This window comes from Aegilops tauschii, chromosome 5, assembly GCF_002575655.3.
Source record: "Aegilops tauschii subsp. strangulata cultivar AL8/78 chromosome 5, Aet v6.0, whole genome shotgun sequence".
In the NCBI taxonomy this organism is placed as follows: Eukaryota; Viridiplantae; Streptophyta; class Magnoliopsida; order Poales; family Poaceae; genus Aegilops; species Aegilops tauschii.
In genome coordinates, this window is record NC_053039.3 from 217,524,028 (window position 1) to 217,596,116 (window position 72,089).

At 49.9% G+C, this 72,089-nt stretch overlaps 1 long non-coding RNA gene across 3 annotated transcripts; it reads left to right on the forward strand.

Annotated features, from left to right (window-relative positions):
• Positions 1-2,591: 2,591 nt before the first annotated feature.
• Positions 2,592-43,901, forward strand: LOC109759518 (uncharacterized). Of its 3 annotated transcripts, XR_006663974.2 has the most exons (7): positions 2,592-3,186; positions 3,723-4,378; positions 4,513-4,680; positions 4,909-5,069; positions 7,717-7,779; positions 7,881-7,955; positions 43,519-43,901. It is a non-coding gene; the product is annotated as an uncharacterized lncRNA (long non-coding RNA). The 3 variants fall into 3 exon arrangements; XR_005756883.3 differs by having other exon boundaries at positions 2,594-4,378; XR_006663973.2 differs by lacking the exon at positions 3,723-4,378 and having other exon boundaries at positions 2,596-3,186.
• Positions 43,902-72,089: the final 28,188 nt, after the last annotated feature.

Genomic DNA, 72,089 nt, shown 5'->3' on the forward strand with positions numbered 1-72,089 from the left:
TGCCATGTCCAGTAATTTCACCAAGTCTGTGAACCTGTTATATTTTGCACTTTTGTCATGCTTGTTTGAGTTTGCTATGTTGTGATCTAGCCATAACTCAGTGTTCATCTTTTGTCAAGCATCTCCTGTAGATTACTGTCATATGCTTTGTTGCTATGTTGGAGTGCTGTAACTTTGTTACTTGTTGCATTTTAAGTGCTATCATGCTGTTAATCGCAGATTCGTGTCATTCTTGTTTTGCTTGCCATTTGCAAACCGTGCATCCGTTTCCGGTGATCTTTATATCGATTTCGACCGAAATCATCTCATATTTCCAGTGGCATGCTTGGTTTGCCAAGTTACTGCCTTGTTCATCATTTTCCTTCCGGAGCACGCATATGCATCACATATCTTATCTTGCATATCATACATGTTTTGCATCATGTTGCTTGAGCATTTCCCGTGATTGATTGTGGTTCCATTGCTTGTGTTCTTGTCTTGGGTAGAGCCGGAAGACGAGTTCGTGAATGAGGAACCTGTTGAGTACGCTTACGAGGATCAAGCTTTCGACAACTCGGAGAACCTTGCAGGCAAGATGACCACCCCTCGAAATCACTTCTATCTTTGGCTTTGCTAGATGTTCGTTCTATTGCCATGCTGCGCTACCTATCACTTGCTATATCATGCCTCCCATATTGCCATGTCAGCCTCTAACCATCCTTTCCTAGCAAACCGTTGTTTGGCTATGTTACCGCTTTTGCTCAGCCCCTCTTATAACATTGCTAGTTGCAGGTGAAGTTGAAGTTTGTTCCATGTTGGAACATGGATATGTTGGGATATCACAATATCTCTTATTTAATTAATGCATCTATATATATTTGGTAAAGGGTGGAAGGCTCGGCCTTATGCCTGGTGTTTTGTTCCACTCTTGCCGCCCTAGTTTCTGTTATACCGGGTTTATATTCCTTGATTTTGCGTTCCTTACGCGGTTGGGTGATTTATGGGACGCCCTTGACAGTTCGCCTTGAATAAAACTCCTTCAGCAAGGCCCAACCTTGGTTTTACTATTTGCCACCTAAGCCTTTTTCCCCCGGGTTTTCTAGAGCCCGAGGGTCATCTTTATTTTAAACCCCCGGGCCAGTGTTCCTCTGAGTGCTGGTCCAAACTAGAGCCCTTTGTAGCGCCACCTTGGGGAGACTCGAGGATTGGTTTTAGTTGTACGGACTGCTCATCCGGTGTGCCCTGAGAACGAGATATGTGCAGCTCCTATCGGGATTTGTCGGCACATTCGGGCGGCTTTGCTGGTCTTGTTTTACCATTGTCGAAATGTCTTGTAAACCGGGATTCCGAGACTGATCGGGTCTTTCCGGGAGAAGGTTTATCCTTCGTTGACCGTGAGAGCTTATGATGGGCTAAGTTGGGACACCCCTGCAGGGTATTATCTTTCGAAAGCCGTGCCCGCGGTTATGAGGCAGATGGGAATTTATTAATGTCCGGTTGTAGAGAACTTGTCACTTGACCCAGTTAAAATACATCAACTGCGTGTGTAGCCGTGATGGTCTCTTCTCGGCGGAGTCCGGGAAGTGAACACGGTCTGAGTTATGTATGACGTAAGTAGGAGTTCAGGATCACTTCTTGGTCATTGCTAGATGACGACCGTTCCGTTGCTTCTCTTCTCGCTCTCTTTTGCGTATGCTAGCCACCATATATGCTTATTACCGCTGCAGCTCCACCTCATTACACCATCCTTTCGTACAAGCTTAAATAGTCTTGACCTCGTGGGTGTGAGATTCTGAGTCTCCGTGACTCACAGATTCTACCAAAACAGTTGCAGGTGCCGACGATGCCAGTGCAGATGACGGGATCGATCTCAAGTGGGAGTTCGGTGAGGAACGTCGTCGTTACTATGTGTCTTTTCCTGATGATCAGTAGTGGAGCCCAGTTGGGACGATCGGGGATCTAGCATTTGGGGTTATCTTATTTTCATCTGGATTTTGGTCGTAGTCGATCTATATGTGTGTATTTTGGATGATGTATGAACTATATTTATGTATTGTGTGAAGTGGTGATTGTAAGCCAACTCTTTATCCCATTCTTGTTCATTACATGGGATTGTGTGAAGATGACCCTTTTTGCGACAAAACCACTATACGGTTATGCCTCTAAGTCGTGCCTCGACACGTGGGAGATATAGCCGCATCGTGGGCGTTACAATGTACGAGCTCCTCGTGGTAAGTTTCTTTTGCATATTAGCCAAATCATTCACGCAATGTTCGTTTCTTTTTTTTATTTGTCTTTATCTTTATCTAATAATAAAAGACGGAAGTTTTCATAGTTCTTCATCCATCACCCTTTTATATCCGTCAATTCTATGTTAACTATAAAAATTGACGGCCGAGATTTACAAGAATCCGAGATTTAAAAATAGATCTACACACGATGTAAGGAAAAACGAAGAACGAAACGCTGCCTGACGAGTTCCAGGGTCCCTCGTTTCTTATGCCCTCTCGGAAAAAGAATCATTTCCGATCCAAACAGAGAAACAATAGTTTTTGATGTACGTCCAGTTGAAGCCTAGCTAAAGATCTCCCGTAAAAAGGAAGATCTCCCGTAAAAAATTTTTGCTAAAGATCTAGAAGAAATGAAATAGCTCAGGAAAAATAGATTTGCCCGACCAGACCCATCTTCCCCAATCTGGACGGCCCCACCTCCCCACGCCGTCGACGTCGCCAACTGCGCCAACCTCCCCACGATGGTCATCGCCTAAGAACCCCTCGCCTCTGCTTATTGCTGGGGCAGTCGCCACTGCTGACGTTCCCCGTCGTCATCGGCTCCTTCATGCCCATCTGCCATCTCAAGGGCCCCTCGCCCTGCGCTCTACTGGACCTTCAGCGTCGCCGCCCTCAGCCGCCTGCGAGCCTTCGCCAGGTCTCCCCGCGCGCCAGGTCGTCTCTATGTGCCGCCGCTTGAAGCTCCCCTGCTCGCGGCCCTCACCCACCGCCGCACTGGCCTATCTGATTAATTGACGGTGCCGCCGACGCTGGTTCGTGGGAGTTGATTACGGCAGCGTACAACCACCACTTCATAGAGAACATGGAAGAGGAGAAAGTAAATGCAAATGCCCAGCAGGTGGCCGGACCTTGGGACTCCATCAGCGTCAACAATGAGTGTAGTAATCTGTGCAGAAAAACTCCTTTCGCATATCAGGTTCAATCCACACTTCTCTCTGCCAGTCTGAATGCTCCATTTTTGTTTGCTAGAGTATTTGACATTGACAATGTACTCCAACTATTTTATGAGTTGAACTTGCCATGAATTCAATTCTATAAAAGAGTTAACCTCAGGAATTTGTTTATCAGCCACTAATACCGCAAAAAACTATAGAACAATGTTATTACTGGTAATGGATAGATGCACTGCAGAAATATGAATAATTTTGGTCAAAAGAATGCAGGGCTGCTCTTTCTTATTAGTTATCCCTCTCATGGTTCTTAATAGATCCCCTGGAAGCTCTTGAACCTACGGTGGAGTCAGTTCCCCGTCAGTAGGAACTGCTTGCGTTAGGCCATCAGACTGTTAGTTGTAACCATGTTATTCGGTCGAGCTTTTCCATCCAGCTGTCGAAATAGTATCAAAGTAGAAGTTGTTAAACATGAAACTACCAAGTTATGTACTCTGCTATTATGGTTGTGATTTGTGAAGCTCGTACAGTCTGCTTGATGTCTACACCAAATTTACTTCAGGCAACAGGATGATGAGTTATGGCAAGTCTTCAGGATGTAGGGCTAATCATAGACGAAGAATTCATTGGCCCAGTTGCAGGAGAGTGTCCGAGAGTAAATTTTACGAAGCTTAGTCCATGCGCTGTCCCTCGCCGGTGGCACTCGCGATGGAGGACTCCCTGCATGGCTCCTCGGCAGCTCGACTACTCTCCGAGAACGGACGGCGGCGGACGCGGCTCACATCCCCGACGTGGTGGCCGTCGTCTTGACTCCCTTCGATGATAGGTGACACCATCCGCGTGGCACCCGTGGCGCACGCAAGACGACGGCCTTCAACTTGCAGCGCTGCCGCATGACACGCTCCAGCCCAAGGCAGCTGGCAGTCCCGACGTCAGGCAGATGGTGCCCCCGAAGCGGAGCCACAACTAACTACAACAACAAGGATCCTCAAGGATCAGTGAGGGGTATGATTTCATGTGTTTGGTTTCACGACGGTCTGGTTCTGCGTCCATGGGGAGATGGCCATGCTCATGTAGCGGTTCAAATTCGGCGCCGCGCAATGCGCGATAGAGCGTTATTGTGTTATGCTGCTACCCGGTGTGCCACACAAGCCTCTGTGACCTCTCCTTGCTGTTGTCATCAGCGTCGTCGGCAACGCCCTTGACGGCGAAGTGGCCGTGAGCTTCGTTACCATCTTTCCTAGCTAAACCCCTATAGCCCAAAAGTCCATATTGGCAAAATAATATTACTGAATCTGCTATGTGATATGATTTCTTTATCTAACAAATTCATGTATATGTTACTATCGTAGGGCTACAGTCTGACAGAACCATCTGGTTGTATGGCCACGATGGCTTGGCTGGAGGAGAGTCCATGGCGTACGATTCCATAAGAAATCTGGCTTAGATCCATCTACCATTGAGGAGGTTGGGCTGGGTCAACGAGCCAAGCCCTGGATCTGGGCCACTCATCATGAAAGGTGAGAGCTGACAGCAAGTTAGTTATTATTCTGAAAACTAAGCACATGTTTGACCTAAATAGTAGCTTGACTTGCTTACTACAGTTTGAGTGTTTAAACTGTGCACGTGAGAGTTCAATATGGTAGGGTTAATTTTCTTTTAGTTCAAAATTTATTTGTAGTTCAGAGCTAAGAGAAATTAAGATTTTTCGTGTGTGAAGTTTGATGAATTTGGACGTTGTTTTTTAGGGTCACTATTTTGGGCATACAATAATTTTAGCAAGACAAGAAGTAAGCGTCATTGACCTATGAGGATTCAGTTTCAAGAGAAGAACGCAAAATCTATAACCTCCCCAGTTCCTCTGTTTGCAAATATGTCTATTGGAAAACTTTTCAGCAACCTTGAAAAGGTACATTTCAGTTTCAATTGATTCCACAATAATTGAGTGGCATCATGAATGAAATATTAGCAATGAACTAACTACTAAAATTGAACAAGTATTAATAGCCAACCCTGAGAGAGTTAATGGGAAAAATACACTACAGTAGAAGGGATAAATTGCATGGACAAACAAATGTTATTATATGTTTTATTCTGCATTTCGGCAACCAAAACGTACGATATTCTGATCAGTGCCTTCTAAAATAGCATGGTTTAGTAAACTGTCCGCAGCACTAGAAAGAACGGAATAATCGACTTTCCTGACAATATTTGTTCTTATCCTTAGACTGAAAACACTATTAAGAAAATCGCAAAATTGAAGTCAAGATGTTTTTGCATTACCCTATTATATTGGTACGTAGAATTTGTTTTTGTATGGTTTTTGTACAACAATACTTGTTTATTTGTTTTCTGTGTGCTTCTATTCCGGATAACACTACTTGATCGATCGACTGTCTATTTTTCTACTATGGATGCAGCATCCATATATGTAAACAATATTTTTCAATGGATAAAGTTCAAGAATGATAACACTGATAGCACTGAGCTGCTACAGAGTAATATATTCTCTCGGGAAACTCAGGTATACTATTCATAGTTGAACTCAAAACTGCAATTTCGCGTATGTTAATTTGTCTGGAAAATGTGAAGTCAATATACCCGGTTGTATACGAGTCCATATTAGGCAAACTCTAACCGATCCTCTATAGCCAGTTAGAGGAGTAAAAATTGTGTTTTGCACCTAACCGACAAACCCCAAAAACTGTTTGAGGACTGAATTTTTACCTCAACTGCTTATTCCGTGCCTATATTTACTCCACTGCTTGGTGGTGGAGTAAAAAAAACTTCACCCTCCTCTGACTCTCTTCCTCCCAAATCCCCGCAGCTGGTGAATCTCGCACCACCCCTCGTCGTCACCTGCCACCCCAATGGCCGGATCCCGTGGCCGCCGGTCGACGCCATCCATTCGCAGTGCGGATCCGCGCTGCCGCCGCCACGAGCGAAGCGTGGGTGCGTCCTCCTCACTCCGCCACCACGATGTCGCGCCCCCCTCCGACGGGCTCGCCGGCTTCCCCGATCTCCCCGCGCCGCCACCGCCGTAGAGGAAGTACCTTGGCGTCCGACAGCAGGCGTTGAGGACGTGGGTGTCCGAAATCATGGATCAGGAGACCCACAAGAAGCATTGTGTGGGCCCTTTTCACACCGTCGTGCTCGCCGCAAAGGAGTACAATCGGTGGCAGCTCCGGCTGCACAGCGCCGCTGCCTTTCCTGAACTTTGCGTTTGTGGAGGGTCCTTTGCAGCCTCCACCGCCGCGGGGGGTGGTGACAGGAGCTATGGGTACGGAGGACCGGGAGGAGAGTGAGCGCATTGCGTCGGAGGCCGCCGACAAGGAGTACATGGCGGACCTCCACCGCAGGTACCATGAGCTGGTGGTGCTGGAGCGCAAGCTCTTCGTGGAGGCGAAGCGCGGGGTCGACGGCGAGGCATCATCCTCTCGGACGACGAGGAGGACGGCGATGCAGAGGACGACGAGGACTTCAACTTAAAGAGTTGCGGCGGATCTTCCCCGACTGCGGCGACGACGACACAGGGCCAGACCTGGTGGGCGGTGGGATTTCCCCGGCGGATTGGCTCGCCCTCTACAAGATTGACGATGTTTAGTTTTAGCTGGAGTTCATATTTGGGTTTAACTTCAAGTTCATGTTTAGGTCTAAAAACTAGATTATGTTTTATGTACATTATGTGTCGAATTCCGGTTGCTTAAATTGAATCTATGTTGAACTTATAAAATTTTGCTTTTTACGCCGTTAAATTTAGGATTCCGGCTAGGTCCAATCAGAACTTATTGGAGTAAAAATCCTCCACTAAATTTACTCCCCTAATTTTCTCCTCTATTTTTAGGGGATCGATTAGAGTTGCCCTTATGCACAAGAGATGTCAGACTATGTTATCAATACTATAAAGACTAGAGGCATACGAGATTGCTTGTTTCCAAGTGTTAGTAATTGTATTGTTGGACTACAACAATTCTAAAGCTTTCACTATATGAAGTATTGCAGGTTTTTTTATATCAATGATGTGTTGTAGTTAAGAGTTAACTATAGATTGTAAGATATTAAACTCCAATTTTACATGGGCCTCATATATTTGAATTTCTGGTCAACTCCTTAAGTTCTTCCTTGTTTTCCTTAATTTACAAGATGAGACATTTTCCTTTTAATTAAACCCCCCTCCCCACTCCTCCACGGTCTGATGATTATACATTTTCTGTACACATGAGATAGTCAGAAAATAGGCTCTTTTTCCTGGCCACTCTTACAAGTGCTTCACATTTTCAAGTTTTCTCTCCCAACTTCTCATGAGTACTAAGAATATGTATTTAGCAACTTATCATGATAAAAACTACTTTTCATAGTTGCAGGAATAGCACGAAGTGCTCCCATGTTTATGTCTGTGCAACATCATCTATCATATTGTTTCTCGTGTTGTAATATGAGGTGGTGTTGAGTCATCAGGCTAGGGGCTGACTTTTTATTCTCCCGTTGCAACGCACGAGCATGTTTTGCTATCATTACTAACTAGTATGACTGACCCGTCAAAACCAAATGTGCAGGCCGTGTGCCAGAAGGCCGGCCAATCCCCTCCGTCGATGCCAGAGATTGCTCTGGGGACCACAGTGAGTTGAATTTGAATGGTCATTAATTACTAGTATTAACATTTGAGTGTCGTCATGCTAACGAGACATTGCAAATGATATTTGGTGCCGCGTACCTCCAGACAAGCATCACACGATCCTTCTCAAGGTGGTGGTACCGGCACGAGCCACGCCGGTGCTTCACCTCTGTGATGACGGTAAGTTTTCTCTAGTGTTTTGCTTAACAAATGCATAATGACCTAGACTTAGCTTTATTTTCTCCAAAATGCTTACCATAATGACCTAGACTTAGCTTATGTTCCTCCAAAATGACATAATTAGCTTACTTAGCTCCAAAATGATCCATTTTACCTTATTTAGCTCTAAAACGATCTATACTTAGCTTTGTTTCCTCCAAAATGACCTAAGTTAGCTCTAATATGCTAAGTTATCTCTAATATGCTTAGTTACCTAGGTTTGCTCAATAATGACATACACTTAGCTTACTTATGTAAAAAAGGCATAATTAGCTTACTTAGGTTTGAAATGGCATAACAACCTTGGTAACCTCATATATGTCATACACTTAGCTTATTTTCCTCGAAAATGACATAATAAGCTTAATTAACTTCAAAATGATCAATTTTACCTAAGTTAGCTCCAAAATGACCTAAGTTAGCTCTAATATGCATAATTACCTAGGTTAGCTCAATAAATACCTATACTTAGCTTACTTATGGAAAAAATGGCATAATATGCTTAGTTAACTCAAACATGACATAATTACCTAGATTAGCTCAATAATGATCCATTTTACCTAAGTTTGCTCTAAAATGATACATTTTACCTAGGTTAGCTCCAAAATGATTCATTTTACCTATGTTAGCTCCAAAATGATCCATTTCACCTAAGTTAGTTTCAAAATGATCCATTTTAGCTTGGTTAGCTCCAAAATGATCCATTTTTAGCTAGGTTAGCTCATAAATGATCCATTTTATTTAGCTTAGCTCCAAAATGATTCATTTTACCTATGCTAGCTTCAAAATGATCCATTTTACCTAAGTTAGTTCCAAAATGATCCATTTTAGCTTGGTTAGCTCCAAAATGATCCTGTTGGATTCCGGGCTCCGCAGACCCTGGATAGATTCGAACTCTGGGGTGCATGCGAAGAACTCAACCTCCCCAGTCTGCCTCGGTCTCACGGCATAGCTCGATGAACTGGGAGGAAATTGGACACAACAGTTTACCCAGGTTCGGGCCACCTTGCGGTGTAAAAACCCTACTCCTGCTTTGTGGTGGATTGGCCTCGAGGTGGGCTGAGGATGAACTAGTATAGTGGAAGAACAACCTCAGGAGGCATGTTCTTGTGTTTGGTGAGCAGATGAATCCTCCCTCCTGTTCGGTGGTGGCTAGGCCCTATTTATAGTGGCATTGGTCCTCTTCCCCTAAAATGGAGGCGGGAAGGGATCCCACAATGGCCAAATTCGAAGGGAGACAAATGGTACATCTTGTCCTGACGAAAGGTGGTCTTCGCCTGCAAAGCTTCTGGTAGTGATGCCGTGGTGGGCTCCGCGATGAACTCCGTCCCGCCGTCCTAGCGGTCTTGGTCTTGTTGCATGGGAATGGAAAACTTTGGCTGATTCCTCGGGACTCCGCACCTGCGATTGCCTCTTTAGCACCAAAGAGGAAATTGTTGTACTGCGTCAGCTGGCGCCCGCTTGGCCTTGGTCGTCATTGCATGTGTCACCCGAACCTCACGAGGTGAGGGCTTGCATAGAGATCTCCGTTCCTCAGGAGCCAGCCTGAGAGGCCGCTCCTTCCGGAGGTCTTGGCGTCGTCTGCCTCGCGAGGCTTGGCCCCTCGCGAGGGTCTTGTGCTGTTGATGCTGAAGATGGGCCGTATCAGGCCGTCGACGGAGCCACGTCGTGGGTCGCAGGCAGGCAAGTCTGGGTACCCCCATTCCCAGAACACCGACAGTAGCCCTCGAGCCCAAGGTGCGCTCGGATTTGGCTTCGAGGCGAAGCCAAGGGGCAAGGGCGAAGCGCCGCGAGCCCCAACCGCATGCGGCCTCGGTTGACGCATGGCGCATGATGGGACGTGGCATCTCCGCTTCCCGACGCAGCCTCAGTAACCGTTTGACTTGACGAGAGCCTGCTGCATGCAGAAAAATCATCATTACGGGGGATCGTGGAGAGGGGCGGAGCCCCCTTGCTCATCTCCATCCTCTCGCTGCTCGCTCCTTCTTCTTCTTTCTCGTCCTGCTGTCTTGCCGAAGCATCCATGGCACCGATAAGGAGGTTTTCTGTGGTGGAGAAGGGAAAAACCCCTCGGGAGGAGCCCGAGCCACTCCCGCCAAAGAAAAGGCTCGGTCACTCCCGCGATGCTGGCGAGGGGCAAGAGGTGACGTGACCTTGGTATGAGCAGCCGCCGCCTGGCTTCCCGATCCCTATGTATGCCCATGCGCAGAGCCCTGGGCAGGGTGGCAGTGCCCCAGTGCCGCGCGGTTCGGGGTCATGGAGGATAGGCCGAGGTTGCACGGCCGGCCGGCCCGTGAACTCATGCCGAGGGCACATCACGCAAGTTCATGGTGTGGGTGGCAATGCCGCCACGCATGTGGATCTGGTTCCCGAGGTTCTTCACCGAGGAGATGCCGCCGAGGAGGCCACTCGGGCTGTGGCTGCAGCACGCCGGGTGCTGCAGCCAAGCTACTGAAGCGGAGGTCGTGGTCGTCCCCTGGGCGACATCTACATGACTCGAGGATGGGGCGAGGTCGCCCGCACCTGCTGTCTGGAGGGGGCCCTGGCCATCCACTTTGAGTACGACGGAGCCTCCACACTATTCTTCAAGGTCTTTGACGAGGACGGCCGACGCTTGGAGTGTTGCTCCAGAAGAGGCGGTCCACGTGGGACGGCCACGGGCGCTGAACTTGCCCTTGGCTTTGCCGGCACCTCCTCCAGTAGCAGCGGCGACTCCCTGGAATCCAACGACTCTCCTAAGCCTAGCGATTCTCTGGAGTCCAGTGACGACAGCTACGTGCCGCCGAACTCTCGCCGCGTCCGGAGCACATCAGTGGCGTCCACTCGGTGTCGTCGGTGATGCCCTATGGCTGGGGTCCTTCGAGGTCTTCTTCTTTTGTTTCCCTGCGTGAAATTGTGATAAGCCCCATGGGGGTATGTAAAAAATTCTAATGCTTTTGCTCCAATGTTGTCGGATTCGGGGTTCCGCAGACCCTTTAGAGGTTCGAACTCTGGGGTGCGTGTGAAGAACTCTCTCTCCCCATCTGCCTGCTCAGCGATTCCACGGCCTAGCTCCCCGAACCCAAAGAACGAGAGACACAGGGATCTAACCTGGTTCGGGCCACCTTACGGTGTTATACCTTACTCTAGCTTTGTGGTGGATTGCCTCGAGGGGCTGAGGATGAACTAGTACAGTGCTGGAACAGCCTCAGGAGGTGAGGTGTTCGCTCGATGAGCTGGTGAGGTGGTTAGGGTGGAATGGATCTCCTCCCTCCCCATGGTAGTGGCTAAGTCCTATTTATAGTGGCCTAACGGTCAAATTTGAAGGGAGACAACTAGTACAAGCTATCCTGACAAAAGTAGTCTTCGCATGCAAAAGGCTCTGGTGGTGACGCTGTGGTGGGCTCCGCGATGACCTTTGTCCTGTCGTCCTGGCGATCTTGGTCTTGTTGCATCGGAATGGAAACCTTCGCTTGATTCCTTGGGACTCCACGCCTGCGCTTGCCTCCTTAGCACCAACGAGGAAACTGGTACACTCCGCCCGCCTGGCGCCCGCCTGGCCTTGGCCGTCATGGCTCACGTCACATGAACCTCACGGGGTGCACCTTGCATAGATATCTCCACTCCTTGGGAGCCAGCCTAGTGAGGCCGCCCCCAGGGAGGTCTTGGTGTCGTCCGCCTCACGAGGCTTGGCCCCTTGCGAGGGTCTTGAGTTGTTGCTGAAGCTGGGCCATACCGGGCCGTTGATGGTGCCACACCACAGGCCGCGGGCAGGCAAGTCTGGGTACCCCCATTGCGAGGACGCCGACAGTAGCCCCCGGGCCTAAGGCACACTCAAACTTGGCTTCGAGGCAAAGCCAAAGGGCAAGTGCGGAGCGCCGCGGGCCCCAACCGCCTGCGGCCTCGGTCGACGCGTGGCGATTGATGGGACATGGGCGCCTCCACTTCCCCATGCTGCCTCGGAAACCGTTCGACTTGACGAGACTCTGCTGCATGCAGGGAAAAATCATCATTACGTGCGATCGTCGAGGCCGTCGGTTGGCCTCCTCCTGGCTATAAATGAGGAGAGGGGCGGAGCCCTCTTTGCTCATCTCCTTCTTCTCGCCGCACGCTCTCTCTTCTTCCTCTTTGCCTCGCCTCTTGCCGCAGTTCCCATGGCGCCGACGAAGAGGTTCTCCGCCGCCGAGAAGGGGAAGGCTCGCCAGGAGGGACCCGGCTTGCCGCCACCCAAGAGAGGGCGGGGCCGCCCTCGTAAGCATGCCGCGACCCCTGCGGTGGCTCCTCAGGGTCGTACGCGCACTCCTTCGGAGCCCGGTGTCGTCCTTGGCGGCCACGACGGTGTCTCATCTCGCGACGGGAGCCGCCCAAGGCGAGGCAACCCCCTTGACTAGGGGAGGCGCGCCATGGTTGCCCAGCCTCCCCGGCCGCGCTTCCACTCGGTGGAGGTGTTCCCAGAGTTCGTCGTGTGGTCGGAGAGTCCGGCCGACACCTGGCTCCAGCTTTCCCGCTCCTTTGCCGGCGAGCTGCTGGCCGTGGGTCTTGACGGTCTCTGGCTGCAGGTCGATGGTTGCTATAGCAAGGCCTCGTGGGTCACGGTGGAGGTCTCCACCGCGGGCAACGTGGCACTGGCCCGCTGCTGGCAGGCATTCGCCCACGCGCGAGGCCTGAGCAGGAGGCGCACCCTCCACTTCAAGTACGACGGCATCGCGACCCTCTTCGTGAGGGTGTTTGGGGAAGATGGTCGTCGCGCAGGGTGCTGCCCTGAACACAGCGATGGCGACAATGAGCTTGGCCTTGACGATGGCCGTGACGACGCTGAGGGCGAGCTTGCCCTTGGTGACGGCCGAGGCTCGTCCAGCGGCGGCTGCTCCTCCGCCAGCGAGAGCACCAGCAGCGGCGGCTACGACCAGCCGCCACGCCGTCGGGCTTGCTTCGAGGATGGTGGCGGGTCGTCCCGTCGCCACGCAGCGGTGAAGCGTGAGGAGGGCTCAGGCTGAGCTGAGTCTGGGAGGCCCTTGCAGCCAGGCCTCGTGAGCTGCCGCGGTTGTGTTTGTTTAACTTTTCCTTTCTTCCTGCATTTGAAAATGGTAGAGGGCCCTGCAGGGGCATGTAATGAACCATGGTATTTATGCTGCTATGCTATGCTTATCATTCAAATGTTATGCTGCGGTGTTCATGCTTCAAATGGGTATGGTAGCATAACTTAGCTTGATACACTCACGATAGTTTCCCTCCTCGCGAGGGCGCGTGCTTCATTATCTGGTGAAGCCCTCCTTGCTGACGGCTCGAGAGTCACCGACCTCAGGAGGCATCGTGAAGCTACAGAGTTGTTAGAAAACTTTGTCGGGTGTCTTATCCTTCCTTGTGCAAGTCCTTAGGCATGAGCCGGTCGTGGCTTAGTGCACCGTGCCACAGTACCCGGGGGGCATGGACTTTAAGAGGGTGCATAGATCATGAGCTCATTCGAGGGCGCCTCGCGAAGATCAAGGGAGATGAAGCTCTGGGGTGACAGGGCTTTGGCGAGGTGTGTTCGCGGCGTGGGCTAGCCCAGCGCATGCACACACCTGCCCAGCCCCCACGCGAGGCGCACGAGGGAGAGTGACGGGCAATTGCCGTTCTCCCTGACACAAAGCAAAGAAGCAAGCGAAGTGAAGGAAGAAAACCCAACTAAGCAATCGAGAAACACCACAGCTCCAAATTTCACTAAAAGGTTGCAAACCAGCTACAGAAAGTAAATGAACAGCCGCGTCCGGCACCTAGTCTAGTCTTCTCACCAGCGCAGAGCTAAGTGCTGCCACTAGCACGTGGGAGGGAGCCCCCGAGGCCGGAGGGCGGCACTCTGGAGACTCCGGGGCGTGTACAGCCCCACTCATTATTACGTGAGACTGTCACGAGCGGAGACCTTCACAGGCACTAGGCCTTGCTTCATGGGTAGAACTTCCGGAGGTGCTGGATGTTCCAGGCGCTCTGGATGGGAATCCCGTCCTGCGTCTGCAGGCGCGCGGCGCCAGGCCTGGAGACGCGGGCGAACCTAAACGGGTCGTCCCACATGGGTGAAAGTTTATGCAGCCCTTCCCTGGAGAGCAGCCGCCGTAGGATGAGATCGCCCACCTCAAGCGTCCTAGAGCGGATGCTGTGACAGTGATATCGCTGCAGCGCCTGCTGGTACCTTGCCGCTCGGAGCGAGGCTTGACGGTGGCGTTCCTCCCCCAGCACGAGGTCCATTCCCCGTGTGGCATCTTGGCATGCCTCGTCAAACGCCAAGACCCACGCGGAGCGATGCCTGACCTCATGCGGGAGAACCGCTTCAGCTCCGTAGACGAGGAAGAATGGAGTTTTGCCTGCGGGCTTGGTCGTGGTGGTGCGGGTGGACCACAACACGGACTGGAGCTCGTCCAGCCAGCCCCTGCCGCAGGCTTCGAGCTTATTCCTGAAAGTCCTCGCTTTGAGGCCCCTCAGGACCTCTACGTTTGCGCGCTCGTCTTGGCCGTTGCTCCTGGGGCGTGCCACTGAGGCGTAGCATATTTGCGTTTCAGGATTAGCACAATATGTTTTGAAGAGATTGCTAGTGCACTGCGAGCCGTTGTCGGTGATGATGCGGTTAGGGACTCCGAACCGGCTCACGAGGCCCTTAATGAACTTAACCGCCGAGCAGGCAGGGATGGTACAAATTGGCTCCACCTCCGCCCACTTGGTAAACTTGTCGATGGCGACGTAGAGGTAGCGGTAGCCCCCGGGCGCTCGAGGGAATAGGCCCAAAATGTCCAGCCCCCAGACTGCGAACGGCCACGAGAGCAGGATAGTCTGGAGGCCCTGAGCAGGCTGGTGGATTTGTGTGACGCCCCCGATTCAATCGTACACTAATCATACACGCAAATGTGTACGATCAAGATCAAGGACTCACGAGAAGATATCACAACACAACTCTAGACACAAATTAAAATAATACAAGCTTTATATTACAAGCCAGGGGCCGCGAGGGCTTGAATACATAAGCTCGAATACACAAGAGTCAGTGGAAGCAACAATATCTGAGTACAGACATGAGTTAGACAAATTTGCCTTAAGAAGGCTTGCACAAAAGCAACAACGATCGAAAAGGCAAGGCCTCCTGCCTGGGAGCCTCCTGGCTACTCCTGGTCGTCAGCGGACGTCACGTAGTAGTAGGCACCTTCGGGGTAGTAGCAGTCGTCAAAGATGGCATCTGGCTCCTGGACTCCACCATCTGGTTGCATCAACCGGAAAGAAGAAGAAAGGGGGAAAAGGGGGAGCAAGGCAACCGTGAGTACACATCCAAAGTACTCGCAAGAAAGGATCTACACTACATATGCAACATTATCAAAGGAAGGCTGTATATGTGGACTGGGCTGCAGAAATGCCAGAATAAGAGGGGGAGAAGCTAGTCCTATCGAAGACTAGCATCTTCTTGAAACCACCATCTTGCAGCAACAGGAGGAAGTAGAGTAGCATAAAGTAAAGTAGTAGAAGTGTTATCAACCTCGGCCAGAGATCCTTTCTCGACTCCCTGCGAGAAAGTAATCCCAGAGCCATACTATCCAGTTCTCATCACAATCCAATTCTCATCACAAGTATCCAGTTCTAGTTGTATCGATCGGGATACAACTCCAAGTGTCTGTTACCGTAGGACAGGCTACCGCTAGATGTTTTCTTCCCTGCAGGGGTGCACCAACTTACCCACCACGCTCGATTAACTCCGGCCAGACACACTTTCCTGGGTCATGCCCGGCCTCGGCCAAACAATATGCCGCAACCCGACCTAGGCTTAATAGAGAGGTCAGCACGTCGGACTAAACCTATGCCCCCAGGGGTCATGGGCCATCTCCCCGGGAACTCCTGCACGTTGCGTGGGCGGCCGGTGAACAGACCTAGCTACATCCTTCAAAAAGGCAGGTGCTTACGCAGTCCAACCCGGCGTGCGCCGCTCAGTCGCTGACGTCTATTAAGCTTCGGCTGATGTATACGATGCAGAACGCCCATACTATGCCCACGTGATGGTTAGTGCTATCAGGCTAGAGGCCCCTCGGATCAAATATCCAAATTGTAGTGGATTAGGAATGCGCGGTAGCAAGCAGAGACTCACGAAAGATGTGACCCCGTTGCCCCGTCTCGAGGACTTGCGGCAAGGGCTAGGAATGCCCGGCCACGCCTCATAATTATCTCGCGGGCACCCTCCAGGTCAACCCGTCTCCACATCACTCGTGGGTACCCCTCAGGGTCGACCCGCCTTTCCAAGTAACAGTGGTAAAGTCCAAGTATCCGTGTGTCCAAACATCAAGGGGAAAACCCAAGGAATCACCCCCGGTGAATTCCACTCGATGTAATCATCAAGGTGAACGTAAGAGGAACCACCCCCGAGGTTCACACTTGAGGGGTTGCACGACAGAGTCGTATCGGAAGTGGTTAAGGCGGAATCACCCTCGATGACCACGACCGAATAGCTACACTACATGGTTAACATTAGAAGTGTTGTAGAGGTCTCAGCCTCGGCACTCGATAGTAACCCAGTAGTGTCGAGCAACTAAGGGGAAAGTGATGTGCGGTGCCGGGGCCTGGTCTTCGATCCCGTTGATCGGGTCTTCGATGATGAAGCAGGGGCAACAAGGACAAGGTGGGGGTCACTGATGGATCACTAACCAACCTATACTAAGCAGTTTAGGATAAGCAGGTAAGGTACAACAGTAGATACAAAAGCAGGCGATGCATCAGAATAGGAGCAAACAATAACAGTAGCAAAATCTAATGCAAGCATGAGAGAATGGAATGGGCGATATCGGGATGATCAAAGGGGGGGGCTTCCCTGGTTGCTCTGGCAAGAAGGGGTCGTCGTCGACGTAGTCGATCACAGCGGCATCAACAGCCTCGGGGTCTACCGGAGGGAAGAGGGGGAAGAAACAATAAATATAAAGCAAACAAGGCATCACAAAACATAACATGGCAATAAGCGGTGCTAGGGGTGACCTAACGCGGCAGTAGGTGATACCGGCAAAAGGGGGGGACATCCGGGAAAGTATTCCCGGTGTTTCGCGTTTTCGGACAGATGAACCGGAGGGGGAAAGTTGCATGTTTGCTATGCTAGGGATGTGTGGTGGACGAACGGGTTGCGTATCCTGATTTGTCTCGTCGTTCTGAGCAACTTTCATGTACAAAGTTTTTCCATCCAAGCTACGGATTAATTTCTATGATTTTCTAAAACTTTTAAATCATTTTGGAATTAACAGATTTAAATTAAAGGAAAAACAGGGTTATGACATCACCATGACATTAGCATGATGTCAACAGTCAATAGGGCTGTTGACTGGGTCAAACTTACAGGTGGGTCGTGCTGTCATTGACACAACTTAGTTAACAGTTTTAATTAACAGATTAACTATTAAAAAATAGTTTATTAGAGTGGGGGCCACACGTCATAGTCAGTAATTTTAACTAGTGGTTTAATTCAACAGGGGGTTGATTCAGTGGTGGGGGACCCACCTGACTGTGTCCCATTAGGTTTATTAACTAGGCAGTTTTAATTAAAACAAAATAATTACAGGTGGGGGCCGTTGTTAGTGGCACAAGCCGGCCACCACGACGTGGCCGTGCACGCGTGCGTGCATACGACAAGAGCCGAGACTGTGGTCGGAGCTAGCAGGTCAGGGGAGGTGCGACCATGGAGCCTCGGGCGCGAGCGGAGCAGCGTGTGGGCGGCGGAACGGTGCGGCGACGTGGTCGAGGTGCGGGCGCGCGCGCGGAGACGCGGCCGGATCCGGTGATGGGAGATAGAGGGGCGGACAAGGCTCACCCCGTTTGTAGATGAACGGGGGCGGCGTGGCTTGATGGAGCCGTCGAGGGAGAGGTGTTGAGGCGAGATCCGGCAGCGACGAGGTGGCGAAGGCGTCGCGGTCCGGCAACGGCAAGCGGCGGAGTCGGGGCGGCGCCAGGGGGCAATGGCTTCCGGGTGTCGCCGCGAGGGAGGGCTTCGAGGGAAGAGGGGCGAGGCGACGGCGTGCGGCGGCGTCGGGAGGCTCCGGCGAGGGGGGGCCTGACGGCGGTGGCGTCGGGGGGGGGAGAGGAGGGAACGGCCCGATCCAGATCAGATCGGGAGAAGGAGAGAGAGAGAGTCGTGGGGGGAGTGGGGGTGGTTAGCGCTAGGGTTTGGGTCGGGGTGGGCTTGTAGGCCAGAGAGGGGGGCGTGTGGGCCGGCCTGGGGGTTACCTGGGCCGAGGTCAGTGAGGGACTGGGCCTCTCCCCTTTTGTGTTTTTTTATTTCTTTTATTTATTAAACAGAGTGAAAATAGAAGTACTTGGGCATCTATTCCACTTAGGGGAAAATACGGAAAGTGTCTCTTAATTTCCCTGATGATTCTAAGACACTGCCACCAATTTTGTGGGGACCAGTGAAATTCATTTGTATATTTCATAAATGAAATGGCATTTAAATATGTTGTAATTGCACTATTTTGGTTGCTACTGTTCATCTTTGCATAAAAGTAATGTTGTTTTCCTTAACAACAAATTGTTTTGGAATATTTGCTAGATGATGAACATTTTTCCAGCAACTTTTGTGCAACTTCAAATTTCACCTTGAATTTGAATAGAATTCAGAGAAGGGATTTGTCACGCCCAATATGCGATACTATCCTAAAGAGACTCGAAGGCCCCACCAAGGATAGAACCGCATATTGAAACGCTTTGCAAGGTGGATATCATTACATCAACATTACATAATATTTGGGGATACATACAAGGCACACAAATGCTACAAGAATACATCAATACAACATACATAAGATCAACATCCGACTACGGATGAAACATAAAACATAAACTCAACGACATCCACCCTGCTAGCCCAGGCTGCCGACCTGGAACCTATCCCCTGATCGAAGAAGAAGCAGAAGAAGAACTCCAAAAACAAGAAACATCGCTCTCGCGTCATGATCATCGCACAACCTGTACCTGCAACTGATGGTGTAGTAAACTGTGAGCCACGAGGACTCAGCAATCCCATTACCATGGGTATCAAGACTAGCAAAGCTTAATGGGAAAGGAAGGGGTAAAGTGGTGAGGTTGCAGCAGCGACTAAGCATGTATGGTGGCTAACTTACGCAAAGAAGAGCGAGAAGAGGAGCAAAGAACGGTCGTGAACTAGCAATGATCAAGAAGTGATCCTGAACTCCTACTTACGTCAAGCATAACCCAGAAACCGTGTTCACTTCTCGGACTCCGCCGAGAAGAGACCATCACGGCTACACACGCGGTTGATGCGTTTTAATTAAGGTCAAGTGTCAAGTTATCTACTACCGGATATTAACAAATTCCCATCTGCCACATAACCGCGGGCACGGCTTCCAAAAGATAATACCCTGCAGGGGTGTCCCAACTTAGCCCATGATAAGCTCTCACGGTCAACGAAGGATATTCCTTCTCCCGGGAAGACCCGATCAGTCTCGGAATCCCGGTTACAAGACATTTCGACAATGGTAAAACAAAACCAGCAAAGCCGCCCGATGCGCCGACATCCCGATAGGAGCTGCACATATCTCGTTCTCAGGGCAACACCGGATGAGCAATCCGTACAACTAAAACCAGACCTCAAGTTTCCCCGAGGTGGCGCTGCAAGGGGCTCTAGTTCGGACCAACACTTAGACAAGCATTGGCCCGGGGGGTAAAAAAAGATGACCCTCGAGAGAGCGACTCCCTAGGGAAAAGAAATAGGCTGGACAAATGGTAAAACCAAGGTTGGGCCTTGCTGGAAGAGTTTTATTCAAGGCGAACTGTCAAGGGGGTCCCATAAATCACCCGACCGTGTAAGGAACGCAAAATCCGGGAACATAACACCGGTATGACGGAAACTAGGGCGGCAAGAGTGGAACAAAACACCAGGCATAAGGCCGAGCCTTCCACTCTTTACCAAATATATAGATGCATTAATAATATAAGAGATATTGTGATATCCCAACATAAACATAATCCAACATGGAGCAATCTTCATCTCCACCTGCAGCTAGCAACGCTATAAGAGGGGCTGAGCAAAGCGGTAACATAGCCAAACAACGGTTTTCTAGGAAGGGTGACGAAGGTTAGAGGTTCATGGCAATTAGGGAGGCTTGAAGGACAAGTGAATAGGTAGCGCAGCATAGCGATAGAACGAAGCAACTAGCATAGCAATGATAGTAATGAGATCCAAGGTGACGGTCATCTTTCCTGAAATCCCGCTAGGAAGAAGAACGAATCCATGAAGAAGATGAAGCCACGAAGACGAACGAATCCTCACGATCGCAACGACACGGGAACTATCGAGAAGAAGCACACAACAAGGTAAACACACCACACATGAACAAGGCATGATGCTCAACCAAGAATGGAGCATGACAAGGCTAAACGAAGCTACTCATGATAAGAGATGATGCATACGAGAACAACACATCAAGGCAAGATTAAGTGAGGCCGGAAACAACATATAACAATTCCCGTAAGTCCTCATATGCAAAGTTTCGAAATTAGTCCAGAACTGAATAAACATTAAGTTGAAGTTGTTAAACAGCAAGTTAAAGGGCACCATGATGATCTACACGAAATTCTACTCAAGTTACATATAAAGTTCATTAGATTCGGAGCTACGGCCTAGAAGATATGAGCAAAACAAGATAAGTAAGGCATTGATGCAAAATGCATACAAACATCAAGCAAACACCTCAAAACAAGGATGCAACATGATAATATGGAACTACATACGATTCTAAGCAAGTTTCATATAGAGCACGCTCGAAACGGAGCAACGGTGCAACACATACACTCCAAACAAGACATAGCAACAATCTGTCCAAAACAGCAACTAGGCATAATGCAAGCATCAAAACAATATGCTACAACAACTCAACATGAAAACAAAAGGCATGGACATGATGTCCAGGTAAAGCACAACATGAACACTGAGCTATCTCCAGAAATCACTAGAACATGCTCCAAAGGACATGGCAAGATTGCAAAATAATAGCAGGTTCACAGACTTAGTGAAATTACTGGACATGACAGAAATAACATCAGGTTGCAATGTTCAGAGCACGAAATCAACATGTTACAGGAACTTGACATGGCAAAGCAAGGCATGGCAGTGTTCTACTAAATGCACATGACAAAAGTCCCTTACTGACCATAAGCCAAAAAGGACCAGAAGATATGATGGCAAGCATGTAAACATAGCAAATTTCGTTATCAGGTTCCAGACTTGGCAGAAAACAGAGCATGGCAGAAATAATAATATGTAGGCCTCTTTGTGAGCTTGATGCACTCACTACAGAGCAATGCATGACAAACCAAGCATACCTATAGCAAGATGGCATGTTTATGAAGCTAACCATGGCAAGAACAAAAGCATAGCATGTATGGATCAACTATAACAAGCTTGGCAAAATTGCATATCATGTTAAGAATCTGCCAGAAATATTTTATAGCAAAAGTAGAGCAAGATTGAGTCATGCTATGGCACTCCATAATTGCAAACAAGGGAAGGAATGGATCAATTACAACTATAGCTACAAAACATACTTACTGAACATCTCCAAAATATGCATGGATATCTCTGTAGCATCAAGTTTACATGGCAACAAAATAACAGCAGACAAAGACTTAGAGAAAACACTAAGTCTGTGAAATCAGAAATATTACGGAGCCTACTTTGCATGCTTGTGCTAGTCACCACAGAGATCACAAAAATACATGGACTACACCACTGGAAAGATGGCATGGCATACTTCAAAACACATGTAGAGCTCATGCTCAAAAGATGCACGGATTAAATGATACAAAAATGACAAATCTCCAAGTTCTGTTAAGAACCAGAGAATAACAGCAACTAGCCCTCTTCCAACAGAGATTTGGGCATCAAGATGACCTCTAATGAACATGGTACAATTGAACAAAATGAAGAGCATCACGAGACGAACAATTCGACATATTACACGCGCGAATCGGAGCTACATGCATGAAGTTACGATGCAGAGAACATGGCAACATATTAGAAAAGTTCAGGGACTTGGAGATATTTTCGGGGTCAACCTCGTGCACTGTAGATCTGGATCGAGGGCGGTTGCTCGAGATCGGCCCGATGCGCCGGAGGGAGGAAGGAGAGGCGCGGCCGGGCGGCGGCCGGGGCCGGCCGGAGTCGGGCCCGCACCGGCGGAGGGTGGCGCGGGGACACGGGGCGGGGCAGCGGGCGGAGCTCGGCTCTCCGGCGAGCTCGAGCTCGGGCTCCCATGGAGGCGCGGCAGGAGGGCGGCGGGGCGAGGCCAGGCGGCGGCGGGCTACCATGGACGGCGGCGGCGACTCGGGCCCGCGCGGGCCCCGGATGGGCTCCGCGGGCCGCGGCGGCGGTGGGACGGCGGCGGACAGGTGTTGCGCCCGGATTCGTCGCGGGGGCGGTGGCGGACATGTCCGGTGGGAGGAGAAAACGCCGGCGGCGCGAGGGGAAGGAGGCTAGGGTTCATCTGCGCGAAAATCTCGGGAGAGACTCACATATATAGGTAGAGGGAGCTAGGAGAGTCCAAACGAGGTGCGGTTTTCGCCCACGCGATCGTGATCGAACGACCGAGAGCATGGTGGAGACTTAGAGGTGTTTTGGGGCTGTTTGAAAGGGGGGTTTCGCTGCAACACCCAAACGGACTTTGCGGTTACCCGCTTAACCGTTGGAGTACCAAACGACCTTCAAATGGAACGAAACTTGACCGGTGGTCTCCGGGTGGTATACTAGGGCCACTTGACAAGCCTCGGTCCATTTCGAGAAAGTTTGACACCCGCACACGAAAAGAAGACAAGAGGGGGCGCCGGGTGACAACGGAGTGCCGGATTGCAAAACGGACAACGGGGAAAATGCTCGGATGCTCGAGACGAACACGTATGCAAATGCGATGCACATGATGACATGATATGAAATGCAGATGATGACATGGCAAAATGCAACACGCAAGCAAATGACATGGCAACGACAGCGAATAACTGGCAGACACCTGGCGCAACGGATCCGGGGCGTTACAGGATTTGAGTTGAGATATCATCCCAACATGATTAAGCTTTGTAAATCAAGATGATGACTTGGCACTGATCATAAGGGATTACTGTAGTGTGACGCTGGGGATGTTACAAATCTCCTCCACTACAAGAAATCTCGTCCCGAGATTTAAGTGGGAAGTAAAGAGTAACTTCGGGAGAACTGACCCTTATAGGGTTAATTATCTGGTGAACAATTCAGTGAATGAGGCAGAAGTATCTCTCGAGTTGAAACTTAATAAAACATCGAGAGCAAAGTATGAAGGTACAATAGGAAGTTTCAACCAAATGGACAAACGAATGATACCTGAACAGAGTGAGAGAAAGGGGTTCAGAGCATCGGGAATAGATCATCTCTCGGAAGGTGGCTTGTGACATGATAAGAAGCCAAATGCAAGAATATTTCGGAATCAAAGATATACAGGAGAGTCAGGTTTCGATCGTGTGGAACTATGGGGTATGGGCCCACCATGTGGGTTAAAAGCAGGAAGGCGCTAAAATTTTGCACGGTCATGATAGCAAGGCAGGTCAGAGGATAGCCTACCAATTATGTTGGCAACAGCGTTGGTACCAAGGGCGAGGGAAGAAGAGAACCATTTTCCTGCTCGTAATACGAGGCGGACCAATAGGCAAAGTTCTCGTCCATCGGTGGTTACCGGAATGTTATCAACAATAGTAACAGGGTCTTACTGACAGAGTTGTACACCGAGGTGCTTACTTAAGCAGGGATTTATCTCTCTCAGACAAGTTAGATGACAAGAAAGGTGAAACAAAACAATGGAAAGGAAAATGTGATTATTATGATAATCAGACCAATGGAAAGGAAAGATGTTTATACCCATGTGTTAAAGTATAACTTTCCCAAGGAAAGGCAGAGCATGATAGGGCTCCAAGTATTAAACCATTTAGACAAAGGGGCAAGGAATTTATGAGGTTTACCCATACAACGGTGTTTGGATAATTGATCAAGAACAGTTAGCATTGCGCTCCCAATGTTCTTGTTGATGTTCGGAGTAACACAGTCATGCTTCGGGATAGCATTGACATGGTCAGTAGGTAAAGGTCGGATTTCAGAAACACAAGGATCCAACAGGAACTACTAGAACATCTCGTGCAATTTTATCAGGAAAAGATGAGGATATGGCCGATGGGTTCAGCAACAATCCATCAGCATGTCAAAAAGATGTATTTCCAAAATTTATATGAACAAGTTTGTGTTGGGGAAAAGACAAGAATGTTCTCGATGATAACATAAATCATCGAGGGGCAAGGATGGTATTGCTCATCACGAATTCGATTGATATACTGGAAGAGCTCAGCGTGTTGATGATGAGCACAACACAATTGTCGAGAGATTTCAGGAAAATGTAATCGATCGACGATGACATCAAGTCAAAGGAATGATGAAGCGAAAGGTTATTGGAATGGGTACGACACAAACTCGAAATCAAGCTTGCTGTTCGACGTGAAACGGTATGACGAGGAAGATCGGCGTAAGCTTAGCTCATCATCGAAAATTCTGCTCCGGGAAGAAAGACCAGGTAGCATAGTTAAAATTTAGCACGGTAATGATATAGTCGATCAGGCTAGGAATGACTTGAAGGATTATTAAACTCGTAAGCAACAAAATTTACTTAGAGTTATAGAATCGGAGTGTGGAATCGATTCACTTATCGGCGTTCTCGAGTGACTAATAACTTGGAACCCGGGGCAATCTGAAATCGCTGAGGAGCAATACCAGATGAAGACTCATAGGAGGCAACACAGTTCTTTGTTATTCTCGAGATACCGGAGGGTAATACTCGAAGGAAGGTCAAGATAGAGGTTGCGAAGATGCATTGATCTACAGAAGACAAGTGCTTTAACTTGTCCGAGAAATGGAATCAAAGGGGAACAATCATGGTCAGAACCACGGTTTCAAAGGACCAAACGTAGTTACCAGATGAACTTATAACAAGGGGATTATTATTATCACAAGAAACTTCCATGATAAGTTCTACATCGGGTCCATGGGCATGAACACAAGGGTTCAAGGTCGACTCCCACCTCTTCAATGCATAACCTTTCATTCACTCCTCGTTTTCGAAGAAATTGTAGTGCAGAGGATTTATCTGGCGAAGTACCAGAAGAGTAAGAATCATGAGAACTCTCGGGTTCACACGGATTAAGGCATAGGTTCAACCCATAGGGGCATCTTGGGAACATATACCACAAACTCCACGAGTAAAATAACACAAGCTCGAAGGCAGAGAATACAATTTACCAAAGGCAATATGTATCAGGGGAAGAGCGCACAAAATTTTGAATATGAAGGAAACTGCCGGATAATAATCCAACAAAGGATTCAGCTGTCCTTAATGGATCTGATGTGAGTATCAGTACTCAATCAGAAGAAGGAAGGAATGCAAAGGCATTGGATTATAGAAACATCTGAATAATTCGATGCTTGAGTACAAAGGAGTTATGATTTCAAGTCGAAGGGTCAGAAGCAGAGGCTTTGATCAAAAGATGAGTAATTTGAATAGACTTAAAGGTGCACCCGATCAAATCTTGATTGGGCAAGAACTAGCTCATAACCCGAGCGATGTCAAAGCCGGAAAGAAAATTTCCAAGGATTAATTGATGATTGCGAGTATTCGCTCACATGTTGAATCCATAGGAACAGAATGACAACCACAAAGAATTTTAAAGAATATTGCTAGACATATGGAATTAATCCCAATGCAAGCAGGCAAGGAGAATCAAGAGCAATAGGCTGCAGAGGGTTTCCGGAAGATCACATAGTATTTTCAAGTATTTTGGAAAGCATATGAACAACTGGGGATGAACGGGATCAGCGAATTATCCATAGTGCAAAAAGAAGCCGCAAAGCAGAAGGCACAAAGGATTCTCGAAACAACGGAGATTACATCTTGTAATAATAGGAGCAACTGGGTATGAAGGTACAAGCGGCAAGAATGTTCTTCATGGGGATTATCTGTGGTCAAGAACTGCAAGGCAGTGGGCACAGGGTCTCGAGAAACATCGAGGAGTATCTGCAGAATCTTCTGGCGAAGCAAGCGATCATCGGTAATGTCGGGGCTCTCTAGGAGGAAGTGGGTACGAGAACCTAATGTCAGAGTTAGTAAAATGTTTAACCCGAATAGAAGAGAGATCAGAATCCCAGAGTATAGACGAGGAATAAAATGACGCTAATACCACCCAATGGCGACGTGGGCCCATAAGCCACACAGCCAAGTTAGTAAAACAGTTTTGGACGACTAGACTCAACTTCGGCCAAGGAGTTGGAAGGGGGGCTACCTACAGGCAGTCGGCTCTGATACCAACTTGTGATGCCCCCGATTCAATCGTACACTAATCATACACGCAAATGTGTACGATCAAGATCAAGGACTCACGGGAAGATATCACAACACAACTCTAGACACAAATTAAAATAATACAAGCTTTATATTACAAGCTAGGGGCCGCGAGGGCTCGAATACATAAGCTCGAATACACAAGAGTCAGCGGAAGCAACAATATCTGAGTACAGACATGAGTTAGACAAGTTTGCCTTAAGAAGGCTAGCACAAAAGCAACAACGATCGAAAAGGCAAGGCCTCCTGCCTGGGAGCCTCCTAGCTACTCCTGGTCGTCAGCGGCCGTCACGTAGTAGTAGGCACCTTTGGGGTAGTAGCAGTCGTCAAAGATGGCATCTGGCTCCTGGACTCCACCATCTGGTTGCATCAACCGAAAAGAAGAAGAAAGGGGGAAAAGGGGGAGCAAGGCAACCGTGAGTACTCATCCAAAGTACTCGCAAGCAAGGATCTACACTACATATGCAACATTATCAAAGAAAGGATGTATATGTGGACTGGGCTACAGAAATTCCAGAATAAGAGGGGGAGAAGCTAGTCCTATCGAAGACTAGCATCTTCTGGAAACCACCATCTTGCAGCAACAGGAGGAAGTAGAGTAGCATAAAGTAAAGTAGTAGAAGTGTTATCAACCTCGGCCAGAGATCCTTTCTCGACTCCCTGCGAGAAAGCAATCCCAGAGCCATACTATCCAGTTCTCATCACAATCCAATTCTCATCACAAGTATCCAGTTCTAGTTGTATCGATCGGGATACAACTCCAAGTGTCCGTTACCGTAGGACAGGCTATCGATAGATGTTTTCTTCCCTGCAAGGGTGCACCAACTTACCCACCACGCTCGATTAACTCCAGCCGGACACACTTTCCTGGGTCATGCCCGGCCTCGGCCAAACAATACGCCGCAACCCGACCTAGGATTAATAGAGAGGTCAGCACGCCGGACTAAACCTATGCCCCCAGGGGTCATGGGCCATCTCCCCGGGAACTCCTGCACGTTGCGTGGGCGGCCGGTGAGCAGACCTAGCTACCTCCTTCAAAAAGGCAGGTGCTTACTGTCGTGGAAAGGTCACGGCAGATGCCGTTGTGAAAGGACTTAGTCGTGGAACCATCGCAACTAGGAAGCTTAAAGGGGTTAAACGGGACAAAGGACACGAGGGTTATACTGGTTCGGCCCCTTACGGTGAAGGTAAAAGCCTACTCCAATTGAGGTGGAATTACTAGGGTTTCGATGACCAGGGAGCGAATCCGCTATGCCTGGCTACCGATTTGATGTTATCTGTCTTGAACCGCCGCCGGGTCGTCCCTTTATATAGAGAGGTTAACACCCAGCGGCTCTCAGAGTCCTGGCCGGCTCATAAACAGTGTCCGGCTCGGACTCTTAACTAGTCTTGCCTTACACTACAAGTCAGGCCATAACGACGGTTTAACACAACGGGCCTTAAGTCGCCTCTAGGCCATCGGCTCATTACTAAACCGCCATCCTTAATCTGTCCTTGGGCTTCTGAATGAAGAGCTGTCGCAACGTAACCCGGCCCATCCTGGGCGGGTTACACCAGTAACTATATCCCCAACACTTACGCAGTCCAACCCGGCGCGCGCCGCTCAGTCGCTGACGTCTATTAAGCTTCGGCTGATGTATACGACGCAGAACGCCCATACTATGCCCACGTGATGGTTAGTGCTATCAGGCCAGAGGCCCCTCTGATCAAATATCCAAATCGTAGTGGATTAGGAACGCGCGGTAGCAAGCAGACTCACGAAAGATGTGACCCCGTTGCCCCGTCTCGAGGACTTGCGGCAAGTGCTAGGAATGCCCGGCCACGCCTCGTAATTATCTCGCGGGCACCCTCCAGGTCAACCCGTCTCCACATCACTCGCGGGTACCCCTCAGGGTCGACCCGCCTTTCCAAGCAACAGTGGTAAAGTCCAAGTATCCGTGTGTCCAAACATCAAGGGGAAAACCCAAGGAATCACCCCCGGTGAATTCCACTCGATGTAATCATCAAGGTGAACATAAGAGGAACCACCCCCGAGGTTCACACTTGAGGGGTTGCACGACAGAGTCGTATCGGAAGTGGTTAAGGTGGAATCACCCTCGATGACCACGACCGAATAGCTACACTACAGGGTTAACATCAGAAGTGCTGTAGAGGTCTCACCCTCGGCACTTGATAGTAACCCAGTAGTGTCGAGCAACTAAGGGGAAAGTGATGTGCGGTGCCGGGGCCTGGTCTTCGATCCCGTTGATCGGGTCTTCGATGATGAAGCAGGGGCAACAAGGACAAGGTGGGGGTCACTGATGGATCACTAACCAACCTATACTAAGCAGTTTAGGATAAGCAGGTAAGGTACAACAGCAGATACAAAAGCAGGCTATGCATCAGAATAGGAGCAAACAATAACAGTAGCAAAATCTAATGCAAGCATGAGAGAATGGAATGGGCGATATCGGGATGATCAAAGGGGGGGCTTGCCTGGTTGCTCTAGCAAGAAGGGGTCATCATCGACGTAGTCGATCACAGCGGCATCAACAGCCTCGGGGTCTACCAGAGAGAAGAGGGGGAAGAAACAATAAATATAAAGCAAACAAGGCATCACAAAACATAACATGGCAATAAGCGGTGCTAGGGGTGACCTAACGCGGCAGTAGGTGATACCGGCAAAGGGGGGGACATCCGGGAAAGTATTCCCAGTGTTTCGCGTTTTCGGACAGATGAACCGGAGGGGGGAAGTTGCATGTTTGCTATGCTAGGGATGTTTGGTGGACGAGCGGGTTGCGTATCCTGATTTGTCTCGTCGTTCTGAGCAACTTTCATGTACAAGGTTTACCATCCGAGCTACGGATTAATTTCTATGATTTTCTAAAACTTTTAAATCATTTTGGTATTAACAAATTTAAATTAAAGGAAAACAGGGTTATGACATCACCATGACATCAGCATGATGTCAGCAGTCAATAGGGTTGTTGACTTGGTCAAACTTACAGGTGGGTCCTGCTGTCATTGACACAACTTAGTTAACAGTTTTAATTAACAGATTAACTATTAAAAGACAGTTTATTAGAGTGGGGGCCACACGTCATAGTCAGTAATTTTAACTAGTGGTTTAATTCAACAGGGGGTTGATTAAGTGGTGGGGGACCCACCTGACTGTGTCCCATTAGGTTTATTAACTAGGCAGTTTTAATTAAACCAAAATAATTACGGGTGGGGGCCGTTGTCAGTGGCACAAGCCGGCCACCACGGCGTGGCCGTGCACGCGTGCGTGCACACTGCAAGGGCCGAGACTGTGGCCGGAGCTAGCAGGTTAGGGGAGGTGCGGCCATGGAGCCTCGGGCGCGAGCGGAGCAGCGTGCGGGCGGCGGAACGGTGCGGCGACGTGGTCGAGGTGCGGGCGCGCGCGCGGAGACGCGGCCGGATCCGGTGATGGGAGATAGAGGGGCGCACGAGGCTCACCCCGTTTGTAGATGAACGGGGGCGGCGTGGCTTGATGGAGCCGTCGAGGGAGAGGTGTTGAGGCGAGATCCGGCAGCGAAGAGGTGGCGAAGGCGTCGCGGTCCGGCAACGGCGAGCGACGGAGCCGGGGCGGTGCCAGGGGGCAGCGGCTTCGGGGTGTCGCCGCGAGGGAGGGCTTTGAGGGAAGAGGGGCGAGGCGACGGCGTGCGGCGGCGTCGGGAGGCTCCGGCGAGGGGGGCCCTGATGACGGTGGCGTCGGGGACGCGGCGGGGGGGGGGGGGGGAAGGGGGGAACGGCCCAATCCGGATCGGATTGGGAGAGGGAGAGAGAGAGTCGTGGGGGAGTGGGGGTGGTTAGTGCTAGGGTTTGGGTCGGGGTGGCCTTGTAGGCCAGAGAGGGGGGCGTGTGGGCCGGCCTGGGGGTTACCTGGGCCGAGGTTAGTGAGGGACTGGGCCTCTCCCCTTTTCTGTTTTTTTATTATTTCTTTTATTTATTAAACAGAGTGAAAATAGAAGTACTTGGGCATATATTCCACTTAGGGGAAAATACAGAAAGTGTCTCTTAATTTCCCTGATGATTCTAAGACACTGCCACCAATTTTGTGGGGACCAGTGAAATTCATTTGTATATTTCATAAATGAAACGGTATTTAATTATGCTGGAATTGCACTATTTTGGTTGCTACTGTTCATCTTTGCATAAAAGTGATGTTGTTTTCCTTAACAACAAATTATTTTGGAATATTTGCTAGATGATGAACATTTTTCCAGCAACTTTTGTGCAACTTCAAATTTCACTTTGAATTTGAATAGAATTCAGAGAAGGGATTTGAGTTGAGATATCATCCCAACATGATTAAGCTTTGTAAATCAAGATGAGTTGGCACTGATCATACGGGATTACTGTAGTGCGACGCTGGGGATGTTACAAATTGCTTGGCATGGAACTAGCAGGCTTCACAGGATCTCACCAGCTCGGTTGCGTCGTTGAGTGCCGTGGGCCAATAGAATCCGCTGCGGAACGCCTTGCCCACCAAGGTGCACGATGGCGAATGATGTCCGCAGTCTCCGCCGTGTATGTCGTTTAACAGCTCGCACCCCTCCTCCCTGGAGATGCATCGCAAGGGAACATCATTCGGTCATTTTTGGTATAGCTCACCGTCCTGAATGCAGTAGGGTGTAGCTTGCCGAGCCATGCGCTCCACGTCTTCGTCCTTCTCCGGCAAGGTTCCCTGCAGCAGGTATGCCTTGAATTCTTCGGTCCAGCACCCCTCCTGGGGCTCGAGCGCGAGGAGCAGGCGTGCTCCTGAGGTCGGGTCGCAGGCGGGGGCTCTCGAGGTTGGTGGCGGGAGGAGCTCCTCCTGAGGCGGCGCCGGCTCCGCAGCCGGAGGGCTACTGAAGGCTTGAAGAGCCGCTCATCGAAGACGCCAGGCTCCTGGGGTAGGCACCTGGACACCCTCTTGGCGATATCGTCGGCTTCCTGGTTCGTGCTGCGGGGCACATGCTGCAGTTCCAGGCCCAAGAATTGCTTCTCTATTTTGCGTACCTCCGCGAGGTATGCCTCCATATGCTCGTCCTTCGGCTCGTATACTTTGTTGGAGAAGTTGACGAGGAGCTGGGAGTTGCCCTTGATGGTGAGGCGCTTCACTCCCAAGGCCACCGCACCCTTGAGGCCGACGATCAAACCTTCGTACTCCGTGATGTTGTTGGAGGCATTCTCACCCTGCTGGAAGCAGAGCTGCATGGCGTAGTAGAGCTTGTCCTGGGTGGGCGAGATGAGCACGGCTCTAGCCCCGCGCCCTGACGTGTGAAGGCGCCATCAAAGTACGTGACCCAGCCGTCTAGTGCTTCGCTCCCTGGCGAGAGAGACCGGCCCTCGCCTGCTTCGGACCCTGGAGCATCAGTCCACTCCGCCACGAAGTCGGCGAGCGCGACTCCCTTGATGACCCTGGTGGTGCTAAACTCCAGCTGGAATGCCTGCAATTCGATGTTCCACTCGATGACCTTCCCTGTAGCATTGGGGCTCCAGAGTACCCTCTCCAGCGGGTAAGCTGAGCGACCTTAATGGTGGCCTCGGAAGTAGTGGTGCAGCTTGCACGAGGCAACGAGAAGCGCGAGCAGAAGCTTCTACGGCATGGGGTAGCGCGCCCGCGCGTCGTGCAACACCGTGCTGACGAAGTACACCAAGTGCTCGACGAGGGCGGAAGTGTTGATGTAGTCCGAGGCCTCCCGAGACTGGGGCACCTCCTGAGGCTAGGGGACCCCGGGAGCTGGGTCGCCCATTGGGGCAACTACAGCCTCAGGAGCACCGTCTAGTGGAGCATGGCCATCCACTGGCGCCGCTGTGGCTTCAGGGCGTCGTCTTGGTGCTGCGTCATCTCGACGGGCAGCGTGGCAGCGTGTGGCAGGCCCTTGGCCTGGCGCCCCTCCCAGACGGCCACCAGCAGTGCGCTGGCTGAGTGAGGCGTGGGAGCCAGGTAGAGCACCAGGGGCTCGAGAGGACGCGGCCCCATCATCACTGGTGGGCTGGTGAGGTATCTCTTGAGGTCCTGAAACATCGCATCGGCCTCCGGAGTCCACTCGAACGGGCCCTTCTTTTTCATGAGCATGAAGAACGGGAGGGCGCGCAGCCCCAGCTTGGAGATGAAGCACCCCAATGAAGTCACGCCGCTCGCAAGCTTTTGCATTTCCTTAAGAGTCTGCGGCGGGCTCATCTCTTCTATCTCTTTGATTTTCTCAGGGTTCGCCTCGATTCCCCTGTGTGACACAAGGAAACCCAACAACTTACCGGAGGGGACGCAAAACACGCATTTCTCCGGGTTGAGCCGCAGGTCCACCTGGCGCAGGCTGGCGAAAGTCTCCTCTGGATCCTGGATGAGGGTCCTTGCCTTCCGAGATTTCTCCACAATGTCATCGATGTAGGCCTCAGCGTTCCACCCGAGCTGCCGGCCTAGAACAATGTGCATCAGCTGCTGGAAGGTCGCCCCAGCGTTACGCAGCCCGAACGGCATGCAGGTGTAGCAGTACACCCCACACGGGGTCAAGAAGGCCGTCTTCTCAACGTCCTGTACCGCCATCTTGATCTGGTGGTAGCCCGAGAAGGCATCTAGGAAACACAACAGGTCGCACTCGGCGGTGGAGTCGACGATCTAATCAATGCGCGAAAGCGGGAACGGGTCTTGAGGGCAGGCCTTGTTGAGGTTGGTGAAGTCAACGCACATGCGTTCCTTCCCGCCTTTCTTGGGCACGACGACCGGGTTCGCCAGCCACTCCGGGTACCGCACCTTGCGGATGACACCAGCTTCTTGCAGTTTGCGGGTCTCCTGGACGATGAAGGACTGCTTCTCTGTGGACTGTCGTCGCGCCTTCTGCTTCACCGGCGCACGTTAGGGCACACCCTCAGGTGATGCTCGATTATCCCCCTCGGGACCCCAACCAGCTACTTGGGCTCGCAGGTGAATACCTCCTTATTCGCGCGCAGGAAATTCACCAATGCCTCCTCTTGGTCCGGGGCGAGGTCGGCACCTATGGTGAAGGTGGCTCCTGATGCCCCATCCTCGTTGACCGATACCTGCTTCGTCTTAGCCCGATCTTGGGAGAACAACTGCTTCTTCTTCGTCGGCGCAGCCCCTGGGCCCCAGGAGTTGTTTCGTCAGTCGGGCGTGCTGCTGCTGCAGGCGAGCTTGAGGGCCGTCAGGGCCTCCTTGGTGTCTCCAGCCACGGTGAGGATGCCGCTGCTCCTCGGCATCTTCATGAGGTTATAGGCAGGATGAGTCGCCACCATGAAATTGGCCAGGGCTGGGTACCCGAGGATGGTGTTGTACAGGAGGCCGATGCGAGTGATGTCGAAGTCGATAAGCTCGGTGCAGTAGTTGTCGCGGGTGCCGAAGGTGACAGGGAGGCGGATCTGTCCCAGGTGGCAGGTGGAACCGTTGCCAACCCCGGAGAAGGGCTTGGTGGGGCGGAGCCGGCCGTGCGACACGTGGAGCAAGCCGAAAGCTTCCATAGAGAGCACGTTGAGGCCAGCCCCGCCGTCGATGAGGGTCTTGGTAACCGCCACATTGCAGATGGTGGGCGTGCAGAGCATCGGGTGCACGCCTGAGCCCGTAGTGGTCGCCCGAGTCGAAGGTGAGGTTGGCCTTAGGTGCCGCCCATCCCTGAGGAGCTCCCTGCTGCACATGGACGAAGCCCATTTGGCGGAAGAACTGCTTGACGTGGCCATCCGAGGACGACCCCTGCGTACCGCCGAGGAGGGCTGCAACGGCGAGGGGCGCCGGTGCCGCGAAGCGCGCAACAAAGAGATCGCGCAGCTCCTCCCAGGAGGACACAGAGGATCCCGACAAGTTGAGCAGCCAGGCACACGGCACGCCAATGAGGGCCATGGGAAACCAGTTGGCCATGACCTTGTCGTCGCCTCCGGCTACCCGAATGGCCGCCTCATACACCTGGAGGAAGGTTGTTCGATCGCTGCGCCAACGTAGCGAGGTGGCATCTCCGGCTTGAACTTGTGTGGCCACCGCACCTGTCGCAAGGCAGGGGCGAAGGCCCGGAGCCCACAGTACCTCCGTGCACTCACCGGTGTGAGGAGGGGTGCGAGCGGAGTGAATCCCTCGTCCGCACCTTGTGGAGCATGACCGTCGAGACGCTACTGATGCCGTTCTCCTCCGACATCTCCAGCCCCCGTGTCGGCCGCGGGGAGAGCGGTGATGGTGCCACGTACTCCAGCCACGCCCCCAGCAGTGCTCACGTCCTCGCTCGTCTCCACATCCCCCGCAGCATTAGAAGCTGCGGGCGGCGGAGCTTTCGAGGTGGATGGCTGGGCCGAAGGGCCGGACATCTTCTTCTTGGGTGCCATGGTCAATGGCGTCGCCGAAGATGAAGATGACACGTTGCGCACGCTTTCAGGTTCGCGCAAGCAATCCCCCTACCTAGCACGCCAAAGATGTCGCGGGATATCCGCGGCCACCTATGGGACCGGGTGGCCCCTTGCTGGTTCGGTGGGGGGACGTTGCATTGCACAAAGAGCAGATCAGCGCACGGCACACGACAGAGAGCACACAAGCAATTTACCCAGGTTTGGGCCGCCGCGAGGCGTAAGACCCTACTCCTGCTTTGGTGGATTCATGGTGGAATGGATGTGGCCATGCGTAGTACACTTGCCCGGCAGGGTTTGCCTCGGGGCTGTAGCGACTACGCGCGTATGGTGGCTTGGGTTCATCAACTTTCCAACCCTTCCTACGGGTGCCATGAGCCTCCTTTTATAGATTAAGGGGTCACCACAGTGGCAAAGTGGTCATTATCCACTGATATGATAGCGAACAGTGCTATCATACCTAACTCTGCGGGCTGACAGGGTGCATTAAATGCATCGCCTAGTGTCACATCACTGGTTGCCCGGCAAGGCCTGCCGGGCTATCTTGCCAGCTCCGCATCTGTTCTCTTGACACGTCGCATGATGGGTGCCATCTGCGGGTTTCTTCTATAGGGAATGGCTGCCATGTGGCGAATGGCTGCCACTTAATCATCTTGCGGCTTGATACCACACTGATCGACGACGTGGGTCGTGCTTGAGTGGTTGGCGGGGTGGTTCTGCCCCCGCGAGCCCCGGCAGGCTCTGCCGGGGAGCCTTGGTTGCTTGCTTCACTACTAGGAAAAGGGCTATAGATAATATGGACACTAATGGCGCACCAGACATGTGGTGCGCCGCTATTATATAGCAGTGGCGCACCATGTGTTGGTGCGCCATTAGTGTGATAGACACTAATGGCGCACCACACCCACGGTGCGCCACTACTAACAATTTTTTTTTCAAAAATACTAATGGCGCACCACTCACCAAGTGCGCCACTACTATCAGTTTTTTTTTGCAAAACTACTAATGGCGCACCACCGGCTGGTGCGCCATTAGTAACCAGGGTTACTAATGGCGCATTTGTAGGTGGTGCGCCATTAGTAACCTGGGACCAGCTAGATATTTTGGACAGCCACCTACACACTCACTTTCCCCACTTCATTCTCTCCACCTCCTCCTCCAAGCTTGTCTCGGCTGCCTCCTCCTCCTGACCTCATTTGCACCATAGATTCATCCAAATTAAGTGGTTAAATTACCTTTTTTTGATAGGTAAGTAAGGGGAAAGCTTTCTTTATGTTGTAGATCTACTTTTTTTCTCCCTCCAACAACGTGCACATGAACTTTTTATGGCCTAGCTAGATCTATGTATGTTTGTGGTGTTGCATATATGTTTGTGTTTGCAGGTACCGGTATTTGAAATGCGATAGTTGCCAATATTTTGCCGGAATGTTGATTCATTTCCGTTTCGGCGAGAATTTTGGCACTATGCATTCTTTTTGGTCCTATTTTTAGGCAAAGTCATGCCAAATTTTTTCTTGGTTCTAAAATATCGTTTTGCTCTACCCCACAGGCGACCATGGTCCACACGATGACCGAAGGTATCGTGAATAGGTTTTTGAGCTCCGCGAAGGCCGAGATGCTTCAAAAGAACGAGACGGGGATAAGATGTCCGTGTCGAAGATGCAAGCTGAGGAGCCTTATGGACCCGGATTCCGCACAGGTGCGGGACCACCTGCTCTTGCGTGGTTTCATGGATGGCTATCGGTGGCAAGGTAATGAAGATGATTATGAAGTCGTCCATGGGGGCCGGGCAAGAAATGAGGAAGGGCAGCAAGACAACCGCGGCGAGGGCGGGCGAGAAGACGAAGAATCTCCAGGACATGATCACGAAGTAGATGCAGTACACAGTCATCATGTAGAAGATGCCGGACATGATGATGAGGAAGATGTCGGAGCAGACGAAGGGCATGATCATGAAGATGAAGATGCCGGAGCAGACGACGATGGACCATCGATGGGCTGGGTGCAGGACCCTCATATTCAAGAGCTGCTTCTCAAGCAGACGGATAACGCAAGAGCTGCCGCCCGAGAGAAAGCCAAGCTGGATCAACTGGACATAGACGCGGTTACTCCATTGTATGAAGGATGCAGGCCCGAGGATACCCGCCTGAAAGTAACGTTCATGGCTCTGGAGATGAAGGTAAAACACAAAATGACCGACGCATGCTTCGACGAGAACATGTCATTCTGGCACGAACGTCTTCCCAAGGGGAACAAGTGCCCGACCAGTTTCGAGGAGGCGAAGAAAATCGTGTGTCCTCTGGATTTACCGCACGTGAAATACCATGTGTGCATGAACAATTGCATCATTTATCGGGACGATCGGGACGAGCACGCGGAGTCTACCATATGTCCGGTGTGCGGCGTCACTCGATACAAGAAGAGGAAGAAAGCTCCTCGAAAAGTGGTGTGGTACTTTCCGATCACTCCTCGTCTGCAGCGGTATTTCGCGGACCCTAAGGTAGCAAAGCTCCTGCGTTGGCACGCGGATAGGGAGGAGAAGAAGCGAGAAGATGACGCAAATGATCCGGCGATAAATAAAAAAGACAAGATGTTGAGTCACCCTAAGGATGGGAGCCAGTGGCAAGCGTTGAACTTCGAACACCCAGAATTTGGGAACGATCCAAGGAACATCGTGCTGGGCGCGAGCACCGATGGAGTCAATCCGTTTGGCAGCCAGAGAAGCACACATAGCACCTGGCCGGTGTTTGTGTGGATGTACAACCTTCCCCCCTGGTTGTGCATGAAGAGGAAGTACATTCACATGAGTATGCTAATTGAAGGGCCGAAACAACCAGGGAACGACATCAATCTGTATCTGGGGCTGCTGAAAGAGGAGCTAGACACGCTGTGGAAAAGGCCAGCCAATACGTGGGACGCCGCAGAGAAAGAATATTTCCCTATGAGAGCCGCACTGCTCACGACGGTGCAGGACTGTCTCGGTTACGGATATGTCGCGGGGCAGGTGGTCCACGGATTTTCTGGATGTGTCAGGTGCATGGATGACACAACGTATCGCCATCTAGATAGAGATCCCGGGTCTTCAAAAACCGTGTTCATGGGACATCGAAGGTGGCTTCGCGACGATGACCCATGGAGAAAACACAAAGATCTGTTCGATGGTGAAACCGAACCCCGAAGACGCCCGCGTACGAGGAGCGGCAAGGAAATAGACGAGCTGTTGAAAAATTGGAAAGATTGCCCACTGTCCGGAAAGAAGCAAAAGGCGCCAGAGCCGGGAAAGAAGCGAAAGGCGCCAGAGCCGCTGCTGAAGGTATGGAAAACGAGATCAGTTTTCTGGGACTTGCCGTACTGGAAGATCCACCGTGTGCCTCACAGCCTTGATGTCATGCATATCACGAAGAACGTGTGCGAGAGTCTGCTTGGTACCCTGCTCAACATGCCAGAGAGGACCAAAGATGGGCCGAAAGCAAGGGCAGACTTGAAATCAATGGGCATCAGGGAGGAGCTTCACGCTAATGATAATGATGATGATGATGATGATGATGAGGCGAAGCAGGACACGGAAAGTCGTCGCAAAGGCAAAAAGGCCAAGAAGACCGGAAATGACTACCCTCCCGCGTGCTTCACTCTAAGTCAGGAGGAGATCGAGCAGTTTTTCACCTGCCTCGTAGGAGTAAAACTTCCTTACGGTTACGCGGGGAAGATAAGCAGATACCTAGACTCAGCGAAGCAGAAGTTCAGCGGGATGAAGTCTCACGACTGTCACATGCTGATGACGCAGATACTTCCAGTTGCAATCCGTGGGATCATGGACGCGCACGTTCGTGAAACGCTATTTGGCCTATGCAACTTTTTCGACGTCATCTCTCGGAAGTCGGTTGGCGTGAGGCAACTCAGAAGGCTACAGGAAGAGATCGTGGTGATACTATGCGAGCTTGAGATGTACTTCCCGCCCGCATTCTTCGATGTTATGGTGCATCTGCTGGTCCATATCGTGGAGGATATCATCCAACTCGGGCCGACGTTCCTGCACAGCATGATGCCGTTCGAAAGGATGAATGGTGTCATCAAAGGATACGTTCGCAACATGTCACGTCCAGAGGGAAGCATAGCCAGGGGCTTTCTGACCGAAGAGTGCATCTCCTACTGCACGAATTATCTAGGCATCGAGAACCCCGTTTGTCTGCCCGTCAACAGGCACCTCGACAGGCAGGCTGGATGGGGTCACCGCGAGGGTCGCCGCGAAATGCATGTCGACTTCGAGGGTCGACTCGCCGACTTTGAAAGAGCAAACCTAGTCGCGCTACAACACATAGACGTGGTCGATCCTTGGGTGGTAGAGCACAAAACCTTTATTGAGAAGACGTACAATGACCAAGGCCAACAGAGGACGGACGGAGATATAATCAAAGAGCACAACTCATGTTTCACGCGTTGGTTCAATGAGAAGCTTCTGTCGTACCCTTTACATGAGGATTCTTCCGCGAAAGAAAAACTCATATTCGCCTTGTCACAGGGCGCCGAGCACAACCTGATGACCTATGAGGCGTACGATATCAACGGCTACACATTCTACATCGAGGACAAGGACATGAAGAGCGATGGTTATCAGAACTCCGGGGTAACGATGGAATCCTACACCGGTAACGACAAGGACAGATACTACGGAAGGATCGAGGAGATCTGGGAGCTGAGCTACGCTGGAGAGAAGGTCCCGATGTTCCGTGTTAGATGGGCCAAGAGCGTCATAAAAGAAGACCGGTATTTCACCACCATGGTTATACCCGGAGCCAAATCCAAGACCACGGGCGCAAACGTCACCGCGAAAAATGAGCCATGGGTACTGGCTTCCCAAGTGGACCAATGCTTCTTCATTACCGACCCATCAAAGCCCAGTCGTGTTGTCGTGAGGAGAGGCAAAAGGAAGATCATCGGAATAGATGGAGTCGCCAATGAGCAAGACTTCGACACGACTTTGACAAGTACAGCAGAGCACACGCACATGACACATGTATCATGTCTCAGTAGAGTAATTTGTACAGTCACACCAACTATTTGTAAAATTGCAATATTGAAGATGTGTATTATCCATTTTGAAGCTGGAAATAAACTGCCAAAACTGAAAGAAATTGGAGTGTTGAAGATCTGCTAGTGCTGAATTTTAGGAGTAGACTAAAATAAATTTTAGAATGACTGAATGTATGCAGCCTGCAGTAGTGTAGCTGTACCAAAATCACATCTGCCCTAATGTATGCAGTCATGTTTTTATGCCATTTTGACTTGTCCACTGGGACTTCTCTCCTGTGATGTCTGTTTTGGTTCTGCAAAAACCCATTCAGTAGTGTGGGACTGTGGATCATTAGCAAGGAAGCCGTGCTTTAGTTCAGACTTCAGAGATATTTGCCTTTGCTTCAATAGGTAGTTTGCTCACAGTCTAAGTTGAGCTGATTTTGATTTCCATATGTTATGGGGGGACAACAGATATTGCTATATGTTCATTCTTGAGGGTACAGACTTGCTAAACTATTGATGATTTTTTGTTGGGTGACCTATTAGATCTGGAATGGAAGCTCACATAAGTTGAGCTGATTTTTGTCCATATGAAAGCAGAGGACCATATGGTCTGTGGCCTTTTCATCCATATGAAAGTAGAGGCACATTGTGGTGCTAGTTTGCTGGGTTTTGTCTCCGACCATCATGTCGTGATGATTTTGTAGGTACCCCGAGAGGCCCTTGAGTTTGCCGGAATGTCGATTAACTTCCGTTCCGGCAAATTCGGGTACTCCATATGTCCTATTTTCAGCAAAGGTCATGCTGAAATTTTCCATGAATTTTAGCATGACTTTGCTAAAAATAGGACATATGGGGTACTTGCGACTAATGCATGGGCCGGGGTATCTTAGTACTTAATTAAGTAGGATCAACTGCCCCTTTATTCTTGCTGCATTAAACCATAGGTGGCAATAGAGCCAAGTGATTAGGCCCAACTTAGAATTCTCCTTCCCTTTTCTTGATAGGGTATATTATTAGAAGATACCCATATATATCAGTCAACCTAGGGTGCCTCGGCATCGATAAACCCTAAATGATGAAAACTTAACTTAGCATTTAGGGTGCCTCAGCGTCGACAAACCCTAAATTATAAAATCTTGGCATTTAGGTGCCTCAGCATCGACAAACCCTAAATGATAAAAGCTTAGCTTTTAGGATGCCTCGGTGTCGACAAACCCTAAATGATGAGACCATGATCTTGTTCCTTGACAATAACCAACTTTTTGACCTAACTTTTTTCCTATTTAGAGCTAAACGTGGCCCACAACGATGAGGCCGGCGGTTCGGGCAAGCAATTCTGGGAGCTGTCCCAGGAGATGGAGGAAGAACCTCACCGCTATGAGGACGCGGCGGAAGACACCGATCCTGACTACACAACCCCTAGTGGCGTCGGGGATGACACCACTGATGGTGCCGCCGAGGATGCCACCACTGATGATGGCAGCGCACGCACAGATGGCAGCCAACCGAAGAGGCAACGGAAGGATCGGCGCCCGAACGTGCTCGGCACCGTCAAGGAGGAATTTACTGAAGTGAACTCCGACGAGCATCCAACGGCGCCCAAAGAATTAGTCAAGGGGTACTCGGTGCACTCTCCTACACTTCGTGGGCGGCGAGTTGATCGATGTCGCCAAGGGCAGAATCGTTTAACCGGGCAACCCCGTGTTCCACGGTAATCCGATGCCACCCACCGTGTATAGGGTTGAACTGGCTCGGGTGCTGCCAGGCTGCGACGAGTTGTTACCTCCGATTCGACCTGCTGGGGCCGACGAAGATGATGTGATGACCCTCAGCGCCTGCGTAAGCTGGCCCCTGCTTTGGCGGAAGAGCCAGATTCGTTTGGGGGCGGGGGACACCACCCCACAGACAACACCGCCAGTTGTGTCGGCGCCAAGCCATGGCAAGACCGCCGCAACGCTATCGGACATGCCGGACATCCCTATGGCACAGGATCCGGACATGCATATGGCACATGATCCGGACGACGACGACAACGACGACGGTACATTTACCAACGTCGATAAGTACTTTGCCAAACATGGGTACGGTGACAAATTCTTCAGGCCTCCTTCTCAAGAACCCAACCCTGAAAAAGACGACCGCGATCTAGCTGGTATCGCGGAGAAACCCAATTGCAACAGGCGTCGTATGGCGTTCAGTTCTCAGGAGACACCTCCAGCTGCTGCCTTCACCGAGCCTCAGATAGCCGAGGTGCGAAATATTATCAGCCCCAACACACTCAAGAAGGCGGTCTCTGAGCAGAACTCGATCCCATTACAGCAGATGAAGAAGGGACAGAAACGAAAGAATAACAAGGGCGGTGCGAGCCAGCCGGCACCGAATACGATCCGTGCTCAGGACGGGCCACCTTCACCTAAGGATATCTCGAGGAGGGTGCATGTGGCGGGTAGGGCGATGCTACCGACTAATCTGCTCAATGCTGCAACCGGTGCTATGCGGAGTCTGCATGACAGTGTTCTTTCTTTGGAGAAGCGGCGTCTCTCCCAGAATGATGTGGCATACCCGGTTTTTGTGGCCAAGGTGCCAGAGGGCAAGGGCTTTGTGGATAGCGCCATCGGGGGTATGATCGTCCTGCGGTTTGATGACATCTTCGCTATGTTTAACCTTCATCCGCTGCACTACACCTTCGTTCGGCTATTTTCGCTGAGTATGGAGATGCGGATCATTAGAGACAAGACCCCGGACATCATGATAGTCGACCCCTTCTACATGCGTGCCAAGATCTTGGGCAGCGCTGGGGACCGGCAAGTCGCGAGTTCATACCTCGAAGGCGTCATTCTGGCAAACCCAGATAAGGATAACTTCCTCGTGCCTTACTTTCCCGAGTAAGTCATCCCCTCACCGCCCTGTAACATATGATTTCTTAGATTTCGATCGTTCTTTTTTCTCTAACATTCCATGTTTTGTGCAGTGACACACATTGCACACTCATCCTCTTAAGCCCGAAATATTCCATGGCCACGTATTTCGACCCGGACCGTGAGTCGGAGATAGACTACACAAATATCAAGAAAGTTCTTGATGATGCTCTCCCCGGCTACGCCAAATCTGGAGGCACCTTCAAGAGGCCAATTCGTAGGTACGGCAAGCACGTGTTCACCCACAATACGACGTTCCCCTGCGTCAAGCAGCCGCCTGGCGGTCAGAAGGATGCCTACTATGCCCTCCATCACATGCGGGCGATCGTACAGGACCATAATCACCTTCTGCTACCAAATAGTCTCAAAGATTGGGCCACACGCTTGTCGGCAATCCAGGACGCGGACATCAGACAAGAATTCTTTCGCATGCAGTCGGAGTTTGCGGAAATCATCCATCAAGATTTCCTTCGTACCTCGGGGCAGTTCTACCTCAGATCTCAACCGTCCAACAGTGAGATAGAAACAACGCTACAAATGCAGGCTGACAATGCCCGCGATTTCATGACCATCACGAAAGACGGCGGCTTCATCCACGCTCCGGTCCCTGAGTCGAGTCGAAAGTAGTGATGCTATGTAGTTCTGAAATGTCGATTTGCTCATGTTGTAATATTAAACTTTAATGAACTTGTATGTCTCTTTGGTTTGGACAGTCGTTCAACTTATATGTAATCGATGCTATTTATTAGTAGGACCATGAATCGTGCTATTAATGTGTTGCTTTTCTCTTCTGATCCTTTTGTTGCATACTTATATATTGCTTATGTATTGTCTGTGAATTGCTACTAACGTTTTGTTTGGCTAGTGCATATATAGAGATGCCGTCGTATGTCGTGTACAAGGGTAAGGTTCCCGGAGTCTACGACAACTGGGAGGAGTGTCGGAGACAGGTTCACCGTTTCAGCAGTAACAGTTACAAAGGGTACACCACTAGGGCGAAGGCGGAAGTTAGATACGTGCGCTATCTAGCGGGAGAGAGGAGGGGCGTTGGAGGAACCGGATGAAGACCAGTTTCATTGCGATTATGCTCATCGTGATGACCGCAGCTCTCTTCTATGTGATGGTAGTTTAGATGATCGATATCGAGTTGTAATGTGAAGACAAACTCGCTACTCGCGGTCTCGAGACTTGTAATGTTCTAACTTTGTTCGGTATTTTAAATTCAGAGACTAATATGGTGAATTGTATTCAGAGACTAATCTTCTATTGTATTCGATAAATCTGCTGTTTATATGTTGTGCTCTCTATATTCTGTGCAGTAATATGTTTTGTAACCTATGCAAATATCAGAAAAGAAAAAAATAATCCCTAATTTTCGTACTAGTGGCGCACCATCCAGCACTTTAGTGGCGCACTGCAAAAAGCACACTAGTGGCGCATCATCAACCAGTGCGCCATTAGTTAGCCAGAGCACATGGGTAAATATGGCCCCCTGGGAGGCATACTAATGGCGCACCGTGGGATATACTAATGGCGCACTGCCAGGTGCGCCATTAGTATACCAGATACTAATGGCGCACCTGTGGTGCGCCATTAGTAAAAAATTCGAATGGCGTGATGCTAGTGGCACACCTGTAGTGCGCCATTAGTAGCCAAAACAGGTGCGCCACTAGCAGGCCTTTTCCTAGTAGTGCTTCTAGTGGTGGCCTCGCCCCTTGCCAGGCTCGCCTGCCCGGCAAGGGAGGCCCTTCTCTGACCGATGTCTTGTTCCTCTGGCTTGATCTTGGTCTCTCTGAGCTGCATGTTGGTTCTTCAAATCTCTTGGTTCTTCAATCTCTGGCTTGAGCTGGCGCTTCAATCTTGATCTTGTGCTTGTGCACAGTTGGGCAACAGACCCAGGGTTTGTTGCACGGACAACGCGCCCTCTCGTTCTTCAAGCTGATGAAAAAGGAAGGACCATTCGAGTGGACTCCGGAGGCTGACGCGGCCTTCCACGATCTCAAGAGGTGCCTCACCAGCCCGCCGGTGATGGTAGCACCATGTCCCCTTGAGCCCTTGGTGCTCTACCTGGCCACCACGCCTCACTCTACCAGCGCGGCGCTGGTCGCGGTGAAGGATGAGCGCCCGACCAAAGGCTCACGGCGGAGCACCTCGTCCCCAGATGGGGCGCCGCGGTCTTAGGATGGCGCTCCTGAGGCCTCGGCCGCCCCACCAGTCAACGACGCTCCTGGGAGTTCGGCCAACCCTTCTGATGGAACAGCTCCTGAAGACAGTGCTCTGGAGGCCGCGTCTGCTTTGATGGATGACAAAGCTCCTGAGGGCCCTCAGCCCTAGGAGGTACAAGACCCCGCTGATACTTCTGCCCTCGTCGAGCACCCGGTGTACTTCGTAAGCACGATGCTAGGTGATGCACGGGCACGCTACCCCATGCCGCAAAAGCTCTTGCTCGCGCTTCTCGTCGCCTCCCGAAAGCTGCGACACTACTTCCAAGGACACCCTATCAAAGTTGTCTTAGCTTGCCCACTAGAGAGAGTGCTCCAAAGCCCCAATGTTGCGGGGAGGGTCGCCGAATGGAACATCGAACTGCAGGCATTCCAGTTGGAGTCCAGCACCACCAGAGTCATCAAGGGTGCGGCACTCGCCGACTTCGTGGAGGAATGGTCCGACGCTCCCAACCTAGAAGTGGATGAGGACCGTTCCCTCTCGCCCGAAAGTGAAGCACCGGAGGGTTGGGTCATGTACTTCGACGGCGCATTCACACGTGAGGGTGCGGGGGCTGGAGCCGTGCTCATCTCGCCTACCAAGGACATGCTCTATTACGCCGTGCAGCTCTGCTTCCAGCAGGGCGAGAAGGTCTCCAACAACATCGCGGAGTACGGATGCCTTATCGCCGGTCTCAAGGCTGCAGCAGCTTTGGGAGTGAGGCGCCTCACCATCAAGGGCGACTCCCAGCTCCTCATCAACTTCTCCAACAAAGCATACAAGCCGAAGGACGAGCACATGGAGGCATACCTTGAGGAGGTACGCAAAATTGAGAAACAATTCTTGGGCCTGGAATTACAGCACGTGCCGCATGACACGAACAAGGAGGCAGACGACATCGCTAAAGGGCGTCTCGGTGCTTGCATCAGGAGCCCGGTGTCTTTGAGGAGCGGATCTTCAAGACGTTAGTAGCCCCTCCACCACGGGATCAGCATCGCCTCAGGAGGAGCTCCCCCCAGCACCCCTCTCGGGCACCCCTGCGGCCTGACCTCGGGAGCCCGTCTGCTCCTCGCGCTCGAGCCTCGGGAGGGGTGCTGGACCGATGAGTTCAGGGCATACCTTCTCCGAGGCGCCTTGCTGGAGAAGGAGGAAGACGCAGAGCGGGTACGCCGCCAGCCACCGCGTACTGCATCACGAACGTTGAGCTCTATCCAAAACGGCCGAACAATGTCTCTCTGCAGTGCATCTCCAGGGAGATGGGACGCGAACTGCTGGCTGACATACATGGCGGGGACTGTGGGCATCACTCTTTATCGCGCACCTTCGTGGGCAAGGTGTTTCACAGTGGATTCTACTGGCCCACGGCGCTCAATGATGCCACCGAGCTGGTAAGATCCTGTGAAGCCTGCCAATTCCATGCGAAGCAGATCCACCAGCCCGCTCAGGGTCTCCAGACCATCCCGCTCACATGGTCGTTCGTGGTCTGGGGGCTGGACATTTTGGGCCCGTTCCCTCGAGCGCCCGGGGGCTAGCGCTACCTCTACATCGACATCGACAAGTTCACCAAGTGGGCAGAGGTCGAGGCCCTTCGCACCATCCCAGCTGGCTCAGCCATCAAGTTCACCAAGGGCCTCGTGAGCCGTTTCAGGGTCCCTAACTGCATCATCACCAACAAACGACTCACAGTTCACCAGCAACCTTTTCAAAACATATTGTGCTAACCTTGGAACGCAGATATGCTACGCCTCGGTGGCTCACCCCAGGAGCAATGGCCAGGCTGAGCGCGCCAACGCAGAGGTCCTGAGGGGCCTCAAGGCGAGAACCTTCAAGAAGAAGCTCGAGGACTGCTGCAGGGGCTGGCTCGATGAGCTCCCATCCATTTTGTGGTCCATACGCACCACCGCGACCAAGCCAATGGGTGAGACTCCATTCTTCCTCGTCTACTTAGCAGAAGCGGTTCTCCCTCACGAGGTCAGGCATCGCTCCGCGCGGGTCTTGGCATTTGACGAGGCATGCCAGGACACCTCGCGGGGGATGGATCTCGTGCTAGGGTAGGAACGCCACGGGCAAGCCTCGCTGCGGCAAGGTACCAGCAGGCGCAGTGGCGGTATCACTGCGGCAGCATCCGCTCCAGGACGCTCGAGGTGGGCGATCTCATTCTGAGGCGGGTACTATGCAGGGAAGGGCTGCACAATCTCTCACCCATGTGGGAGGGCCCGTTCAGGAACGCCCGTGTCTCCAGGCCTGGCGCCGCGCGCCTGGAGACATAGGACGGGATCCCCATCCAGTACTCCTGGAACATCCAGCACCTCCGGAAGTTCTACCCATGAAGCAAGGCCCCGTTCTTGTGAAGGTCTCCGCTCGTGACACTCTCACGTAATAATGAGTTGGGGTTGTACATGCGCCGGAGTCTCCTGAGTGCCGCCCGTGGGCCTCACGGGGGCTCCCACCCACGTCCTAGTGGCAGCACTTAGCTCTGTGCTGGTGAGAAGACTAGTCTAGGTGCCGGACGCGGCTGTTCTTTTGCTTGCTTTCTGTAGCTGGTTTGCAACTTCTTAATGGAATTTGGAGTTTTCGCATTTTTCGTTCGCCAGATTTGGAATTTTTCTCCTCTTGCTTCGCTCGCCCCTCCAGTCTTGCCCCAGGAAGAGCGGCAGTTGCCTGTCGCTCCTCCTCGCGCGTCCCGCGTGCGGGTGCTAGGAAGGTGTGTACGCTTGGGCTCGCCCGCACCGCAAACACACCTTGTCGAAGCCTCGTTGCCCCAGAGCTTTGGCTTCCTAATCCTCGTGAGATGCTCTCTAATGAGCACATGGGCATGCTCCCCCTATTAAGTCCGTGCCTCCGGGCAGTGCGACGCGGTGTACTAGCAACAACCAACCCACGCCTAGGGGCTCGCGCGAGGAAGGACGAGACGCCCCGTCAAGCTTTCTAATAACTCTGCAGCTGTACAATGTCTCCTGAGGCCCGACGGCTCCTGAGTCGTCAGGAAGGGAACTTCACGAGATGCTGCTGGAAAGGCGCGCCCTCGCGAGGCGGGAAACTACAGCAAGCATATCGAGCTCGTCTCCTTCCCCGATCTGAGCCCAGCGGCAGGGTGATTGGTCATAGCCGCCGCTGCTGGTGCTCTCGCCGGAGGAGGAGCCGCCGCTGCTGGGGGAGGCATGGCCGTCGCCAAGGGAAAGCTCACCCTCGTCGTCATCGCGGCCGTCACCAAGGGCAAGCTCATCGTCGTCGCTGCCGTCTTCCAGGCATCACCCCGTACGGTGGCCGTCTTCCCTGAACACCCTCACATAGAGGGTTGCAGGGCCGTCGTACCTGAAGTGGAGGGTGCACCTCCCGCTCAGGCCCCGCATGCGGGCAAACGCCTGCCAACCGCGGGTCAAGGACACGCTGCCTGTGGCGGTGACCTCGACCCTGGCCCATGAGGCCATGCTGCAGCAGCCGTCAGCCTGCAGCCAGAGGCCGTCATGCCCCGTGGGCGGCAGCTCACCCAAGAAGAAGCACGGGAGCGGGAGCTAGGTGCCAGCGGGCCTCTCCGACCACATGACAAACTCCGGGAATGCATCCGCATAGTGGAAGCGCGACCGAGGAGGTCGGGCGACCACGGCGCGTGTCCCCTCATCGCAGGGGTTGCCCGTCCTCGACGGCTCTCACCGCGAGAGGAGGCTCCTCCGCGGCTGCCCAAGGTAACGCGGGCCCTCGAAGAGGCGCGCCTGCGCCCCCGAGGAGTCACCGCTGGGGTTGCAGCATGCTTGCGGGGGTGACCACAACCTCTCTTGGGCAACGGAGAACCTGGCCCCTCCTTGGGGGCCTTCCCCTTTTCGGCGGCGGAGAACCTTCTCGCTGGCGCCATGGATGCTACAACAAGACGGAGAGACAAAGAAGAAGAAGAAGGAGCGAGCAGCGGGAAGATGGAGATGAGCGAAGGGGGATCCGCCCCTCCCCCCATTTATAGCCGGAGGAGGCCAACTGCCGGCCTCCACGATCCCACGCAATGATGATCTCTCTCTAAATGCAGCAGGCTCTTGTCAAGTCGAACGATTGCCGAGGCAGCATGGGGAAGCGGAGACGCCCACGTCCCATCAATTGCCACGCGTCGACCAAGGCCACAAGCGGTTGGGGTCCGCGGCGCTTCATCCTTGCCCCTTGGCTTCGCCTCGAAGCCAAGTCTGAGCGCGCCTTGGACCTGGTGGCTACTGTTGGCATTCTGGGAATGGGGGTACCCAGACTTGCCTACCTGCGGCTCACGACGTGGCTCCATCAACGGCCCGGTACGGCCCGCTTTCAGCATCAGCAACTCAAGACCCTCGGGAGGGGCCAAGCCTCGCGAGACGGACGACATCAAGACCTCCAGAAGGAGCGGCCTCCTCAGGCAGGCTCCTGAAGAGCAGAGATTTCTATGCAAACCTCACCTCATGAGGTTCGGATGACGTGAGGCATGACGACCATGGCCAGGCGGGCGCCAGCGGGCGCTGAGCAGTAGTTTCCTCTTTGGTGCTAAGGAGGCAAGCGCAGGCACGGAGTCCCAAGGAGTCAGCCAAAGGTTTCCATTCCCATTCAACAAGACCAAGACCGCCAGGACGGCAGGACGGAGGTCATCACCGAGCGCACCACGGCGTCACGACCAGAGGCTTTGTGGATAAGATGTACTAGATGTCTCCCTTCGAATTTGGTCATTGTGGGATCCCTTTTCCCGCCTCAATTTTGGGGGAGGAGGACCAAAGCCACTATAAATAGGACCTAGCAACCACCGTAGAGGAGGACGGATCATTCAGATCATCCTATCCCCCACCAGCTCAAGAACACACCTCCTGAGGTCGTTCTTCCACTGTACTAGTTCATCCTCAGCCCACCTCGAGGCCAATCCACCACAAAGCAGGAGTAGAATTTTACACCGCAAGGTAGCCTAAACCTGGGTAAACTGTTGTGTCCCATTTCCTTCCTATTCATTGAGCTAGGCCGTGAGATTGGCGAGTAGGCAGACTGGGAAGGTTGAGTTCTTCGCACGCACCCCAGAGTTCGAATCTATCAAGGGTTTGCAGAGCCCGAAATCCAACATACGTGGCCGTATTTTTTGCCCTGTGGCTGTACGTACGTGTACAGGACTTAGACGGGACTGCATGAACTGCTATGTCGGGTGCTCTACAACGACACGTGCCGCTACTCACTCGGCCACGGTTTATACTTGCAGAGAGACCGATCAACCAGTATGTACGTACACGTTCGCGATCAGACAGACAACGCTACGTACGCTTTGATCGGGTGGGTCCCAGCGGTCAGGGAGGATAAGGACGCACTTCCTTACATGCGAAGATATAGCTGGTCGGTCCCAGCTATCAGGGGGAGGAATCGTTTTTATTGTGCGAGTAATAAGGAGGAACTTCCTTGCGTTCGAAGATGTAGCTGGTGGTTCCAGCTGTCAGCCTCACCGCCTAAAGTCCTCTTTCGATGGCTATCCTTCATTGACCACGTTGACCACGCCGTGCCGATAGCACTAAGGCGGTGGACAACGGCGAGACCTAGGAAGGGAACGACGCGGAGCTAGGGAAGACGCGGCAGTGGATGCCCACGCGGAGGGGAGTACGTGTGTTGACTGCTACGGCTGCGGTGTGAGGCTGTCGTCGCCAGGGAATAACAGGAGGTGTGGCTGAGTATTCAGGAATGGCATGGCCAGCGGTGGCAGCACAGCTGGACACGGGAGGCAGGAGCAGGCGGCACGGCCGGTGCTGGTTTGGGCGGCTAGAGCAAGAAGACCAGAGGTTGAAGAAGCATGACGTCCGTTGGATAGAAATCGTACGGTCTCTGCAGCTAGAATAGTTTATATTGACTAAGTTGACAAAGCCCTTGGTACGCGTCAACTCAGTAGGCCCACAGGTCAGCCTCCGAAACGGTGCGCCCCAGATGTTAGGGGGAGGAATCAATTTTGGGCGGCTGAAGTAAGAATATCCGAGATTGAAGAAGAAGCACGACATCCGTTGGATGGACATCCAACGGCCACTGCTGCTAGAACCATGTGTTGACTATAAGTTGACAAAAGCCTTGCGTACGCGTCAACTTAGTAGGCCCAGAAGTGTGTGGCAGAGAACGTATAGCCCATTTGCGATTTGTAAGAATGTACAACCCATTTTTGAATTCTAATGGAATTTACAACAGCCCATTTACAGTTTGTTAAAAGTACAACCCATTTTCTAGCTAGGACAACGATTAATAATTTCAACGAACTGCCCAAAACTTCAATAAAATTTCCCACATTTTGATGGGATCCGAAATATTTTTATTCCAAAATTTCTAGTCAGATTAAATATTATTTCAAAATAAATTTGTATTACGTAAAAATCCAACAAAATATTGCGCGCGCAACAAGTAATGAAATTAAAATTTTCAAAATCCAAAAATAATATTTTTTAAACTAATTACGTGTTTGGTGCATTTTTATAGTTACTGCCTAGTTTTTATAATTACATCCCATATATTATTTCTTAAAGGCCATTTTCATGTTAAGCCTAATGCATCCCTCCTAGGAAAGATTTGCAGCCCAGCGGGGCGGAGAATAACAAGTTGACCTTGCCTGGGTATTCCTAAAAAAAGTATAGATGGGATAGCCATTTTCAGCTTAAAAATAATAATCTCTCGGCTGGATATCTGGCCTGGGCTAGACGGGCCATAGATCGCCCAGTTGATACCCTGCTCTCCTCTGAACAACAACAAAAACATCGCTCAAGAAAAACTCTGCTCACAGCTCAAAAACACAAATACTGCTCGAGCTGCTTGGTCCCAACTGTCAGCCGCTCGTTGTGCAACTATCTCATTTATTGACTACATAGGTTAACAATGGTGTGGGACCGTGATGTCAGGAAACCAGGAGGAAGCAAAAAAAAATATAGTTGTATATAATAAGGAGGCACTTGCGTACGTGCGGCTATGGCCCTGGTGGGTCCCCACTATCATCCTCTCCAAGTAAAGTCATCTCCTCATTCCTCATGTCCGTTGACCATGTTGACAACGCGAGACGGCGGCGCCACAACAAGTGCAACAACTCGAAGGATGACGGAGAGGGCCTCGCGGGCCCTACGGATGGTCTGATACAGCGCCCGCTGCTCATTCAGGAAGCCAGGATCATAGGGCCACATGTCCGCGACAGCATTGTCGTTCGCTTGTTCGCCGGTCCTCGTTGAGGAGAAGGAGGTTGCAGCACAGGTCCTCCTGCGCTGGTAGCTCTTCCACCATTAGAGTGTCGAAGTGCGGCCGCACCTGCTCTATGGTGAACACGACATGAACCAGCTTGGACGGTAGCGCCGGCTCCTGGTCGGAAGCTACGTCCATTGTCTGATTGTCGTTGCTCAGCTCGGCGAGCTCGCTAGCGAGCCAGCATGTCCGGCCGTTGGACTGACCTGCTGCCAAGCACGAGTCTGACCGTCCTGGCCCACCCAGACCGCCTCCCTCGCCCGCGCACGCTTTCCGCCGAAACGGTCAGCACCGCCCACGCCGCTTCCCTGTGCAGGCGATTGCTCCGGGTTCAAACGACACAAGTGTCATCCGTCCATCCATTTGCCGCCCACATTAATTATACGCAGTTGCTGATGCGGCTACTCCGACGCCACCCGTCCGTCCCTCCGCCACCCACCATTACTATATAAACTGATGCGCCAGCCATAGCCGCAGTCATCCGCCTCCGTTCCCTTTCTCCTGTCCACACCACTCCCACCATGGCTTCCTCACGCTCCAGCGCTCTACGGGACGGGAGGACAATGGAAAAGAAGGAGATGGCAGCCATTGCTGCAGACTGGCTGGCCGGTATGTAGCCGGAGGACGACGACGTCCCAATGGAGAATGTGGTAGTCGATGATCCCGCGCCAGCACCCTCCTCCGCGCCATCCTCGCCGGTGCATTGAACCATGACCATCGGCGAGGACTGCGCCCAATATATGGACATGGTGAGGCAGAAGCATGAGGAGCAATTCCAGGAGGCGCAGGCCGACGTTGCCTACAACCACCATGTCCTCGAGGAGCACCTACAGGCGGAGGAGCAGATTGCTGCGGAGTGGGCGGAGTAGGAGGCGTTGCTCGAGTTGTATCGCTCCACCCGCAAGAGCCGCCTCACGCGCTAGCGCTACCGCATGCGGGTGGGGCAGGTTGCGGCCGCCTACAAAGAGGGCAATGAAGCGGGCGAGGCGCTGTTGGGCGAGACCGACGACAAGGCGGAGGACAATGTCGGCTCTGCCGAGTCCCCGCTCCGCTGGCGTCGACGAGGCCCTGCTCCGCCGAGCTTGGTGCGTAGAACAGTGATGGCCGATTAGCTTCTTAGCGGCGACGTGGAGTCGGAGAGCTCTGCTGGAGACTAAGCTTCCGTTCGGCTCAGCCAGACACGGGAAATGGGCGCCGCAGATCATAGATTAGGTTAATTAATTATACCTCCAGCGCACCCCTTTTTAGTTGAAGAATGTATGAAATGTAATGAAATCCGACATGTTTATATGAAATCCGGCCATGGATGAACGAATTTAGTTCGATTACTTCAAATTCTTGTATCACTAGGATTGATTCAAAATAATACGTACTAGCATTATTCCTAGGACGCACGGTGATCACCTCGTTTGCAGCAGTTTCACACGTACAAAAAGTTTGAGCAGCTTTTTAGTGTGCTTGTACATTGCAATCAAACTCACAGGCCTGGCAATTCATTGAGAACTAGCAAGATGCCCGTGCGTTGCACGGAACATCAAGATGCATATGTATGAGTAGTTTATCCTGTGGGAGAAAAGGATGAACGAGGGAAGTACTTATTTCCAAATGTGGAGAGGGGTGCGATGTATCTTTTTGCAAAATTGCCATAGTTTTGTTCCTATCCGTCAGATACAAATCAGAGGGCCTATATTGCAGGATGGCAGGCACACCATCATCCCTCGTTCATCCTTTTCTCTCACAAGATAAACTACTCATACAAATGCATCTTGATGTTCCATGCAATGCATGGGCATCTTGCTAGTAAGAGTAGATAGATACATAGATAGATAGATAGAGATAGAGATAGAGACATTCAAAACAATTGATGATTATGCATCTCAGTGATTCACATGTCAAAGCCAATATTTACCTCACAACTAAAGAGTAAAGAAAAACCGATCGATGCTGCTGACACCAAAGGGCGTTCCATTCGAAAATATCAAACGCATGTCTTCTTGCTAATAACATCAATGAGCAAAATTTGACAAGGTTGTCCCATTCCAAAATATCAAATGCGTGCCTTTTTGCATACATCAATGAGCAAACTTTGACAAGGTTTTCCCATTTCAAAATATCATATGCCTACGATTGTGCAATCGGGGGGGTTTGCCATTAGTTCAGACATTGACATGGCACCTCGTGCTAAATAAACCAGCTATTCTTTTTGTGCAGTTCCACCAAAATCAACCGAATTTCACGCGTAGCTTCTATGATTTCGCCTTTATATGTTGCATCGCCTTGAACATATAGCCAGCTCCTTTCTTGTAGCTAATTTTTTGGCTGGAGGTGTAAACGAATGATTCGAGAACATTCGATGTGTTGTGCATGATGAAGTATAATGGGTACGAACCATCAGAACATTTTGTGTAGTTCCCATTGAAATCAAGCTGAGCACCCCTGTTTGCGTAAATACAAAAAATGATTAATAAAGCAAACTGTATTATGAATTTATAGTTTAAACATGCACCTACATGGTCCATGCAGAGCACACTTTAAAAAAATGAAACTCACCACAAAGAATCCTAGAACAACATTGTACTTGCGCATCATAGCAAAAAAGATGGAAATCTATGAGTCCTTCTGAGCTGAAGTTAGTTTGGTCATCCTTCAACTTCTCCTTCTGATGAGAAGATAGACTGGGCTTGTTCATCCTGGCATAATCGGAACTAGTCACTTCACGCACTCCATATTCTTCTTCACAGGAGGATGATCTTGTTGTGCAAAGACAAGAGAACAACTGAATGCTAGCATCGGTTTGCTTGAAAAAAATGGAAAGGAAATACCTAAAATAGCCATTACATTAACAAAGGGAGTAACTGATGAAATGTATAGTCACAAAGAGATGCATCTCATCATTATCCTCATAGGAAATGATATGATACCAAACACAACAGCTCAACTTGAACTGTATTATTACTTCATTTTATCAGTGGTTATAACGGTGGCAAACTGGTGGATCAATTTATTAGCAGCCTTAGATTAACATGCAAAATATTACCACTTTCTCATGAGAGTAGCTAAATAGTAGAACAACACCAATAGAGATGACAAAGCTCAATCATATGGATGAAATCCGTGGGCCGGTACCAACCTTTGTCAGGAGGCTTATTGTGTAGAGCTAGCAGGTGAACCGATGAAGCACTTCTCGGGAACCATCCGTTATTATCTACTGTGGTTGCCATGCTTACTATAAACTCCTCAATTAGTTTAATGATTCCAATATCTTCTTGTGCAGCTCCACTAAAATATGTGTTATCTTCAAACAAGATCCCTGTTTGCACAAGTAGAGATAATTACATATTACATTAGGAGTGGCATCAAATCACAGTGGCAAAACAATTGCTCGTTCCAGCCATAGCAATAAATTAAGATGCAAAACTATATCATTACTTGTGTCACCACAGCTCCATTGCTTCATTACAGCACCGGGAGTTGATTTTTGTTCTTCTTCTGCTTGTTCTTCCCCTTCATCACTTGGTTCAATAACAGAAAAGCTTCACTTTCAATGTAAGATTTGGCATGTCAATTAGGGAGCACAAGTATACACTACTGCAGGATGCTGCTAACGCGACACTACGATCAGAGACCCTTCGACGAAACTGTGTGCGATGCAATAATCACAAACGGTGGTGTAAAAGAACCGTCAAAAAAGGTGCAAAACGTTTGTGATGGGGAGCCATCAAACATGGTTCAGATTTTAGTTGCGTGTGCGATCCAGGGCATACGGTTCAGTCCAATGAACTGTTTGCGATGAGGCGGAACAAAAGAAACGGCCAGCCTGATGAAGGCGTGTGTGATATAGAGCATACAGTTCACTCGGATGAACTGTTTGTGATTAGGCAACATAAAAGAAACGGTCAGCCAGATCAAGGTGTGTGTGATTGAGGGCATACGCTTCAGAAGGATTAACTGTTTGCGATTACGCAACAGAACAGAAACGGGTCAGCCAGATCAAAGTGTCTGTGATTGATGGCATACACTTCACATGGACGAACTGTTTGCGATTAGCCACGACAAACTGAAACAATTAGATAGATCAACGTGTGTGCGTTAGACGGGCACACACATTCTAATTAAAAGAAGCGTGCGCGATGGTAATAACGAGCGCGCACGGTTGTTGGAACAAGACGTGTGCTGACATTGCCTATTTCGGTGCACCCTATGGTGCAAACGCCACGTACGCGGCCGAGAAGGTGTACATGCCCACGTTACGCCTTCCGGGAATAGTGCCGCACTTATAACCGTCAGTAAATTTTGAGCATGCGTCCCGTCACATTTTTTTAGAAGAACAGGGAGGCCACGTCCCGTCACATTCCAAATTGCAAACCTGTTCACACTGATGAAAACCTAAACGGTTTCCCACTTAGGAGCGTATTACTACTCGGTTATAAATACTACTACTACAAGATGACTGCACATTCCTCCTCAACTCCTCATCCACAAAAACAAACAAGTCATTCATCATTGTTCCCTTGCGTCTGCCATGGCCAGCGTGAGTTCTGGGTCGAGAGATTACCACCAGGGAGAGGCGAGCCTGGAAGCGGAAGCACAAGAGATGTCCACCTCGCCGAAAAAGCAGCCAACATGTCCAGCGGCGCGGCCGTAGCAGCAGAGAGGTCCCGCCGCGCCGCCGAAGCAGCACGGAGGTCCTGTCGCGCCGTCGATGCAGCAGACTAGTCCGACCGCGCCGCGGAAGCAGAAGAGATGTCCCGCTGCGCCGCGAATGCAGCAGAGATGTCCTCCCGTGCCGCGGCGGCCTGGGAAAATGTCTCGCGAGTAGGTGAGGACTCTTACAGGCGCATGCGTGCGCTCGTCCTTAGGCAGATGGGTCAGATCTCCAATTGGGCGAGGTTGCGGGATGACCTGAAAGCCTCGTTTGAATAGTCTACCGGCGTCATCTGACAACTAAATGAGAGCAATGCGAAGCTCCGGGCCGAGCGTGACCTGCTGAGGCCGAAGATCGTTGGAAGTGCGGAGTAGCAGGAGCAGACCACTGCCTTGTTGAAGAGGACCGGCGTCATCGTTGAGAAACTTATGGACGAGAATGCCATGCTGCGCATCGAGCGCAGAAGGCTGGTGGAGGAATCCGTGGATGCTCTCAAGCAGCATCTTGAGGACAAGAAAGATCTCATCGCCGCTCGCCACGGAGACTAGTTCCCGCGGCCTGCAGCAACGCATCAAGAAAGTAGAGATCAGCGAGCCAGATCGTTTTCTTCCTTCTTCTTTTGCCCTTGTGTATTTCGGGTGTTGCCGCATGTGGCTTTTTTTAATTATGTTCCTAAATATGTAAGCCAATTATTATCCACTGTCATCGTCCTTATATTCATCATGCTTGCTATAAGTCGAAGTCGATGCTATATAGGTCTGTCAGATCTTACATCAAGATCCGTGCAAAACTTTCTTTTTAGATTTTCATTTTTCTCTCTTAAATCTCAGTCCAGTGAGACATATAGCCACGCCATAGAACAGGTGCTCCGGCGCCATTAATGGAGACGTTGGGAGGGAGGTGCGCGGCGGGTAGCGGTCAAAGGGCTCTCCTGCCGATGAGCATGCGCAGGGGTCTGATCGCACGCCTCCCCTACTCAAATATCTACCCCTCACGACACCTCCTAGCCAATAAAAAAAGGGGACGCGTGGCGGCACGTAATTGGTAAGTAGAACGCCAACGGTTTCAATAATACTTGTGTTTCCGATTTGTAACATGACAGCACTTGTTCCAAAATGACTTTGTTGATTGTTAATGTGTGCGCCTTCGCAAATCGGATAGAAAAATTACCACAACATGTTGGTGCCATGTCATGACTCATGCCAAGTTTCACGATTTTTCAGGCGTGATTTGGATTTACAGGAATTAAAAAACAAAGTTTCTCAATCTTTCCGTCCGAGCGACGACGCCCAGATGTTTGAATTTCATTCCCATCTCTTGCATAGGACCTAGAAATTCACCCAAGGACACACATGTGATTTTTCAAACAACTTTGGTGCACTGTAGCCTGTGCTTGTAGTTCAAATTTGAATTATGCACATTAAATGCGCAGAAACTCAATTAATGTATTAAAAGGCCAAACGAACCCGGAATAATTCCAAAATTTAGCACGATACTTCTATTTGGTCTAATCTGCATGTGTAAAAAAATAAAGGCGGGAGAAGGCAGTGTACGTATGTCGTTTCGCACACGAAGGTGACACGTTCCCTCTTGGAACCACGAGCCTTCTTGAGGGACGCTCCGGTTTGCAAGAAGCTTACACCAAAGCTTGTCCCAATTCGGCCAAAAAATTACCGCAGCATGTTGGTGCCATGTCATGACACCACGCCAAGTTTCATTATTTTCAGGCGTATTTTGGATTTACAGGAATTAAAAAACCAAGTTTCTCAATCTTTCCGGCCGAGCCATGACGCCCAGATGTTTGAATTTCACTCCCATCTCTTGCATAGGACCTTGAAATTCACCCAAGGACACACATGTGATTTTTCAAACAACTTTGGTGCACTGGAGCCTGTGCTTGTAGTTCAAATTTGAATTATGCACATTAAGTGCGCAGAAACTCAAATGTATAAAAAAGGCCAAACAAACCCGGAATAATTCCAAAATTTAGCACGATACTTCTATTTGGCCTAATCAGCCTGTGTAAAAAAATTAAGGCGGGAGAAGGCAGTGTACGCATGTCGTTTCGCACACGGAGGTGATATGTTCCCTCTCGGAACCACAAGCCTTCTTGTGGGAAGCTCCGGTTTGCAAGAAAAGCTTACACCAAAGCTTGTCCCAATTCGGCCAAAAAAAATACCGCAGCATGCTGGTGCCATGTCATGACACCATGCCAAGTTTCATGATTTTCAGGCGTGTTTTGGATTTACAGGAATTAAAAAACCAAGTTTCTCTATCTTTCCGGCCAAGCCACGACGCACAGATGTTTGAATTTCATTCGCATTTCTTGCATGGGACCTATAAATTCACCCAAGGACACACATGTGATTTTTCAACTAACTTTGGTGCACTGGAGCCTGTGCTTGTAGTTCAAATTTGAATTAAGCACATTAAATGCCCAGAAACTCAATTAATGTATAAAAAAGGCCAAACGAACCCGGAATAATTCCAAAATTTAGCACGATACTTCTATTTTGTCTAATTTGCCCGTGTAAAAAAATTAAGGCAGGAGAAGGTAGTGTACGTATGTCGTTTCGCACATGGAGGTGACACGTTCCCTCTCGGAACCACGAGCCTTCTTGAGGGAAGCTCCAGTTTGCATAGCTTACACCAAAGCTTGTCCCAATTCGGCCAAAAAAATACCACAACATGTTGGTGCCATGTCATGACACCATGCCAAGTTTCATGATTTTCAGGCGTGTTTTGGATTCACGGGAATTAAAAATCCAAGTTTCTCAATCTTTCCGGCCGAGCCACGACGCCGGATGTTTGAATTTCATTCGCATTTCTTGCATGGGACCTATAAATTCACCCAAATACACACATGTGATTTTTCAACCAACTTTGGTGCACTAGAGCATGTGCTTGTAGTTCAAATTTGAATTATGCACATTAAATGCCCAGAAACTCAATTAATGTATAAAAAAGGCCAAACAAACCCGGAATAATTCCAAAATTTAGCACGATACTTCTATTTGGTCTAATCTGCCTGTGTACAAAAATAAAGGCGGGAGAAGGCAGTGTACGTATGTCATTTCACACATGGAGGTGACACATTCCCTCTCGGAAACAAGAGCCTTCTTGAGGGAAGCTCCGGTTTGTAAGAAGCTTACACCAAAGCTTGTCCCAATTCGGCCAAAAAAATTACTGCAGCATGTTGGTGCCATGTCATGACACCATGCCAAGTTTCATGATTTTCAGGCGTGTTTTGGATTTACAGGAATTAAAAAACCAAATTTCTCAATCTTTCCGGCTGAGCCACGACGGCCAGATGTTTGAATATCATTCCCATTTCTTGCATGGGACCTATAAATTTACTGAAAGGCACACATGTGATTTTTCAACAAACTTTGGTGCATTGGAGCATCTGCTTGTAGTTCAAATTTGAATTATGCACATTAAATGCCCAAAAAGTTAATTAATGCATAAAAATGCCAAACAAACCCGGAATAATTCCAAATTTAAACACGACACTCATGTACTAGTTGCATGTTCACTTTACGTAAATCTTCTAGCAATTCAAACACCATCCTTTCCCTCTGTAACACCATTTTGTCTTTCAAAACATAATGAAAAATCAGGTATACAACAAATAGTTTACTACAAAGAATCAAGTGGGATGCGATATAAAATATCTTGGCGCACCGTCTTGTCTGGCTTAGGCAGGAAGCTTCGTCGTCTACAGTCCACCGCCCCCACTTGGACCACACTTGCGCGTCAGTTTCTCGCGGCATCGAGTGAAATTTTTTTGGCACCACGGAAATATCTATCTCCCCGCCCCTCCCTCCTACCAAAAGCCACATTTCCACTGTTTCTCCTTGCTTTCCAAGTTCAAACCTTCATTGCTGCTTACTGGCAGCTCAGCCTCCTCGCCGGCAACCCTTCTTCTTGCAGCGTCGCCTCCTCGCCGGCGACCCTTCTTCTTGCTGTGCGGCCTCCTTGCCTCCGATCCTTCTTCTTGTTGCACGGCCTCGTTGATATGGTCAGGTAATCCACACCCCACCCACACCATCCCCCTCCTTTCCTGTCCCACATGCCCCGACCGACGGAGCGACACCTTCCACCGAAATCACTGCATCCCTCCTCTAATTAAGCACCGCCCACAGCCATTTTGCATGCAGTATAACGTGGAGCTCAGTAGCATGCGGCCGCACGCGCGAACGAGGTCACCATGGCTACCATGCGTGTCGACCAACAGATCTTGGAGGAGCACCTCGTCTTCGAGGCCACCGTCGACACCGCCAGGCGGTTGTCTACTTTAAAATACAGTTTGTGATGTTTTCTCGAGGCCACCGCCAGTTCCTTCTAGTGATTTCTCCTCTATAATGTGAATATGCAATCTGATGTTCAGTTAACAGTTTGGTCCTCTGAAATGTAATGTTCAGTTAACACTTTGGTCCAACAATTGCTACATTTCGTAGTACTGTTCTCAAGCATTCTTTGTTTTGTTAACTGTCTTATCTTCTAGTACATGTTTCTATTCTGCAATGTCATGCTCAGTTAACTATTTTGGTTCATTTGGTCTGTTGTTCATTTAACTGTTTGGTTCAGTTCTGCAATTTGATTTTCATTTGTTGTGGGTACAATTTTGTATTGTTATGCATGTGACACCAATCGAATTTGGTTGTACTCAATACATATTCTGATAGTATGGCAACTCTCAGTTAACCTGATCAAGATCTTCCTTATGTGTGTTGCAGGGAAACAATGGGAGACACTGCGGTTTACCATCGAGGTTTGTTCAAGCAGGGTCCTTTGGCTAATAGAACATTATTGTGCAGTTGCAGGAATCATTCTAATATTTAGGTTTCTTACAATTTGGTCTTGCACGTGTAGGTCCTGCTATCAGAGGCTTAGACCCACACTGTTCGACCCATTTTGCATATGGGGAAATGAGATGTCCATGAATATCAGTCAAGTCAAGAAACTCAGAAAGATTGTTAGGATGAAGAAACTTGCGACGAATAACAACAAGATCTTTGTTTGCACAATGAAGAAGACATCAGTCAACTATAGGATGGTACCAACTCTTTTACCTTGTTTTACCCCTTGCGCCATTTCAAAATTTACAACATCGATTTATGCATAGCTTTGTTTTCAGTACTTTTCAAAGCAGTTCATCGATGATTACCTCTCAAACCACCTGCATGGTCAAGAGGCGAGGAAGGTATTCATTCAACACCCACGGTACAATATTGAAGTCTTGCTGAAGAGGACGAAGGTTGGGCGGGCAATTATCCATAGCCACTGGTCTAAAGTTGCAAGGACATTCAACATCACTGAAGGATCAATATTTGCCTTCCGCTTCTGCAGTTTACCAGATGAGATTCATCTGTCTATTTACCATGTATGATGCTACTTTCCAAAGGTTTTCGATGCTGCATGTGAAACTTGGTGCTGTTGTGTAATGGCGTAACTGAGTGCCGAAGCTATCTGATGTAATTCGATTATGAAATCCTGGTTGCTTTTATACGGATATGAAATATCTGGCGTGTTTTATAAGAAATATCAGTTTGATTAGTACATGGATTATCAATAATAGGCTAATTACCCTGCTTATTGGCGTTTCTATTGCAGACAGTTACTCAAACAGCACCGTGGGCGATGAACTCAAACAACCCGCATTGTTTCTAGAAAGTAGGCGTGTTCGATCAACTAACAATCACACACGGCTTCCGGCAGCGAACTGGTTGCGTTAGGCCACCTTCCACAAAGGTTTCCACACAAAGAACTGTGTGTGATATACATACCTACGGAAACGTTTTTCTAGGATTCACCGTGTGGGATGTACATACCTACGGAAATGATTTTCTGGGATTCACCGTGTGGGATGTACATACCAACAGAAATGATTTTCTGGGATTCACCGTGTGGGATGTACATACCTACGAAAATGTTTTTCTCGGATTACCGTGTGGGATGTACATACCTACGGAAATGATTGGGTTTCGATGCCTCGCCCGATCGCACACGGCCCAAGCCTGTGTCCCGGGAGGGCCTATCCCCGACGATTTCTGGGTCGTGTGGGAAGGACCCCCCTATCGCCCACACTCACTTGGCAACGGTTCCAAATGCCGTCGCGGAAAGGGGTTAAAACCGTTTGTTTAGCACGTCGTTGTACCAGTGATAGCACTAAACAACCACATTAATTTTCTGATGATAGTAGCAAAATACATGACAAAAATTGTGAAATATCATTATCTTACCTTAACGGGATATAACGGTGCACATACATATTGGAAGTCTTGTCTCCATTTGTGCAGTTCACTAAAATCAAGCAACATTGCCATATACGTAGCATAACATATGAAAGCACACTGCACAATCATGTGAAAGAAGGGTAGAACTGACCTCTTATGACGCTGAATTCAAACAACTCACAAGAAGAAGATCTGAAACAAATTTGCCAACACGGATAGGAAGTCAGATCTCCTCTTGTGTAGTTCCACTAAGATCAAGCAATCAAGCAACGTTGTCAGTGTGACATTTTGGTTGAACTACACAAAACACTCTTAAAACAAAAGTGTTTTATGCAGTGCAACACAAGGTCGCAATAGCAATGAGGTGAAGTAGATAACCCTGATTACACAGAGGTGCAAAGGAAACAACTACTTGTCAATAATGGTGGATGACACAGAAGCCCACAGAAAGAAGCATCTAACTTATCTAAATGGGAAAGAAAGCAAGACAGTAGCGTTTCTCAAACAGTGGCATTGATTCATATTAACAGAGAGATTATATTAAGAATAAAATTTGTTAAACATATAATTTGCTATTAGTTGTGGCATTGCTTCAGTTTTCCAACGGCATTATTAGATTAACAACAACTAAAGAGTTGTACGGGACAGTGGACACACCAGCACCATGTGCATCTACCGATGTATAAATGGGTGATGCAAAGTCTGTTGCAACAAAGAACAAACAACCAAGGAGCATATTTGTGTTGGTCCTAGTTTTGTTATATTTAGACACCTTTCCCTGTGTGAGGGCAGCTAATCTAGTCCTGCTCAAACTCTACAGCCTTGTCCCCCACCAACAGAAAGATCAGTTCGTTACAGATGTGCGTACTGCGTTTGTCATTGTTTTTCCTTTTCGACCAACGTAGGTGCTGGATAGCCAGCCTGTACTAAGTTCCCCCCTTCCTTTCCTCTTTGAACCACGTCCTAGGTTCATGCTATACAACTTTCCCAACTACTTTCATGTTTGATCCAACACCTAGATTCGAGTGCAGAAGCGGAAAAAATCCTCATGCAGCCAGAGCAATGCATGTGGAATAAGTAAATTATACCTTAAGGTTCTCGGGGTGTGGCTAAGTGGGCGGCCGAAGGCCAATCTTCCCACACTATGTACGACAGCGAGGAAGAAGGGGCCGGAGGCCCTCCCGCGCCGCCGCTGTGTGAAAGAGAACAGGTTCGCCGGTAGTGGATTCCCTCCCTCGCCGATGGCGACAGTGTTAAGCCTCCTTCCCTTCCCCGATGGACTTATCCTGCCGGCTCTTTGACCAGCAGCGAGGGGGGAGAGAGAGAGGCCAACGAAGCCTTGTTTAGATCTGGAGAGGGTGAGAGAGTGTGAAGAGAGCAACTACAAGTGCTGAGGCTCCAGCGTGTATATATATATATATATGTAGTGGAGAGAGTGTGTGAAGAGAGGAAACCCTAGAAAACAAGCGCCGAGGCTGCAGCATATATAGGGATGTGTTTGGTTAGAGGGAGATTCTAGGGTGGCTATGGGTATACCCCTCCAGCTGGCTAGGGATAGCCATTTTTTCTGTTTGGTTGGGAGATGATGTTAGCCCATCTTTTGTTTGGTTTGAAGGATAAATCATGGTTGGGATAGCCATTTTTCCATACTTTGTTCTTAAAACACTTTCTTTCTGATCTTATCGCTCTCATCATCTAGGGCATACACAACTCTCGGATCCAAGCAGCTCACGCACGCACACCACAAACAACATGTACACCACGTCATAGGTTGTCCGTGTACACCGTATATATGCGGTACAACATCGGCCGTCTGCATACACCGCATACATGCAGTACAACACCGAACGCCCATGTATACAGAGTACAGCCGCCAACGTACATCCATACAGCATCGGTCATCCGCCTACCCAGAGTATAGCAACAGTCGTACACCACGCCATAGGCTGCCCATGCACATAGCTCACTCACATCATGTACACGAACGCACGCATGCACGCGCAGCTCACTCACACCACTTACACGGAAGCCCATGCACTGCTTTGGGGAGGTCAGCGTATCAATGAGAGAAAAGGTAATGTTCGCGTGCGAGTGAAGCCGGATTTTAGAGGTATATTCTCATCAAATGGCTATCCCTATCCTGTCTCATCCTAGCCTGTCCATAAACCAAATGACTGCTATCCAATAAAAAATGGCTATCTCTGTCCCATGGGTGGCTATCCCATGAACCAAATGCACCCTAGATGGAGTGGGTTTCTTTTTCTCTCCATAAAAAACGTCTTAAATTGTGTACGAAACGGAACTCTTTATTTAACATAGTGAAGAAAAATACTAGCGGCAATGCTAATACATGAAGAAAATTTAACGCCCGAAGGAGTCAACTCGCAATTAACGTTGCACGCCTCCCGGTCGCGCTTAATAACGTTCACGTGTGGTACACGACCATCCGAAGTGAACAACAGCTGAACCACACACGGTCAAAATATCGGAAAGGTGGGCTGCACCATCCTCCAATATTAAATATTTTGGGCACTTGTATTCGGCCTAAGTCAGTGTGCCACCGTATGTACTAAGGGTTACATCGGGTGCTAAGAAACTACGGCGTATTGAGAGTAATTGCCATGCCGTTTATTTGTAGGGTCACTTGCAAACTGTGAAACTCTATTCTCCTCTTATTTAGTGGATGAGGCAAATCTTTTGCCTCCATTTTGGAAAAAAAATGAGAAATTCAATTTTAATTATTTTGTTTGTACACTTTGCTCTCTTCCAATAATTTTGGGCACTTGTATTCGACCTAAGTCAGTGTGCCATCATATCTCGTACTACTCCCTCCGTCTAGGTGTAAGTCGCGTTAGAAGGTGCAGCAGGACCAAGGTGCAAGCAGATTGGAGGAGAAGGAGAAACTTGACCGATCCTTCCTCCAATCAAAGCCCTGATTTCTGTCTCTAAACGCAATAATTAATCACAACAATTAAGAGATGTCGTTTTAGCTACCATGCAGGGCCATGTATTAACTCGCATGCAAGCCAACTTTGATTCCTTGACTGATCAGTGCGTAGTTGCGCTCCATGCATTGGGTTTCCGGGGGAGATAACAAGGCAAAGTAAGTAACAACGCTCGCTAGCAATGAGGCTAGGAGGGGATTGAGATGCAAAGTTAATGGATGACACCTAAACATTTTGGGAATATCTGATTTTCGCAAGATGACTTAACACTTAGACGAAGGGAGTACTACTCCTCAGACCAGGTTTGATGGAATATTCGTCACCTCTTCTCTTCTTGTACATACTCCATTTATCTCACTTCCTGTGGCTTCCCACTCGCACGATATTCCTATTCTATGAACCTGTGTGTGTGTGTGTGTGTGTGTGTGTTTGTTTGTTTGTTTTAACAGCGTGGGTGTGTTAGAGAGAGCGACCCATCGACCTACTCCTACCGAGAGATGGTGTGTAGTATACGATTTAGCCGCGAGAGTCGGTGCATCCTCTCATTTCTGGGTGTCCGGCCGGGACAGCTGCCACGCCTGCTCCTAACTTGCCTGGCCCAACAAAGCCCCTCCATCGCCCGCGCGTGCTTCTCGCCCGAAACGGTCAGCGCCGCTCCAGAGAATTGGTGCTGCATTCATGCCCGAGCAGATCGGACGCGACCTCTCACTGGCGCCTGCGTTGAAGGGAGAAGCGGATTCGAGAGTGATGGTTTCTTTGTCCGTCCAACGTAATGCTGGGTCTATGTGATTTGACGGCTCATTGGTCATTATTACTGAGGTGGCACGACTGCCGGATGTCCCACGCTTTGGTGAAAGGAGGTACTAGATTACAATTTTCTCCATTCTTACAATGGAGGAGTGCTAAAGCAGTGAAAACACGTAGGCTCAGTGATTAGATGGCCCACCTCACACTAACCATATTTTCTGGACACTGTGCGGCACCTAAATCTTTACATAGTAGTATAGTACGTACAGTAATTTCTCAGCGAGATAAATTTGTACAATGCTATGAAGCTTCCAGCTTCTGTTTCATGTATCTTGCGTCCAAGGTTGCCCCGTTGCAACATTTCATAAATACAAAGGAGACTAACATGCATCCTATTGCATCTCAATGATTGACAGATCATAGCCAATATGTACTCCCTCCGTTCCAAAATAAGTGTCTTAAGTTTATGCAAACTTTAGTACAAAGTTGTACTACTACTAAAGTTAACACTTATTTTGGAACAAAGACAACTAAAGAAAAAACTATCCATGCAGTCCCTAGCCCTTGAACCCTAAACCCTAACCAGGCTTTAATTTGCTGGCGACGTTGAACCTTCCAAAGAAATGAAGTTTGCAACCCTTTGACCATCATATCATTTTGTGCAATTTGACTAAAATCGAGATGAGCATCTCTGTGGCAAAGAAATTGAAGAAGCGTGATTAGAATAAGATTACTACGAAAAGTTGATGAGACATAAACTCATCACAAATACAGTAGAAGCCAGTAGAGGTACGTGCGGGGCAAAGAATTAAAGAAATATCCACATGGAGCGATGTGGGCAGCTAGGGCAGTGGTGCAAGCCGGCTGTAAAGGAAGTTCTACTTGAGGGATGTCAAGACGTAGCTCAACCTAGAGGACGGTGGCGGGAGGCGGGAACTTCCCACGTCGCGGTAGTGAGCAAGGGATGAAGGCAACCAGACCGGCTTTGTGAGAGAGAATGGCGGGGACCCCTGTTCGGGATGTGCCGACAGTGGGTTTTCACCGTCGGCGACGGCGACCGCATCTACACAAAGCATCCACCCCTTCCCTCAGCGGACGTGATCCGCCCGGATGTTAGAGATGTGGCCACTCTCGTTTTGTGCGAGAGAGTGTGAAGAGAGCAACCCCAGCAAGCAACCGTGTAGGCTCGTCCTGGCTATGTATATAGTGGAGCGGTTTATTTTTCTCTCCATATGAACCTATTTATATTGCGTACGTGCCACTGAAGAAAAAAACTTTATTTATAAATGACGCGGCATCGTTCATGTGTGGTTCCCGACCCTCCATTATTTATAAGTGAGTAACTACTACTAGACGCGTCAAATTATCATGTGGGTTGCATCATCGTACAGAAATGAGCTCCACCGTGTCACGTGTGTGGTTGGGGAAGACGCAAAAGACGCAAAGAGTGCTACTAGTACTACGTGCGTGGGTGCGTGCACCTCTTCTCTTCGAGCATGGTTATTAAAAGTGTAGCCCACTACTCTACCACGCGGTTATTATATGGGCAAAGAGTATAGGCAGTAATAATGACTAATAAGCCATCAAATCATGAGGCCCACCTTTCTCCATGTTTGACCGAGGAAGCAGCCATCATTTCACTCCTCGTTGAATATCCATCCGCTGCTACCTCCGCAAATAAATAAATAAATCCGCTACTACCTCCGCAGCATGGTTAATAATATAGCCATGTCAATCACGATGTAGAAATATCATTCACTGATACAATGTGGCTGGATCTAAGACCGGTGATTTTTTTTACTTTGTCTCTTTCTCTTTTTGTCTCATTTACTCATTTTACATAGGAGCACGTGTAGAGGATGGATACTCCTTTAGATGGGACTTCTTGATGGGGTTTAAGACTAAGCAGCTCTGAATTATTCCCACTGCCCACCACTCTGAATCGTGCCATCTATGATAGTACTCCCATTGCAACAATGAGGTCCACTAAGTCTAGCACATCCTGTATGAAGAGACTATCACACGAAACATACATCTTGTTGCCTTCTTCCTCTTACAGTACGTACCACTGGTACGTACTACTAGTACTACTACTACTTGTTCTCCTATAAACCTTGCGCTTGGCATCTCAAAAATATTAACCTTGCGCTTGGCTCTTCGCCTCTTCAGGAAGTCGAGCAATAATGGTACTACAGTATATCGTTTTGGCTCTCTTGAGACCGAATGAGATGCTGCACGTCCACCATGCGGGCGAGGGTTGAGCGAGGGTTGAGGGGCGAGGGGCGAGGGAGAGTGCGTACTAGTACGTCTGTTTCAATATGGACTACATACGGAGCAAAATGAGTGAATCTACACTCTAAAATACGTCTATATACATAAGTGTTTGGAGTATGTACTAGTAGTTCATATTGAAATCTACTAAAAGACATATATTTCAAACAATATGATAATCTCTCTAACCAAGGTAGGGACGAGGACTAACAGAGGGAGTAGTAAAATTTTCTCCTCGTCCTGCGAGCCACCACGCGGGTGGGCCAGGGAGCGGGCGTAGGCGTAGTAAGCAAGCTTCTCCTCGACATGTGACTCTGTGAGCCACCGCGCCCGTGGGCGGGGGAGACGGCGTAATAAGCAAGCTTCTCCTCGTTCTGTGAGTTGACGGGACACATCAAAAGTAATACGTACAGAGCATCTCCAGTGTATAGAGCGTTGCCTCTAAGGTAGGCCCCACATGGTTTGCCTCTTTTTTAACATAGCACGTCAAGTCGCAATTTGTTTGTTCACCCGTGGTACATGATCCTCCATATGGTGGAAAACCAGTACACGTGTCAAATTACCATGTGGGTTGCCTTTTCGTATAGAAATGAGCTCCACCGTGTACCCGCGCGGGTGTGGTTTGGAAAGAGACGGGAGTACGTGCGCCGTGCGTGCACCTCTTCTCTTCGTGCATGTCCCCCACCTACGTGGGTGTGTGTGAGAGAGATACAAACCTAAACAGATGGCGTGTGTGTTCGTGAGTGTTTTTTGTTGGGGGGTGATTTCGTGAATGTATTTGTGGGAATATGTGTCGATGATATCTCAAACAAAAATTTGACACATGCAATGTGTGTGAAATAGAGGCCTATCTATATCATATATAGAGGGGGCGATCCACGAGAAGAGAGGGAGGGGTCATAGATATCGATAGAGTTGAAGAGAGGATCAAGTGGGTGGGTGCGAGATCGATGAAGAGAGCCATCGAAATTGTGTGTGTGCAAGTCAAAGATATAGGGCGACTGACCTACCGGAACGTTAGAGGGCACAGGGCAAGTTTTTGTGTGTGGCAGGGAGACATGACTAGAGCGCTTGATGTATCGGTGTGTGTGGGGGGAGGGGGAGGCAGAGACCTAACTAGAGAGGTAGATCAACTCATATATGTGTTGAGAAGGAGAGACCCAGCTATGTCTTGAGGGAGATTGGTCGACATCAATACATAAGTGAAGGACGTGAAATAGGTTGGGACACAGAGAGAGAGGATAGAGAGAGAGGGAGAGGGGTAGAGTGCTGGATGGGTGGTGGAGTTGCTTCTCGAAGATGGTGGGAGAGGCCTACTAGACAAACTGAGGGTAGAACTGCAATATTATCAATAAGAGTGGGGATCTGTTTCTGTGTGTGGTGTGCATGATAGAAGTGTCGGGAGGCATGCATGGATGATGAAGGGGGACCATGTGTTTGGTAAGCAGACCTAACTAGATCGGTAGATCAATTGTTGTGTGGCACCCCGGCTCAGAGAAAACCGGAACGCCCCGTATTCCAGCCCAGAGATCGAGGTGAAGTCTTCTGGAATACGACACTGCTTAGCATAGAACAAACCAGCTTTCTATTATTACACGAATATGAATACAAGGTCCCCGATGTTACAATGAACAACATCGGCACGATGACACTACGCCATCCTCATTTTCTCTATGCAAGCAGCATAACAAGTTGAGGCAGCGGAACAACTACTGGCAGCGGAACAATGAACGGCGATGATGGACTCCAATCCGCAGGGACTCTAGCTGGAACGTTTATCCTAGCTCGTGAACACAGGAACAACACCAAACAAGCAAGCAATCCAGGCACGACCTGGAAACTGGCATGACACACCAGGTCAGTACATTGAATGTACTTGCAAGCTCACAATAACCAGAAGCATTCAAGACAAACAACAGCATGGCAATTACAGGTTAAGCAGGAATTATCATGAGATCATCAGGATAACATGGCATGAACGACATGATACAGCTATGGCACGAACATATGAACATGATGATACTAGCATGCAACATGATGACACTATCATGCACCAACTTACTCTGCTCGGGTTACATCGTAGCCATCATATGCATCACTTACCGACCTCGGACATTACACGATCATCTCAGGATCAAATCAAGCTTGGTATAGACAATACCGTAGTAATCATTAAACGACCACAAGGAGCTTGATCTTTACCCACGATTCTCGCACAACATCACGAATATCCAACAACTCGGTATCCTCAATACCACGGTGATCATTCACGGATCACAAACGGAACCACTCTGGGCTCAACTGGTTACCTCGTAACCAAACGATGATAGTTCACGGATCACAGAACCAACTTATCTCATCATCGAACCGGGGCTGTTATTAAGCAAGTTATTATTATTACTGTTGACCCATAGTGTGACTGACACGAACTAGGCCCTTATCCGCGGGCACGGCTATCGATAGATTTAGTATACACTTTGCAGAGGTTAGCACACTGTACCCACACCACGGAACCCATGGCCTTGCACTCCCATTCGATGGACCAACGGCATTCCGACAAAACCGTCCTACTGCCATGACACTCTCCCGGCCACTCCGACTCACTCCCCATTGGGCTTAGTCCTGGGTGGCTCCGTGCCTACCAAAGGCACCAACGGCCACCGTCGTGGCAAAACAAAATGGTCCCAAACAGGGACAAAAGCGCTTATCATCCAACTACGGGCACTCAAGGCTTATGTCCGCCTACCTGATCAGGGTAGCGCGCGCCCATAACCTTCCCTCGTTGGAGGCACCAGCGAGAGGCACGATAATAGACCCAGTTAGGACCTTCCCATAAAGGCAAGCGTGGTTGCACTAGTCAGTTCGATATGGTGGCACCATGACTCAGCCAAAAGTTGTTCAAGTTTAATTAAGTCCGGTTAAACTTGAATGCAATAAGCTGAGTCATATTAAAATAACATGATGCAACAACAATGCATGAACATGAATCAACATAAGCATGGAGGTGCAACACATTCATCGACCATAACCATAATGAAACATTAACTAAATGAGCATGGTAAGCTGACGAGCATAACATTACACATGAGCATATCATGACCACTAGCATCATAAATAAATAACATGCAAGAACTCATCCAGAATACTACCAAGTAAGCATATAACCAGCAGGATACAAAGTAACATGCATAGCAATGGCACTAGATAACAGCT